The sequence below is a fragment of the Quercus suber genome, unplaced genomic scaffold (genome assembly GCF_002906115.3).
Source record: "Quercus suber isolate HL8 unplaced genomic scaffold, Cork oak 2.0 scaffold_525, whole genome shotgun sequence".
Classification (NCBI taxonomy): domain Eukaryota; kingdom Viridiplantae; phylum Streptophyta; class Magnoliopsida; order Fagales; family Fagaceae; genus Quercus; species Quercus suber.
The window spans coordinates 1-57,962 of NW_027069974.1; the positions used below are offsets into that span (position 1 = coordinate 1).

Consider the following 57,962-nt stretch of genomic DNA (forward strand, 5'->3'; position numbering starts at 1 on the left):
TAATGACAAAAGCCAAAAGGGAAGGGGATATGGGCTTTCGTGATTTATCCTTACACAATGACTCCCTCTTGGCCAAACAAGCTTGGAGGTTGTTGGAGGATAAAAATTCCCTATTCTACAAGGTTTTCAAACCTTGTTTCTTTCCTAATTGCACAACTATGGAGGCGGTGGAATCTAGTTGAGTTTCTTATGCTTGGAAAAGCATACTCCAAGGAAGAGATGTGACCAAACGGGGTGCATGTTGGAGAATAGGTGATGGGCAAAAAATTAAGGTGTGGCATCTTGCTTGGTTACCATCTAAACCACCAGCCAAAATTTTATCACCCGTTCTTGAAGGTTGGGAGGAAGCTACAGTTGACAAACTCATCAAGGAAGACTTAAGGACTTGGGATGATGATGTTATTGATGGCCTTTTTGCTCCGGAGGAAGCTGACATCATTAAATCAATCCTGTTTTCAAGGTTTCCTACTGAAGATAGACTGTTTTGGTCGTGGACTCAAACAGGGAAGTATAACTGCAAATCTGGTTACAGATTTTTGAAGTGTGAGGCTGAAGTTTCAGGGGCGATGGAAGCACAAGTGGAGGACAGAAATTTCTAGCGCAGCATTTGGGATTTGCGAGTTCCTAATAAGATTAAAAACTTTGTGTGGAGAGCATGCCGTGAAACAATCCCCACGAAAGCAAATTTGAAGCGACGCCACATTACGGAGAACGACAGGTGCGAATGTTGTTTGATGGAGGAGGAAACAACACTACATGCACTGTGGTCTTGCAGTAAGATCAAGTCGGCCTGGACGTCTTCGGAGTGGATTGGTTGCCAGAACATAAGCCCCTTAGACTTTAAGCAGCTCTTATCGTGGATACTTAAAAACCATGGTAATTCGGAGTTCTTTGTGATGGTGATGTGGGGCTTGTGGTACCAACGGAATCAAGTTCAACTCAACAAGCCTTGCTGCCCATCAGACTTGATTGGAGCCCAGGAGAAGGAAAAATTTAAGGAGTTCACTGCTACAATCCCAGCCAAACTAGCAACCATTCCACGACAGAGAACGAAGTGGAAACCACCTGATGCGAGAAGTTTCAAAATGAATTTTGACGGTGCGATTTTCAGGCAGGAAAATAAGAGCGGGATTGGGGTGGTTATTCGTGATGACACGGGGGCTGTTATTACCTCTCTTGCTCAAACCATTGCACCTCCTTTTCAGCCCATCGACATTGAAGCAATAGCAGCTGCTCGGGCTCTGGAGTTTGGAGAGGAAATAGGCATTATAGAGGCTGTACTTGAAGGTGATTCAGAACTGATAATAAACTCACTTAAAGGAGGTGGTCACTCTATAGTTTCAGTGGAGCCTTTGCTTCATGATACCATGGTTTTTTCTAATTGTTATGTAAAATTGCTATACTCTCATTGTAGAAGAGATGGCAATAGATTAGCACGTAGTCTAGCAAGATATTTCATTAATGTCTCAAGCTATGTAGTTTGGATGGAGGGAGTCCCCGATCCATTATTTACAGTTGTTCAACAAGATGTAGCCAATTTGGCAAACTAATTTCAATAAAGTATCAAGCTGTTTCTCAAAAAAAAAAAAAAAAAAAAGCCTCAATAAAGATGTGTGCATGGGTTTATTGACCAAAGACTAGTTTGGATCTAAAATGGCATAAGGATAAGCAATGATTTGATATATTTTGACAGTCACGTTTCCTTTACAGAAATACCACGACACATAAATGAGGTAGACTAATACAAGGCGTATTTAGTAATCTAGTATTTCATTCCCCTAACCCAAATGTTGCACATTCAATTGTGAACCACATCTCATGAAACAGTGATCACTAGTTAAAACATCTCCTTTCTCCTTCCCTTAGCGCCAAAAACCTCACCTATAAAGCAAAAAGGTACCTACTTTCCATGCTCTAATATCGAAGCCTCTCTCAAGCATTCCTCAATTAAGCTGAATTTTCCAGCTACTATACACTTGCGTTTAAGTGCTTGAAAATGTTTATTGAGTTCATCAAGAGCATTGTCTGCTTTCTTTTTAACATGAAGACCGTAGTAAGCATGCGCAAGTCTCTTCAAATGGTTGAAAGCAGATTGGATTTTAATTTTGTGAATTGTAAGATCTTCAAGCTTGTCCACCAATTGAGAAGCAAATCTTTTGTTATATCCACAACCATGGTGTTTATCATTCATAAACTTGGTTTGGGCCATTAATCATACAATCACAAATGAAATAATTTAGTCCATGAAATAGATAGATAGAGTGCGTTACTAGCATTAGACTAATAAACCAACACCCCCACCCCAAAAAAAAAGGTGAAAGAAATAAAAATCCATGAAAAAGGCCATTGGCTGGTTTTAATAATCAACAAAATCAAAATATAAAGTATCTTCCTAAAAATGAGTCTTTTAAAAAAAAAAAATTTTATTTTTGAATTATCTTTTGATTTTTGTAATCCAAATGATTATTTTTGATATATCGATAGTTGGGGTAAGGGAATTTAACCTTAAATGTCTTCGTTAGCAACATCAAAAAAATCCTTTTTGAACCCCTACTAATTGTTATTAAAGAGAAGTTTTTTCTATACTATGGTTGCAAGCCTATTTTGTGTTTTGGAATTAGGAGAAGCAAAGTTTCAACAAATAGAGACTCCATGGCAAAGCTTTAAACAAAGAGGTTGGGCTATTCACTTCATTGATTTGACTTCTCTTTGCTTAATTGATTCTTCATTAGAAGTATCATAAGATGTCAATTGATTTACAAAACTCTTTGCATAATCCCATTTAAAATAATTTTTTTACGGGTTGGATCTTTACATAATAATCTAAGAATCAGTATGTATTAACTATTTTAATAAGATATTTTTTTAATGGGTTGGTCCTTTGCATAATAATCTAATAATCAGTGTGTATTAACTATTTTAATAAGATATTTTAATATAAAAAATTATTTTAGTCGGAATATTTATATATATATATATATAAGAAAATTATATATATATATATATAAAAGAATATTTTTAGTGTGGATTCTATAATATTTTTTAAAGGTACATTGATAACTTTATCCTCAAATCAATGACTAGTTAAAATTTTTGGTATTTATCAAAATAATTTATCTTTTGTTAAAAAAAATATAAATTATGTGTTTTGACATTCAAAGATTTTCAACTTTTTCTTTTATAGTTTTCTGTCAGGTGAGACTTTTGTCTTATGTACTAGAGTACAACACATAATGATACTTGCACATTTTTAGTATCATGTGCTTAAAAGAACTGAAGGGAAACCAAACCATTTTTTCTCATTTAATTACCAATCAAATAGAATTATATCAACTAAACAATTAATTACTTATTTATTTCTATATATATATATATATTTTTTTTTTTTTCCTTTTGTTGGAAAAAGCTGTACCTTCTTATGTAAACTGTTAAAAAAAATCACACCTCTAATAAATTCAGAATTTTTCCCTAAAAAAAAAAAATCAGAATTCTAATGATAAAAGGGCCGACGAGAAAAGGAGTCTAGAAGATTCTGATTTTAAAAAAAAATTAAAAATTAAAAAGCTGTACTAATTAATGGATAAAAAACGACGTCATTTGCTCAGTTGTTTAAATAAAAAAAATAAAAAAAAAACCTTTTTGTTTTGAGATAAAACCAAAGATTGTTTAAAAATAAGGAAAAAAAAAAAAACCTTTCTTTTGGGATAAAACCAAAAACAGAGAGCAACAAAAGGTTAAATTACCATAAGTCTTCTACTTTGATACTATGTTAAATTACCGATTGTCTCAAAAGCTTAAACTATTAAGAAATGGTGAATTTAATCACTTAACCATAAGTCTAACAGTCTAAACATGACTCGAAAATGGTGGCTATTGTTGCACTAGTCATTGCCTCTAAGTTTGAGTAGAGACGGTTTCCTTATGCTCTTACTTTAATGGAGAATGGGGTCGGTAGTAATTACAGTCAACAACAGATTATTGCTATGGAAAAAAATATTCTTCAAAAATTGGGGTGGAAGTTATTAGTTCCAACTATCCATTCCTTCTTGGTTGAAATTTTAGATTCTTGTGGGTATTTTGATCGAGAATTCAAGAATATGGCATTCTTTTTTGGTGAAGTGGCTCTTAACGATTACCATGCTACTATCAGTTACTCTCCATCCACACTTGCTGTCTCTGCCATTTATGCTGCAATGTGCGTGCTAAAGAAAAGCCATGGTTCCAAGAGGAGATTTCTTAACACCAATCAATCTCATTCGAAAAAAGAAGTCATCTTCTGTGCTGAAATGCTTCAAGGGCTGGCGAATATGGCACCTAAAGGGAAACTAATGAGAACGGTTTCTATAAAGTATTCCGATAAAGTTTTGCTGTTGCATTCCAAAAATATGGTTTCTATGTTTTCTGTTTTCTGTTTTTCTTTTTTCTTTTTTTCTTTTTTTTTCTTTTCTTGTAAATTTTAGTGTTTATTTATTTATTAATAAAATCTAGTATTATTTTAGTGGTTTCAATAGGTACTTTGGATCCAATAACATCACAAAATGGTGATAATATATATTTTTTTTTATAACATAATGTCACCTTGAACACACTATGAGTGATAATATGGACCAATTTCATTTACATTTTTAAAAGGAGAAAAAACAAATCATTTCATTTCATTGCTATGTCCAAATTCCCCAAAAAGGTGATTCAATTTCTCAAAATGTAAATGTCATGCAAAAGCATATCCAAGCTTTCTTACCAATTGCAGGGCAGGAACATTTGTAGGCTCTCCTGGAATTTGGGCGTTCTCATTAGTTGATTGTTCCCCAGCCAATTGTTGATCTTGGTTTGAACTTATATAGCTTGAATCATCCTTGCTCCGCATCTTCTTTTTTTTTTGATAGGAAATCACACACTTAATATTAAACAACATTAGAGTTTATATCATGAAGAATTGCAAGCTCTAAGAAACTAGGACAATTCTCCATCCACATACATTGATTAACTATGCCCTTGGCATACTTTGCTAACAAATGAGCTGGGGAATTAGCATTACTCTTTACATGAGAAAAATGCACATTTTGGAACTCCAATGAAGCTAAACAAATCCCCATTATTATCGCATCAATTGAGGCCAGTGGTGAAGATGACTGATTCAACGCTCTAGAAACCAATAACAAGTCACCCTCCATGATTATGTCCGATAAACCCAACTACTTTGCAAATTGCATACCAATTTCAACAGCCTTCGATTCCGATTCAAAGGGTCCCAGTGGTGCGTGTAACTTCTTGCACATAGCTGCTACAAAGTGTCCATGCCAGTCCCTTACAATCACACCAATTCCCACATACTTCAACTCAGCAAGCACAGCGGCATCAACGTTACATTTAAAACATGATGTGGGTGGCGGGTTCTATCTTTGAATATGAGAAACAGAACTATTTGTAACTGGTGATGAGACAATGACAAATCGGTATTTCTCCAGATATTGAGTTGCCAAATGAAGAAGCATCCTACCATCCTTTCTCTTCCTGCCACATCTAACTTCATTTCGGTTTCCCTACAAAGCCCATGCACCAGTTAGCAGCAACTCCAAATTTTTCGGTGAGCTTTTTTCATCCATCAATAAACACCAAACCATGTCCTTAAAAGAACTTAACCGGTCCATTACATTTGGAAAAACCAGCTTGGACGATGACCAAAGCTCCTTTGCTCTACTGCATTTCCAGAAAAAATGGATCGAATCTTCCTCCTCCACGTTGCATCCATCACATGTAGCCACCCGCAAAACATTTCTTTTAACAAAGTTAGTTTTCAATGGTAAGATGTCCTGACAAGCCCTCCAAGCTAAGTGCCTTATTTTGTGAGGCACATTGATCTGCCATAGACGATTCCAGAAGCTCCTTTCTTGACTGCCATCAGAGCTTGAACTAGAAAATTCAGCTATTGACATTTGGCTAGCAACCCGGTAGGCATTCTTCACCGAGAACACTCCATTATTGCTCCAGGCCTAAATCAGTTTGTCTTCGAGCAAATGAGAACTTATTGGGATAGCTTTTATAACCTTTGCTTCATGCGGCATAAGCAGAGCGTCTATAGCATTAGCCTTCCACGAAGCCTCCTACTTATTTATCAATTCTCCAACTTTTATATCATGTGGCATAAACAATCTAGGAGATGAAACCATGAACGTTGAAGGCTTAGGCAGCCATTTATCACCCCAAATCCGGATACTCTCACCATTACCAAGCCTCCACCGTAAACCATTTTTAACAAGGGGTTGAGCAAACATAATACTCCACCAAGTAAATGAGGGATTATTGCCCAAAACAGCCTGTGAAAAATCACATGTAGGAAAATACTTAGCTTTCAAAACCTTATACACCAATGAATCATGACCTTGTTGAAGCCTCCACCCTTGATTAGCCAATAAAGCCAAGTTAAACTCCTTAAGTTTTTTAAATCCCATCCCACCACAACTTTTTGGAGCACATAATTTTTCCCAACTCATCCAAGCTATCCTCCTCTCTTCATTTCTTTGCCCCCACCAAAAATTATGTATCATAGACGTCAAATCCTCACAAAGAGAACCAGGCAATTTAAAAACACTCATAGTATATGTCGGTATTGCCTGTGCCACATCTTTTATCAACACTTCTTTTCTTGCCTTAGACAATAACTTCTCTTTCCAACCAGCAAGCTTTTTTCTTAGTTTGTCCTTAATAGAATGTATTTTTCTTATGTCTTCCCACCAATGATGGCAAACCAAGATATTTTTCATGGTGCTTAATCACTTGAGCCCCAAACCTTTCTTTAATAATTTCTTGAATATCCATAGGAGTATTACTACTAAAAAAACAGAGAAGTTTTGGTAAGATTTAACTGTTGGCCCGAAGCACATTCATAAACCCTCAACACCCTCTGAAGGGCATTACACTCTTCCAATGAAGCTTTACAAAAAATGAGACTATCATCGGCAAAAAAAAGATGGGATATTATGGGACTCCTACGGCAAACTGCAACTCCCCCCAATCTTCCATTCTCCACCTCTTTCTTAATAAGAGCAGAAAGACCTTCTGCACATAGCAAGAATAAATATGGAGATAGTGGGTCACCCTGCCTTATTCCCCTACTTGGAACAATATGCCCTTTAGGTTTACCATTAATCTTCACTGAATAAGAAACAATAGTGACACATCTCATAATCAAAGTACACCATTTCTCATCAAAACCTAACCTATGCATAATTTTTTCCAACCATATCCACTCTACCCTATCATATGCCTTACTCATATCAAGTTTTAGAGCCAAATCACCCATTCTACCACTCTTCCTTTGACTAATATGGTGCATCATTTCATAAGCTACAAGAACATTATCAGTGATTAACCTACCATGCACAAATGCACTTTGAGTATCACTAATAATAGAAGGAAGTACTTTTTTCAATCTATTAGTAATAGTTTTTGATGCAATTTTATAAACCACATTACAAAAACTAATGGGTCTATAATCAATCACAGATTTTGGCTCTTTACATTTAGGAATAAGGACAATATGTGTATGATTAAAATTAGGTGGGATGATACCTGAATTAAGAAAGGCCAAAACAGTTGAAGTAACCACAGCACCAATCTTGGGCCAAAAGTGTTGATAAAACAATGGAGGCATGCCATCCGGTCCAAAAGACTTCGACGGGTACATTTGTTTAATGACATTTTTCACTTCAACCTCAGTAAACTCTCTTACAAGTATCTGATTCATCCTTGGGGTGACTTTATGTTGGACTGCATCTAAAATTTCTTCAAAATCCATAGGACTGCTGTTGGTAAAAGGCCTCCCATAGTACTGCAACATCAACTCTTCCATGTGTTCATCTCCCTCCAACCACCTACCATTCTTATCTAACAAACCCTCTATGAAATTCTTTTTATATCTTGCAGAAGCTTTCTCATGGAAAAACCTAGTATTCCTATCTCCCGATTGGAGACAACTAATTCTTGATCTCTGTCTCCACATATCATCTTCCTTATCCAACCAACAATTCAACTCAATTCTAGTATTCTTCAATGATCTAATCATATTCAGTGTTGAAGGTTGCAACTCTAACCATTCCAACTTTTTTTGCAATTCAGCTATTGTTTTCCCCACATTGCCAAATTCTGAACCATTCCACACCTCAAGTCTAGCACGGCAACTCTTCAAGCATTTATTAAGAACATCATTTGACCCACCAAGTAATCCTTCATCCCAAGCTTCCTCCACAATAGCCTCACATCTTGGATCTTTTAGCCACATTGATTCAAACCGAAAAACCCTACCCAACTTCTTTTTTCTTGTTTTAGCAAAAAACTAAAGAATAAGAGGGGAATGATCTGAAGCCAATGATGTAAGATGAACAAGCTTAGCCATTGGAAATAAATGAAACCACTCCACCGTAGCCAAAGCTCTATCCAACCTTTCTCTAATTTGAGTCCCATCCTCTTTTGAATACAACCAAGTGAACAATGGCCCTGTAAATCGAACTTCTTTAAGACCACAAAAGTTAATGGTATCAACAAAATATTTCATTTGCTGTCTTGTTCTATTACTTCCCCCCCTCCTTTTCAGCCATGTTAATAATTTCATTAAAGTCCCCAATTACTAACCATGGTAAAGAAGATGTCCCATGCAAATGCTTAAGTGTTTGCCATGACTCCCCTCTTTTAGAAGTATCAAGTTCACCATAAAAACTGATAAGATGCCACCAACCAATACCATCCTTCCCATCAACCCATGCATCAATTTGTGAGTGTGAGTAAGTTTGAACATCAAGCCTAATCTCTTTCTTCCAGAATAAAGCTAAACCACCACTACTTCCCCTACTAGCTACTAGGCACAATAAAACCATTTTTATATTTACACCAATCATGAACTTTTAGCAGCCAATCCAAACTAGATTTTGTCTCCATTAAAAAGACAATATTGGGATCTTGTTTATTGATTACCTTCACCTAGGCACGAACTGTCTGACGGTTCTCAAGCCCTCGACAATTCCAACTCAATAGACTCATAATTCCCAACGGGGTTGCATAGCAACCTTCGCCAATGTAATCTGATCTACCCCAGAAAAAGCATGTAAAACTTCACTGTTACTCACCTTGGTTTTCTTTTTTGCTCCATCTGCCTTCTCTGTCTCACATAAGATTTCCTTATTACTCCTCTTTGGACCTGGCAAAGTATAAAGTGGCATTTCTACAACAGTACGTGGCTTAACTTGAGCCCTCTTCCAAGTCCCTTTCTTGAGCCCAATTCCGGCTACATTAAGTAAGTTTTGCTTCTCTGAAGTGGATTTTTGAAAAGTAACTCCACCTGAATCATTTAAAGATGGGCCATGTACATTGTGAAAAGCATCTTTTGTTTTAGTTGCATTTCTTTTGGGCCGACCAACCTTTGGATCACTACCTACTTGGCCCATGCCTTTGCCAACGTTGAAATTGCATGCAACCTCCTGAAGACACAAAGAAGTGCATGGCTCCACGTTTTTCACTATGGGAATTTGCTTATTCAGAGATGAGTCAGCGTCCATCACTTCTATTTCAACCAAGCCCGAGTAAAAGTCTCTTTTGTCTTCCAATTGTTCCACACGGACTGAACTAGTATTCGAAATAATAGGTTCTGAATGGATTGCCTTATCAAGTTCCGAAATTATAGCCTCAAAGTCAGGAGGACTTTTCTCAGCCAATGCAACTGTTCCAGCCTTCTCAACCGCTCCAAACATAGCACCACCCTTGGACGGCCCACCAACAGAAACACCATTGTCAATTGGATCATGCTTCTGCCCTATAACTCCTCCCACAGAATTAGTTTCCTTGCTTACTTTCTCCCTATCAGATTGCAATGATACTCTGCCATGGCTTGGACGCACGTGCGTATCAACCTCTCTTCATACCAAACTGCCACTGGTATTAGCAGAAGTAATGTTTTTATGAATACCGGCCTTCAACCATTCTCCATAAGGGAGTTCTTGTTGGTGATCGACTTGAAAAGAACACTCTCTGGCCTCATGACCAATCCGACCATACCTGAAGCATAGCCCCACTAATCTTTCGTATTTAAAACCAATGCAAACTTTATCACCTGGACTTGCAACAACACCCCCTCTTCGTCATGGTTTCTCCAATGGCAATTCAACCCTTACTCGTAGAAAACATGCTTGTTCTGATGCAAAAACTTTCAAATCAACCTCCACAACCTTTCCCAAACCATTACCAATATCTCTACCAACCTCTTCAGACAATAGATCAAAAGGAAGCTGTCACACTTGTACCCACGTTGGTATTGAATTGAAACGAATAGAATGCACAGTCATGCCTCGCTCCCACTTGCACAACACCGAAGGACGGTCCTCAAAACTCCATGGACCATTTGCTAACACCCACTTCAACTGGCTCTCCATGGTGAATTTAAATTGGAAAACACCATCTCCAACATCAACAATACGAACATTAGAACCCAGCTTCCACACAGATCGCAATAAAGCCATGGTGGCATGTTGGTTAAAAGACCTAGACGTGAGAAATTTCCCCAACAAACTAAGAGAGCATTCTTCTAGCATCCTTTCCCTATGCGCAGATCCAACCCTAATAACTTCTCCTTCATCTTCCATTAACTTAATATTTTGTAACTTTTGAACAAAATCCGGATCCATAGTTGAAAACGTAAGACTAAAAAAGACTAAAAAGATAAACTATCATAGAAAAGACCAATCAGCACAAACGTCTCACCAAACGAGTGAGAAGAAGACTCCCATGCAGAGAAAAAGACTCACCTTACGTGAGAAGGAAAATTATTGTATTTTTTTCCAGAGTTTAAGTTGATTACAAATTTAGGATTTTTGTTGGTTATGGGATTGTTATGTATAAGAAGCCAATGCTGAAAATGTTTGTATAAAAATTTTATGTTTCAGGGTTTAATTAAGTGGATTGAGTTTGCTCCGCATCTTTGATTTCAAGGACTTGGACCTCGAGTCCAGCGAGTGGCTAAGAGTACAATGAACATCATGTGCATCTAGATTTTCAATGTGAGACCACAAATTGGGCAATGACTCTACTAGCAGCCCAACTTCATTACCAGAAACCTTATGACTTCTAGTTATTATAATGGGGCTTAATGTTACCTTTGATTTTTCTATCTCAATATCAGTCAATAGATTCTCTTGAACAAACTTTTCAGATGAATATGACTTAAGTTCATATATAGCTAGAGGTCTAATATGTTTTTCCCCTGAAATGAAACACAAATTTGGCCAAAAGAAGCTTGATTTTTTTTTTTAAAATAATCCGTATAACAAACATGAGAGAAATGTTATGTGAAGTATAAATTTGATAACTTTATCCTCAAATATTTTTAAAATTATATATATATATATATAAAAATATTTTTTCTAGGCAAAAGATCCTACTGTTGTGTTTTTAGCTGAGACATGGATAGACGATGCAAGGCTAGATGAAGTGTTACGCAATTTTGATTTTAGAAATAAATGGTCAGTACCTAGTGGCCATAGAGGCGGTGGTTTGGTTTTGTTGTGGAAGGAAGATATTTGAGTCTCAATGGAAGATTCATCAAAGTATTGTATTGATGCACTTGTTGAGAAAAACACACCTCAAGAATGGCTTTTCACTAGTTTTTATGGTGAACCAGTGACACATAGAAGGCATGAGGCATGGACAAAGCTTCAAACCTCAAATGATAAGCCACACATTCCTTGGTTGTGTGCAGGGGACTTCAACGAAATTACAAGACAGAAAGAAAAGAGAGGAGGTGTACGCCGTGAAAATAGTCAAATGCAAGCTTTCCGAGATGTTATAGATGAGTGTGGTTTTATGGATTTGGGTTTTATTGTCCCAAATTTCACTTGGACAAAACATTATAACGATGGACATTCGATTTGGAAGAGACTAGACTATGGATTAGCAACTAATCCATGGTTCTTGCGGTTTCTAGGCACTCAAGTTCACCATTTACCTTGTCTTTCCTCGGATCATTGCCCATTGTTTATCAACCCTTCAGGAATAGAAATTTCATCCTATAAAAAACCCTTCAGGTTTAAGGAGATGTGGTTGTCTGATAGTAGGTGTGGGGAGGTGGTTGAAGCAGTATGGAGGTCATGTGTATCACTAGATCCAAATAAGGAAATCCTTGGAAAAATAGAAAAATGTGGCAGAGATTTATCATGGTGGAATTACAATGTATTTGGAAATGTGAGAAGGGAGCTAAAAAGGAAAAGGGAGATGCTAGTTGAAGAGGAAGCAGTGGCATTGAGAACTAGAAGCAATGTATGGATCGGAGAATTGCAAAGAGAGATAAATGAGTTGCTGGACCGAGAAACAAGGATGTGGAATCAACACTCTCAAATTCTTTGGCTAAAAAATGGAGATGGAAATACAAAATTTTTCCATAGCCAAGCCTTCTACCGGTATAGGAAAAAAGTGATTATGGGACTAAATGATAGCCATGGAGTTTGGAGGGAAAGGCCGAATGAAGTAGCAGATATCCTCATTCATTACTATAGTGAATTGTTCACTACCTCAAGTCCGCCCACTCACCATGAAGCTCTAAACCACATTCCTCAAGTGACTACTGATGATATGAACTATGAATTGACAAGTAGATTTAAGGAATGGGAAGTACTCCAAGCATTGAAACAAATGGCACCAATGAAGGCACCCGGACCAAATGGAATGCCCCCCTTATTTATTCAGCATTTTTAGCCTATGATTGAAGGTGATGTTACTCACTTGGTGCTATCCTGGTTAAATTCAGGTACTATCCCACACCCACTGAATCATACCTTTATTACTCTAATCCCAAAAAAAAAAACCCAAACTTAGTGTCAGATTATCGCCTTATTAGTTTATGCAATGTGCTTTACAAATTTTTTGCTAAAGTCCTAGCCAATAGACTAAAAGAATTCCTCAATTTAGTTATAAATGAAAACCAATTAGCTTTTACAAAAGGATGCCTCATATCAGATAATATCCTTATTGCCTTCGAAACTTTACATTGCATGAAAAATTATAATTCAAGTGCATCGGGTTTTATGGCTTTGAAGCTTGACATGAGTAAAGCTTATGATAGGGTTGAATGGGTGTTTTTAGAAAATTTGATGAGGAAAATGGGTTTTTTTGAAAGGTGGATTAGGCTTATTATAGTGTGTGTGTGATCAGTCACCTACTCTATACTAGTAAACGGAGAACCAAAGGGTATGATTCACCCTTCAAGAGGGCTTAGACAAAGAGATCCTCTCTCTCTCCTTTTCTCTTCCTCCTATGCATCGAGGGCCTTCATGGCCTTATAAATAAGGCAGCAAAAAATGGTGACATCCACAGATTCAATTTGTGCAAAAGAGGAACCAAACTAACCCACCTTTTTTTTTTTTTTTTTTTTTCAGATGATAGCCTTGTCTTTTGTAGGGCTAACTCTGAAGAATGCAGTAAAGTATTGGAGTTGCTATCATTGTATGAAGAAGTCTCTGGCCAAAAATTAAATAGGGAGAAGACAACCTTATTCTTCAGCAAAGTAGTTATCAAAGCAAACTACCAAATCATCAAAGGCATTTTGGGGGTCTGTGAAATCCATCACTATGAAATATATTTGGGGTTGCCATCTTTGATTGGAAAGGGGAAAAAAACAAGCTTCAATTATATTAAGGAGAGAGTGTAGAGGAAGCTACAAGGATGGGAAGGAAAACTCCTTTCCCAAGCCAAAAGGGAGGTGCTCATTAAGGCGGTCATCCAAGCCATACCTATGTATGCAATGGGTTGCTTCAAATTACCTTTAGGGTTGTGCAATGAAATTGAGATGATGGTTAGAAAATTTTGGTGGGGACAATGAGGGATGAAGCGAAAGGTTCATGAAGACCGTAGTAAGCATGCGCAAGTCTCTTCAAATGGTCGAAAGCAAATTGGATTTTAATTTTGCGAATTGTAAGATCTTCAAGCTTGTCTGCCAATTGAGAAGCAAATATTTTGTTATATCCACAACCATGGTGTTTATCATTCATAAACTTGGTTTGGGCCATTAATCATACAATCACAAATGAAATAATTTAGTCCATGAAATAGATAGATAGAGTGCGTTACTAGCATTAGACTAATAAACCAACACCCCCACCCCTAAAAAAAGGGTGAAAGAAATAAAAATCCATGAAAAAGGCCATTGGCTGGTTTTAATAATCAACAAAGTCAAAATATAAAGTATCTTCCTAAAAATGAGTCTTTTTTAAATATATATATATATATATATATTATTTTTGAATTATCTTTTGCTTTTTGTAATCCAAATGGTTATTTTTGATATATCGATAGTTGGGGCAAGGGAATTTGAACCTTAAATGTCTTCGTTAGCAACATAAAAAAAAATCCTTTTTGAACCCCTACTAATTGTTATTAAAGAGAAGTTTTTTTTCTATACTATGGTTGTAAGCCTATTGTTGTGTTTTGGAATTAGGAGAAGCAAAGTTTCAACAAATAGAGACTCCATGGCAAAACTGTAAACAAAGAGGTTGGGCTATTCACTTCATTGATTTGACTTCTCTTTACTTAATTGATTCTTCATTAGAAGTATCATAAGATGTCAATTGATTTACAAAACTCTTTGCATAATCCCATTTAAAATAATTTTTTTACGGGTTGGATCTTTACATAATAATCTAAGAATCAGTATGTATTAACTATTTTAATAAGATATTTTTTAATGGGTTGGTCCTTTGCATAATAATCTAATAATCAGTGTGTATTAACTATTTTAATAAGATATTTTAATATAAATTTTTTTAGTGGGAATATTTTATATAATATATATATATATATAAGAATATATATATAAAAGAATATTTTTAGTGTGGATTCTATAATTTTTTTTAAAGGTACATTGATAACTTTATCCTCAAATCAATGACTAGTTAAAATTTTTGGCATTTATCAAAATAATTTATCTTTTGTTAAAAAAATATAAATTATGTGTTTTGACATTCAAAGCTTTTCAACTTTTTCTTTTATAGTTTTTGTCAGGTAAGACTTTTGTCTTATGTACTAGAGCACAGCACATAATGATACCTACACATTTTTAGTATCATGTGCTTAAAAGAACTGAAGAAAACCAAACCATTTTTTCTCATTTAATTACCAATCAAATAGAATTATATCAACTAAACAATTAATTACTTACTTATTTATATATATATATATATATATATATATTATTTTTTCTCCTTTGGTTGGAAAAAGCTGTACCTTCTTATGTAAATTGTTAAAAAAAATCACACCTCTAATAAATTCAGAATTTTTCCCTAAAAAAAAAAAAATTCAAAATTCTAACGATAAAAGGGCTGGGGAGGAAAGGAGTCTAGAAGATTCTGATTTTTTATTAAAAAAAAATAATAATAAAAAGCTGTACTAATTATTGGATAAAAAACAACGTCGTTTGCTCTGTTGTTTGAATAAAAAATAAAAAATAAAAAACCTTTTCGTTTTGAGATAAAACGAGAGACCGTTTAAAAATAAGAAAAAAAAAAAAAACCTTTCTTTTGGGATAAAACTAGAAATAGAGAGCAACAAAAGTTAAATTACCATAAGTCTTCTACTCTGATACCATGTTAAATTACCGATTGTCCCAAAAGTTTAAACTATTAGGTACATTGATAACTTGATCCTCAAATAAATGACTAGTTAAAATTTTTGGCATTTATCTAAATAATTTATCTTTTGTTAAAAAAATATAAATTATGTGTTTTGATAGTCAAAGCTTTTCCACTTTTTCTTTTATACTAATTTTCTGTCAGGTGAGACTTTTGCCTTATGTACCAGAACGCAACACATAATGATACTTACACGTTTTAGTATCATGTGTTTAAAGAATTGAAGGGAAGCAAAACCATATCAACTAAACAATTAATTAATTACTTATTTCTATATATATATATATATATATATTTTTTTTTTGGTTGGAATACCTTCTTATGTAACCTGTTAAAAAAAAATCACACTTCTAATAAATTCATAATTTTTTCCCTAAAAAAAGAAATAAAAATTCAGAATTCTAACGATAAAAGGGCCGACGAGGAAAGGAGTCTAGAAGATTCTTATTATTATTATTATTTTTTAATTTAAAAGAGCTGTACTAATTAATGGATAAAGAACGACGTCGTTTGCTCTGTTGTTTTTTTTTTTTTTTTTTTTTTTTTTTTTTTTTTTTTTTTTTNATATTTATATATATTTTTAGTGTGGATTCTATAATTTTTTTTAAAGGTACATTGATAACTTTATCCTCAAATAAATGACTAGTTAAAATTTTGGCATTTATCTAAATAATTTATCTTTTGTTAAAAAAAATATAAATTATGTGTTTTGATAGTCAAAGCTTTTCACTTTTTCTTTTATACTAATTTTCTGTCAGGTGAGACTTTTGCCTTATGTACCAGAACACAACACATAATGATACTTACACGTTTTAGTATCATGTGTTTAAAGAATTGAAGGGAAGCCAAACCATATCAACTAAACAATTAATTACTTACTTATTTCTATATATATATATATATATATTTTTTTTTTTTTTTTGTTGGAAAACTACTTCTTATGTAACCTGTTAAAAAAAAATCACACCTCAATAAATTCAAATTTTTCCCTTAAGAAAAAAATATTCAGAATTCTAACGATAAAAGGGCCACGAGGAAAGGAGTCTAGAAGATTCTATTATTATTATTATTAATTTAAAAAGCTGTACTAATTAATGGATAAAGAACATCGTTTTGCTCTGTTGTTATTAAACCTTTTCGTTTTGAGATAAAACCGAGACGTTTAAAAAAAGAAAAAAAAAAAACCTTTCTTTTGGGATAAAACGAAACAGAGAGCAACAAAAGGTTCATTTCACCGCTAAGAGTAGGAATTCGGAATTCCTAATCACACTCGGATTTTGTTCACCCCTCATCTTTTCTTGCGTTTACTAAAAAGAGCCGTTGAGGGGTGATCACAATCCGAGTTTGATTAGGATTTCTGAATTCCGAATAGCAAAAGGAAACAATAATTGTTGGGTATTTTAAGATTGCAATGCTTTGCATAAAGACTACATTTTGTTTTTATATATTGAAATTCCAGTTTCCACAGCGTCTCTCTCACCATCTGATTTACGCTACTTCTTCTTCTTCCTTCAAAACCCTTTTTTACTCTCTCTGATCTGTGTTCCTCATTCATGGCTATTCTTGCTAAGCTCTTGCGTTGTTTCAAGAACAAGGTGCACCATCATGCCCACAACAACAACGTAGCACTAGATCAAGAACAAGAAGAAAGTATGTACGCCTTTTACAAACGCATTGAGACCCAGATCAACTCAGCACTGACTTCTTGAGTTTCCAACCTCAAGTTTCTGTGTAGTAAGAAACTCTCTGGTTGATTGGTTGACGTCCCTTCATTTTTCTCTTGATCTTTTGCAACCGACTCTGTTTCTCGCTGTCAATATTGTCGATCGTTTCCTTCTGTTGAGGTTGTGTCGTCTGAACATGACTTGAAACAGGTGGCTATTGTTGCATTAGTCATTGCCTGTAAATTTGAGGAGAACTGGTCTCCTTCTGCTCTTACTTTAATGGAGGAGGATGAGGATGGTTATGGAAGTACTTATTACAGTCAACAGCAGATTGATGCCATCGAAAAAAACATTCTTCAAAAATTGGGGTGGAAGTTATTGGTTCCTACTATCCATTCCTTTTTGGTTGAAATTTTCGATTCTTGTGGGTACTTTGATCAAGAGTTCAAGGATATGGCATTCTTTTTGGTGAAGTGGCACTTAACAATTACCATGCTACTATCAGTTACTTGCCATCCACACTTGCTGTCTCTGCCATTTATGCTGCAATGTGCGTGCTAAAGAAAAGCCACGGTTCCAAGCAGATATTTCTTAACACCAATCAATCTCATTCTAAAGGAGAAGTCACCTTCTGTGCTGGAATGCTTCAACGGTTGGCGAGTATGGCACCCACTGGGAAACTGATGAGAACCCTTGCTGAGAAGTATTCTGATCAAATTTTGATATTACATTCCAAAAAGTAGTGACACTAGTTTCTATGTTTTCTGTTTTTTTGTTTCTTGTAAATTTTAGTGCTTTTTTTTTTTTTTTAATTAATAGAATCTAGTATTATTTCAGTGGTTTCAATATGTAATTTGGATACAATGATATCACCAAAGAGGTGATAATATCATTTTTTTTTCTTATAACATAATGTCAAAAAAAAAAACCTTTTCGTTTTGAGATAAAACCTGAGACTGTTTAAAAATAAGAAAAAAAAAAACCTTTCTTTTGGGATAAAACGAGAAACAGAGAGCAACAAAAGGTTCCATTGCTCACCGCTTAAGAGTAGGAATTCGGAATTCCTAATCACACTCGGATTTTGTTCACCTCCTCATCTTTCTTGCGTTGCACTAAAAAGCAGCCGTTGAGGCGGTGATCACAATCCGAGTTTGATTAGGATTTCTGAATTCCGAATAGCAAAAGGAAACAATAATTGTTGGGTATTTGTAAGATTGCAATGCTTTGCATAAAGACTACATTTTGTTTTTATATATTGAAATTCCAGTTTCCACAGCGTCTCTCTCACTCATCTGATTTACGCTACTTCTTCTTCTTCCTTCAAAACCCTTTTTTACTCTCTCTGATCTGTGTTCCTCATTCATGGCTATTCTTGCTAAGCTCTTGCGTTGTTTCAAGAACAAGGTGCACCATCATGCCCACAACAACAACGTAGCACTAGATCAAGAACAAGAAGAAAGTATGTACGCATTTTACAAACGCATTGAGACCCAGAATCAACTCAGCACTGACTTCTTGAGTTTCCAACCCCAAGTTTCTGTGTACGTAAGAAACTCTCTGGTTGATTGGTTGACGTCCCTTCATTTTTCTCTTGATCTTTTGCAACCGACTCTGTTTCTCGCTGTCAATATTGTCGATCGTTTCCTATCTGTTGAGGTTGTGTCGTCTGAACATGACTTGAAACAGGTGGCTACTGTTGCATTAGTCATTGCCTGTAAATTTGAGGAGAACTGGTCTCCTTCTGCTCTTACTTTAATGGAGGAGGATGAGGATGGTTATGGAAGTACTTATTACAGTCAACAGCAGATTGATGCCATCGAAAAAAACATTCTTCAAAAATTGGGGTGGAAGTTATTGGTTCCTACTATCCATTCCTTTTTGGTTGAAATTTTCGATTCTTGTGGGTACTTTGATCAAGAGTTCAAGGATATGGCATTCCTTTTTGGTGAAGTGGCACTTAACAATTACCATGCTACTATCAGTTACTTGCCATCCACACTTGCTGTCTCTGCCATTTATGCTGCAATGTGCGTGCTAAAGAAAAGCCACGGTTCCAAGCAGATATTTCTTAACACCAATCAACCTCATTCTAAAGGAGAAGTCACCTTCTGTGCTGGAATGCTTCAACGGTTGGCGAGTATGGCACCCACTGGGAAACTGATGAGAACCCTTGCTGAGAAGTATTCTGATCAAATTTTGATATTACATTCCAAAAAGTAGTGACACTAGTTTCTATGTTTTCTGTTTTTTTGTTTCTTGTAAATTTTAGTGCTTTTTTTTTTTTTTTTTTTAATTAATAGAATCTAGTATTATTTCAGTGGTTTCAATATGTAATTTGGATACAATGATATCACCAAAGAGGTGATAATATCATTTTTTTTTATTATAACATAATGTCACCTTGAGCACACTTTGAGTGATAAGATGGACTAATTTCAATAAAAATAAGTCACCTTGATGAAAGTGCATTTTAGAGTTTGGCATAAGATTTCGTATATCATCCAAAAAAAAAAAAATGAAAAAGAAGTTTGAAATAAAAATACATTCAACTTTTGGTTTTTCTCCCTTAATTGTTTACTTTTAGGAGGGGTTCAGTGATAATGTAGACAATCAATACTCAAATTGAAATAATCGCATACTTAATTTTATAATTTATTGACTTGTGCGATTGTGAGTAATCGATATTTTCTGTCCACTACTGACTTATGCAACCCATCACTTTCTGTCGATTACTCATAATCGCACAAGTTAGTAAGTTGTGAAGTTAGATGTAAGAATGATTATGCTTGTAAAATTGTTACCTGCCAAAAGAGCACTAGTCTAACTAAGGTACCGCAAAGAATGTTACAAACTATAACAACATCCACCTTGATATGAATCCAAAGGCAAGGGATATGATATTGTGATGAGGTCTGGGGAGTGAGTGAGGGTGATAATTGTAGCAAGAGAGAGAAAAGTAACAACCATATCAAAAGGAAAAGCAAGAAGGGCAAGAAACTCAACGATAAAAGGACTAGAGGATTTCTCAATGAGCTTTCCCTTCTCTACCCTCCTTTTACTTATTTTTCTCTTTTATCACTTGAATTCTAAATTGGGAACCATGCTTTTATTTTTAGCCAATCAATACATGAATGCAAAATCCAAGAGACAAATGCAATTCAGTTTTGTATCAAAAGCTCTTTTCGTCAAGATAACGATATATTTCGGTATTAATTAATCTAATATACTATTATGAGATTATGTGTATATATATATATATATATAATTAAATATATTAACAATTATTTCATTATTTTTATTGGCGTATAAAACTAACCATTTTAATAATATATTATATTTTTTTTTTTTTTTTTAATTAATAGAATCTAGTATTATTTCAGTGGTTTCAATATGTAATTGGATACAATGATATCACCAAAGAGGTGATAATATCATTTTTTTTCTTATAACATAATGTCACCTTGAGCACACTTTGAGTGATAAGATGGACTAATTTCAATAAAAATAAGTCACCTTGATGAAAGTGCATTTTAGAGTTTGGCATAAGATTTCGTATATCACCAAAAAAAAAGAAAAAAGAAAAAGAAAAAGAAGTTTGGAATAAAAATGCATTCAACTTTTGGTTTTTCTCCCTAAATTGTTTACTTTTAGGAGGAGTTCAGTGATGATGTGGTCAATCAATACTCAAATTGAAATAATCACATACTTAATTTTATAATTTGTTGACTTGTGCGATTGTGAGTAATTGATATTTTCTGTCCACTACTGACTTATGCAACCCATCACTCTTTGTCGATTACCCATAATTGCATAAGTTAGTAAGTTGTGAAGTTAGATGTAAGAATGATTATGCTTGTAATATTGTTGCCTGCCAAAAGAGCACTAATCTAACTAAGGGACCGCAAAGAATGTTACAAACTATAACAACATCCGCCTTGGTATGAATCCAAAGGCAAGGGATGTGGTATTGTGATGAGGTCTGGGGAGTGAGTGAGGATGATAATTGTAGCAAGAGAGAGAAAAGTGACAACTATATCAAAAGGAAAAGCAAGAAGGGCAAGAAACTCAACGATAAAAGGACAAGAGGATTTCTCAATGAGCTTTCCCTTCTCTACCCTCCTTTTACTTATTTTTCTCTTTTATCACTTGAATTCTAAATTAGGAACCATGTTTTTATTTTTAGCCAATCAATACATGAATGCAAAATCCAAGAAACAAATGCAATTCAATTTTGTATCAAAAGCTCTTTTCGTCAAGATAACGATATATTTCGGTATTAATTAATCTAATATACTATTACGAGATTATGTATATATATATATATATATAATTAAATATATTAACAATTATTTCATTATTTTTATTGGCGTATAAAACTAACCATTTTAATAATATATTATACATCTTTACCAAATAAACTTTTAAAAGACTAATTGTTCTTTTTAGTAATTAATATTAGACGTCGAACCTGGGTTATTGAGAGACACGGTTTGGATATAATCGACCTAACCCAACTCTATTTTATGGGAGGTGGGCCAGGGTGAGCATTTGGTGGGTTTGTTCTCGGGTTTGATTGGGTATGTGTTTTGTCTTTCTGTGTAGCAATAGCATGACGAGGTTGTGTCCGTGTAAATTCGGAGAGTAAGAGTGCGTGTCGCTCTAAATTAAAAAATTAACTTATTTTAAAATTTAGTTTATTTTTACTATTATTTATAACTTTATTGTATTTTTTGGTATTATTTATCAGTCTTACTATATTATTTCAGCTAATTTTTCTTTATTTATTTATATACTTTTACCTTTAACTTTATCTATTGAGAATTTGAGTTGTGGTGTTGGTTGCTGTTTCCTCTTGTATTCGTAGTATTGAGCTGATTTGTTTCCTCTGTTTCCATAACAAGATGCTGTCTGCGAGTCCCTGAGAAACAGAGCTGCTGCAGAGAGATGTTGAGCAAAGAATGTTGGTTTTTTTTTTTGACAGCTTTAAAAAAAAAAAATATAAGAGCAATGAATGTTGTGCTTGAGTAATGTATTATGTGGGGTATAAAAAAAAATAGAAACAAAACTGTATTAATTAGTCTAATTTAAATTACTAAAAAGAACAATTAGTCTTTTAAAANGGTGCGTTATTGTGGGTATGATGTTGCACCTTCTTCTTCTTGAAACAGCCCAGGAGATCAGCAAAAATAGTCATGGGTTGTAGTTGTTGAAGTTGAAATACACAGATCAGAGTGGGTTTTGAAGGAAGAAGAAGCGTAAATCTGCTCTGTAATCTCAAGCAATTTTTTAAAAAAAATGTAAAATTTATTCAATGCAATGTAAACTTATAAATACCCAACAATTGTTTCCTTTTGGTATTCGGAATTCCTAATGAAACTCGTTCACCGACTCAACTATCAACAATCCGAGAAAGAGACGACGTCGTTCTTTATTATTTAACGTAGTAGGGTTTTCATTTTGGATATTTTTGTTTCAGTTGGGCTCAAAGATGGCTTAGTTAGACATGGGCCCAATTTAACAGATCTGGGCCAAGGGATTTAGTTTAAGTTGAGAGAGTTTCAGTCGAACCTGGGTTATTGAGAGACACGGTTTGATATAATTGACCTAACCCAACTAGAACAAGAACAGCGTCAAAATATGTACGCCTTTTACAAACGCATCGAGAAGCAGAATCAACTCAACACTAACTTCTTGAATTTCCAACCTCACGTTACAGAGTACCTAAGAGACTCTATGGTTGATTGGTTGACGTCCCTCCATTTTTCTCTCCATCTTACGCAACCGACTCTGTTTCTCGCCGTCAATATTTTCGATCGTTTCCTCTCCGTTGAGCTTGTGTTGTCTAAACATGACTTGAAAATGGTGGCTATTGTTGCATTAGTCATTGCCACTAAGTTTGAGGAGAGACGGTTTCCTTCTGCACTTACCTTAATGGAGAATGGGGTCGGTAGTAATTACAGTCAACAACAGATTATTGCTATGGAAAAAAATATTCTTCAAAAATTGGGGTGGAAGTTATTAGTTCCAACCATCCATTCCTTCTTGGTTGAAATTCTAGATTCTTGTGGGTATTTTGATCGAGAATTCAAGAATATGGCTTTCTTTTTTGGTGAAGTGGCCCTTAACGATTACCATGCTACTATCAGTTACTCTCCATCCACACTTGCTGTCTCTGCAATTTATGCTGCGATGTGCGTGCTAAAGAAAAGCCATGGTTCCAAGAGGAGATTTCTTAACGCCAATCAATCTCATTCGAAAAAAGAAGTCATCTTCTGTGCTAAAATGCTTCAACGGCTGGCGAATATGGCACCTAATGGGAAACTAATGAGAACGGTTTCTAAAAAGTATTCTTTTGAAGTTTTGCTGGTGCATTCCAAAAATATGGTTTCTATGTTTTCTGTTTTCTGTTTTCAGTTTTTTTTCTTTTTTCTTTTTTTTGTTTCTTGTAAATTTTAGTGCTTATTTATTTATTAATAAAATCCAGTATTATTTTAGTGGTTTCAATCGGTACTTTGGATCCATTTATATCACAAAATGGTGATAATATCATTTTTTTGATAACATAATGTCACCTTGAACACACTATGAGTGATAATATGGACCAATTTCATTCACATTTTTAGAAGGGGAAAAAACAAATGATTTTATTTCATTGTTATGTCCAAATCCCCAAAAAAAGTGATTCAATTTCTCAAAATGTAAATGTCATGCAAAAGCATATCCAAGCTTTCTTACCAATTGCAGGGCAGGAACATTTGTAGGCTCTCCTGAAATTTGGGCGTTCTCATTAGTTGATTGTTCCCCAGTCAATTGTTGACCTTGGTTTGAACTTATATAGCTTGAATCATCCTTGCTCCGCATCTTTGATTTCAAGGACTTGGATTTCAAGTCCAGCGAGTGGCTGAGAGGACAATGAACATCATGTGCACCTAGATTTTCAGTGTGAGACCACAAATTGAGCAATGACTCTACCAGCTGCCCAACTTTGTTACCAGAAACCTTATGACTTCTAGTTATTATAATGGAGCTTGATAATAACTTTGATTTTTCTATCTCAATATCAGTCAACAGATTCTCTTGAACAAACTTTTCAGATGAATATGACTCAAGTTCATATATAGCTAGAGGTCTAGAATGTTTTTCCCCTGAAATGAAACACAAATTTGACCAAAGAAGCTTGATTTTTTTAAAAATAATCTATCTCACAAACATGAGAGTAATGTTATGTGAAGTATAAATTTTCTTCTTCTCCCTTTGTTTTTGGATAGGTTAGTACATTATAATTCGGGTTGATAAACTACTTTATATGTTGGCAACAGAATATTCTAAGAATGGAAAGAACAAGGAACCAAAATGCCTCAATAAAGATGTGTGCATGGGTTTTTATTGACCAAAGACTTGTTTGGATCTAAAATAGCATAAGGATAAGCAATGATTTGATATATTTTGACCGTCACATTTCCTTTACAAGAATACCACGACACATAAATGAGGCAGACTAATACAAGGCATATTTAGTAATCTAGTATTTCATTCCCCTAACCCAAATGTTGCACAATCAATTTTGAACCACATCTCATGAAACAGTGATCACTAGTTAAACATCTCCTTTCTCCTTCCCTTAGTGCCAAAAACCTCACCTATAAAGCAAAAAGTTACCTACTTTCCATGCTTTATTATCGAAGCCTCTCTCAAGCATTCCTTAATTAAGCTGGATTTTGCAGCTACTATACACTTGTGTTTACCTTTAAGTGCTTGAAAATTTTATCAAGTTCATCAAGGGCATTGTCTGCTTTCTTTTTAACATGAAGACCGTAGTAAGCATGCGCAAGTCTCTTCAAATGGTTGAAAACAAATTGGATTTTAAATTTTGTGAATGGTAAGATCTTCAAGCTTGTCCACCAATTGAGAAGCAAATCTTTTGTTATATCCACAACCATGGTGTTTATCATGCTATATACACACTCACATAACATGTAAAATAAATACATTTTCACCATTGGCCTAAACATAGATGTGACACTAATATATATCCCCGTGCTTGGAAAGCAACTGCTTAAGGATAGGGGCCAACCTCAAAGGAACCATGTAATCTACAACACTGGCAACCTTTTCTTTAGGAGCCCACTTAGAGCTAACCTCGATAATCTCCTGTACACTATTAAATGGTTCAGGTATCTTTACACCACGATCAAGAATCTTCACAAATCGTGTATAAGCCTTGCCAGATAATAGGAAAGCTTCATGGACACTGTCTTCTTCATCATGGTCATCCTCTTTATCAATAACTTGTTTCCTTTCTTGAGCCCTCAAAACACTACTCAATTGCTCAATATCATCTTTACTCCATGATTCCAAAATATCAAATAAAGTCAAAGCTTTCTTGACTTGTTCTTTTTTTTTTTTTTGGCACCATATTCTTTGCTGTGTTTTTACAAATCAACTTACCATAATGTCCAAGGGTACTCCTCAATTCTACGTCTCCATACTCTCCCTTTAGCGATGATATTACCTAGGAACCAACTAGAGATTGAGTCAAGAGTACAAACCAATAGTATAATGTTCAACAGAGGAAGAATGCCAAACTATTGAAACACCCCCTGCCCCCAAACCAAGGATCTCAAACAAGGAACATCAAAAGCAATTACAATTCAAATGTTCTATTGATTGTTGCTTTGTACCTATGTTTTGAGCCTTATTTAAATATATCATATTGTTTAGCAGAGATTTTAGTTCTCTACTGTTCTCAAGATAATTTTAATAAAAGATACATGTACACATAGTATATGCTGCTGCATAATAGAAAAGTCTCTAGATTAACAGATTACGGATTATATAAGGATAAAATCTTCATATATTTTGTTATTAAAAAAATCATTTAACTTCATGGCCCTTTTTTTTGGGCCATGTCTTGACTTCGCAAATTGGTTGAAATTTTCCTGTGCTTTTTGTGGATCTATGACTAATAAAAATAATAACAGAGCCATTATTAATGATTTTTTGACTTTAGTAATTAGATAGTTGAATAAGATTTTAAAGAAATGGCTTGCAAATAAATCTCTTTTAGGTTTGAACCTACCTTCAATAAGCCATGAGTAACTTTGAAATTAAGTAGTTTTTGAAGTTCTGCCTTGATGACACATTCTACACTACGCCATATTTTCTGTAAGTTACCGGTTTCCACCATATTTTGTACAAACACACACGACATTAACGAACCGTGTTTATCCAATGCTGTGCAAAAGTTATCATTGATATGATTGCAAAACTTAACATTACTACAATTTATGTTTTAACATGCTATCCGGAATTTTCTTCCCTGTCATAAGTCAAAACTTATTATAATTATTATTGTTTTTTTTTTGTTAGTCATAAAGAGTAATGGGATAATAAGTTAGAATGCAACTCAAGTCTCAGGGTGATTTCAATTCTGAAATAAAAAAGAACTTCGCCAGTAGCTAGTAGGTTATGGTTTTAAATTTTGATATTCAAAAATAATAATAAGATTCCATATATTATGTTACCCGAGAGATGACGCACTTAAGTTCAGCAACATAATGACATTCTGCACAGTGATAGATGGATAACAATGGGTCTCTTTCTTTCCTCCCAAGCATCATAGTACAATTTGTATGCCTTGTCTTCCTCTCCATCTTCCTCTTCCTCTTCCTCTTGAAGTGGAGAATTTGCAAGGACGAGGGGATGTAGATGACATTTAATTTTGATAGTATATGGTAGTGGACCACAGGTAAGATGGAGATTAATATCACAATAGAGACAAGTGAAAGAATATGATTCACAAATATTGTATAGGCAAACACTGCAATCAAGTTTATTTTTCTCTATATTGTGGTCCCTGAATTGTAGAAGGTGACCATTACCTTCGTATGTTATGGCAGGCAACATTAAAGTGCTGCCTTCAGCGTGCAAGAGGAAATCACATTTGTCCTAACAAATGTGGGCGATGCTTTGACTATTTTGTTGTCCACAAGTGAAAGGAAGGATTAACTTGCGACAGGCATTGCAAAAGCTTTCATTATTCATGAATAATTTATCAAACTAAGAAAAGGACTCACTAATATCACTGTGCTTGAGCAGGGTGAGAGGGTGATATGGATGATCTGTGAAAGTAAATGTCCTTAACAGTATGTTGAGGAAGCTCTTCCACAAACATAAGTAGGACCTGTACTGCAGCCTTTCCCACAAACACTACAATTATTTACTTCTTCTTCATCATCCAGCAGCTGCTTGTTCTTACCAAGTATCAATGGATGTCCCTGGAGGAAGTAGTGAATCTGTTCTTCATTGATAGTGGTGGTGGGTAATAGAGCGCAATCAATATCCATCACACAATAGCACTGTTTACAGCTATAGTACCAAAACTTAGGAGGCTTGCTGAGATGTTCACAACAAGCATTGCAAGTAATACCTTGATCTGATTCATTAGTGCAGATGGATAGAAGATGGGGTTGATAGAAATGTTGGATCTCTAGTGGCAACTTCCTCTCAAAACATGATTTATGGATAAAGAAGAGACATGGGATGCAACCATTGGCTGTATCTCGATTCAAGAAGTAGTCTCCACATACGGGGCAATAAAAAATTAGCCTTCCGGGCATGTTCTCAAGGAGTAGCAATGGATGCTGGTGGTTAGGATGTGTATGAACTTCTTCTTCTTCATTTAACTTAACCTGACTCATTAAAGCGCAGTCCATATCAAGTTGGAAATTGCACTCGTCACAGCGGAAAATGAGCCTTGTAATTTGTAAAATCACAATATTCTTCTCTACAAGCATCACACATAGGATTAATTTATATCGTCACGTAGCTGTCGATGTATGGTAAGTGTGTGTGGTGCTTTGCAGCTCTTGTGAAGCTGAAAGCATTGCACATGATAGGTGCAGGGCGTAACTACATCCCTCGCTTCGAATGTACAAGGTCTGATCATCATTAAGTTGAACAAGCATGCAGTGCAATGCAACCAATCAGGTCCCTTCCTCTGCGATAATGGATGCTCGTGATCAAAATGTTTAATCTCCTCCATATCTCTATCTCTTCCCACTCTCTAGCATGCAAAGCAGAACCAGAGTGCTGGAGACTAATAAAGAGAGACAGATCGGAAATGATCCCTTTATAAAAAAGTTGCGTTTTTTGCCAGCCCACTTTATCATTCTTCTTTCTTTTTAGAGGGTCCATTTTGAATCCATGACTATGGAAGTACCACGTAATTTTAAAAGATAAAGGAGTAATGTTCAGTGCATGTGGGCACCAAAGTCCAGCCCATACCTATCAGTGCTCATTTAATTAGTTTATGATGTACAAGAATCTTATTTCAAATGGGAGACTTAATGCGACCGGCAAAGAATCCAAATTCGAACAAGATTAAGGATAAGACTATAAGAGGAGGTTGGCTTGCTTACAGAAGCAAAAAATGTTTGTTGCATAAGGTGTGCCAGAAAAAGAAGACATCCAAGAGAGAGAGTCGTGCGTGAAGAAGAAAATAGAGAGGAGAGAGCAATGTATTGTTGGATTTGAGACAAATAATTTGCGCGTATGAGAGTAAATAAAATAAGGTGATTTTCTTTAGTCGTGAAACATACGCTAAAGCATTTAGATTTGATAATAATGAATTGATTTGGAGTTTATCCTATAATTTTTCCTTTCAAGGAGAAAATGTTTTCCATGTAAATATTTGTATTCTTATGTGTGATTGGCTGATTACTATTTTAAATTGATAATATATGTGATAATATTATTTGGGACCTCACAATTAATGTCTAAACAAACATTAATTTAACCGGAGTAAAAAAAAATACACACACAAAAGAAGGAATGCAAATGGTGGTGGTCATTGTAGTCGTGGAAGAAACCCCTTCTGAAGATTGAAGGTACTCACTTTCTTATCATCATCTTTTTCGTTTGAATCTAATAGGTTTCTTGTCTTTGCCCTTATTGGCGACTCAACTCAATGTGAACTTTATTGTTTGTCATATATTATTATATGTACAATATGTGGACCTTAAAAACTTGGATGGCTACTGAGAAAATATGGGTAGAGAAATTTCTAAAATGGAATTTATTTTCTAGGCCCTTCGTGAAAACAAAAACCATGATTTGATATGAGCCTGGCAATAAAATTTAGCTTTCTGAGTTCAGTTTAGCTTGATATGAATTAGAATAACATCAAAATAAAAGAAAACGTCCCCTCTTCATTGGTCTCCTTAACAACCAAAGAGTGCATTGGTTACTCTGTTCCAAGTCAAATTAAATTTTGTCAAAAGATAGGTTCTTACGGGATATTAATAATTTATGCTAATGACTGAGTATTTAGTTTCATTTTTGAGAACAAAATATGTAAAGTTATGATTTTCAACTATATTATGTTGGCTTTATTTCCATACTAAATTTGATTGTAATTTCTTCAATCATTTTCCCTATTTGTATGTGGATTTATTTGTAAGGGATAAGTGTGAAAGATCAGTGAAGAATCAAGCTTCAAATGATGAATTAGTGGATTTCTCGACTAGCTCGCGAGAAGCAACCTAGGAAAAGGCCACGTGTGGAGCATATGACTGGAAGATGAAGAGTCGTGCTAGCCTATCAATTTCGCAAACGTTTTGCGAGAAGGGCCAACCAGCGAAGTACTCGTGAAAGTTTTTGTTTGGCAAAAAGTTGTGTTGCTTTACCAAAATCTTTACCCACATTATATATACCATTATTACCCACGAAATGTAAGGAGTGCTTTTCAGAGAGAAAACCCTAGTAAATATACTTGAAAGTTAGAAATTGTTATACTCACACTCATCTACACATTTCCTTGTGGTTTTCCTCAACTCCTACCTCTCAGTCTCTAGATCATTGAGAGGTTATTAGCTTAAACACTTACCACACTCATTTTGAGTGTCAAGTGTGTTTTTGGTGTTGTTGGGAAGTATTGGAAGGAGCCATTCATTGGCTGATGCAATCGGGTTGAATTGCGAGATCTGGAAAGCTAAAGAAGACAAGATTTCGAGAAGTCCATTGGTAGTAGGAGTTTGGAGGGTTCAAATACATGGGATAGACTAGGCTTGGAGGACCAAATGGACTGAGATAAATTGAAATGGATTGAATAAAAGTGAAGTGGAGTGGACCGAATGGGACCGAAATGGATCGAGTGGACTGAAATAGACTAGAGTTGATCGAATTGGACCGAAATGCTATGCTAATGTGACTCAAAAAGAGTATAGCAATAATCAATAATGTGATATAGCTTTTAGATATTGTATAGATTTGTACTAACTATAGTATAGCATTTAGCAACAATCAATTCTATTATATAGCTTTTAGATATCAAGACTTTTATGGAGTAAAATCTGTACTAATTAAAATATTACTAAAAATCATTAGGAATTTGTTTATTATATTTTTGATGTGAAACTAACCAATCATGTCATTTTGTACGTTTTTTAGTTAGTAAATGATATCATTTATATATATTTTTTTTACTATTAAAAACTTAAATGAAAACATTCATAAAATGCATCATTAATATTTGGATTAAACAATTAAATTAACTCATATAGTTATTTACTAATTACTACCATAAACCTGAGGTTACTAAACTCATTAAAGCCAACTAAATTTTAGCTTCACCTTCACCTTAGTAATTATCTCACTATAGAAAGACCACAAGTCACAATGTTCTAGAACATGACCCAAACTATCTAAATACAAATGATAGTTAATGCAAATTTAGATTTTAAAATTGAAAACTTTTTACTAAAATTACCGTAAATAAAGTTAAAAAGTAATTGAAATAGTAAAGTAGTATTCATGAATAGTTAAAAAAAATGTGCAATAAGACTCATAAATAGTAGCAAAAATAAATTAAATAAAAATTAGTTGCCTTTTTTAGCCCGTACCAAACATACCCTTAAACTTAAATTTTTTTACATATTACACAAAACACATTTGAAAATATTTTACTTGAAAATATTATACAAAATTTTGATAAGATTTGGGGTAAAAAACTAACTAGGTACTTCGGCCTAAATATATATATATTTATAGGACGCATTCATTCAAATTTTTGAAATAGACAAAGGCAAAGTGTGTGAATTGGCGCCAAAGGCAAAAAATGAGAATAGCAGAGATATCATCATCACCATCACCTTCAACTCAACACCAACAAGATTCCCAATTCCTTCTCTCTCAAATCGAATCTTCAATCAAACACTTAGAGCATTTCTCTTCCACTCTCAACAACACTAACACTAACACCAACACCAACACCAACACCATCTCCTCCAATCTCCGTCAATCCCTCACTCAGCTGAGTCAACTCGGTCCCTTCTCCTCCGAGTTCAACCTCCATCTATGGAAACTCAGTTACCGTCTCTGGAACTCCTGCGTCGACCTCTCCAACCTCAATCCCAAACTCCGCTCCTCCTCTTCTTCTTCTTCTTCTTCTTCTTCTGCTGCTGCTGCTTTGTCTCTCGACCTCGCCAAGCTCCGCCACATCGCAGCCGATATCCTCTCCCTCGCCGGAAACGTCTCCGGCGTTCCATCTCCGTCCATCAAGTCCGCTTCCTTCTACTACAAAACCGGCCTCATCTGGCATGACCTTCGCCGCTTCGACCTCGCTTCCTCTTGCTTCGAGAAAGCCACCGATCTTCTCTCTAACTCCAACGCCACCGCCACCGTCTCCGCCGACGATGCAACGAAACTTCTTCTCGATGTCAATCTCGCGAGATCTCGTACCGCCTGGGAACTCTCCGACCGAAACCTCGCCGTCGCTTTGCTTAGCCGGTCTAAGACCTTGCTTCTCTGCTCCGATCACTACGGCTCGCTCGCTAACCAGTACTTAGCATTCGGAAAATCTCTTCTATCGAAGAAGAATGAGACTGAATCTCTCTCTGAAGCTCTCAAATTGATGAAGGAGGCGTTGGATCTGTGCGAGAAAGTCGGAGACGGAAATCTGAGAGAATTGAGATGGAAAACGCTGCGGTTCATCTCAGCCGTCCATTTACAGAAAGAAGAGTACGAGAGCGTGATCAAGTGCGTTAGGGTTCTGAGACAGAGTGATGACGAGAAAAACCAGCATCCGAGTCTGCCAGTAATGGCGGTGAAGGCCTGGTTAGGGTTAAGAAGGTTCGGTGAAGCAGAGAAGGAGCTCAGGGGCATGGTGGTAAATACTGGAATTCCGGAGGGCGTTTGGTTGTCCGCGGTGGAAGCCTATTTCGATGCGGCGGGAGGGTCAGCCGGGGCCGAGACGGCCAAGGGGCTGTTCTTGGGGCTAATGGGGCGATGCCACGTCAGCGCGGGGGCGGCGGTTAGAGTGGCTCACAGGGTGGTTGGGGATGGTGTTGAGAGTGAGGGGTCTAAAGTGAGGGCTAAAGTGGTGGCAGAGCTGGTTTCGGATGACAGAGTTGTGGCGCTATTTGCTGGCGAGGCGGTAGCTAAGGAGAGGATGGCAATGCACGCTGTGCTTTGGAATTGGTAATCACTGAACTCAACTTCAAATCTTTTATGTTTAAAGCTGTATTTAGTAATTTATTATTAGCATTTGGATTCTCGTAACAAAATCCATGTATATTTGAAATTTGGAATGTGGGACTGGTTTATCACAACCAGTACTAATTCCCCCCATCGAGGATCAAACTTTATGTTGGGATTTTATTGGCTTCTTTTGATTTCTTGTCTCCTTTACTGCATGAAAAAAACGTCTCCCCCTGAATCAGATTTCTAATTACTGCTAACATGTGGAACTACTTTTTGACTATAGAAGTTAATTCATTAGTATTTGTTGATGTGATGGAGTAATGGTTTGCTACAAAATGTTAGTACAAAGCATAACATTATTACTTGGATTGATTCTACAACTACAAGGGCTCTGATTTATGAAATGGAGGCCATATCAAAGCATTTTTCATTCTGATTGTTGTGTTTGACATCTAAATGAGCCAAAATACTTGGAACTTAAAATATCTTAGTCCTTTTGTTCCTATTTGTTCCCTCTGCAACTCTTTTTCTATTCTTGAGTAAGTTTGGACCAGGATCAGATGATTAGTAGCCCTTAAAAGAGTCTCCTAAAATAAAATGAATTCCTGGGGTACTGTTCTACATGTCTGTCAGCTTTGACCATTGCATGCATCATATGGGTAGTGTTCTATATGTTTGAGAACTCTTCCAAACTTTGGTGGATAGAGTTAGTCTGTTTGGATCTTCATTTGGTCATTGCTAGGTAATTTAATAATCTTCTGGTGTAGAATATTAGGGATTATTGCTGCTCATTTCTTCTCTCTGAACAGCTCTAATTACTCCGTGAATGAAGGTTTTCCTTTTAATTATATGATATTAGGGATTATTGCTGCTCATTTCTTCTCTCTGAACAGCTCTAATTACTCCGTGAATGAAGGTTTTCCTTTTAATTATATGATATTAGGGATTATTGCTGCTCATTTCTTCTCTCTGAACAGCTCTAATTACTCATGAATGAAGGTTTTCCTTTTAATTATATGATATTAGGGATTATTGCTGCTCATTTCTTCTCTCTGAACAGCTCTAATTACTCCGTGAATGAAGGTTTTCCTTTTAATTATATGATATTAGGGATTATTGCTGCTCATTTCTTCTCTCTGAACAGCTCTAATTACTCCGTGAATGAAGGTTTTCCTTTTAATTATATGATATTAGGGATTATTGCTGCTCATTTCTTCTCTCTGAACAGCTCTAATTACTCCGTGAATGAAGGTTTTCCTTTTAATTATATGATATTAGGGATTATTGCTGCTCATTTCTTCTCTCTGAACAGCTCTAATTACTCTGTGAATGAAGGTTTTCTTTTTAATTATATATATATATATATATATTATTTTTTAAGTGAATTTGTATTACACACAGAAAATTAGTACAAAAGCGTAAGGGCATATCATACCCCAGCAAAAAACTATAACCAGGCCTGGGCAGTAAAAGAACACTAGCATTGACACCAACCTGTGACAAGGAAGAACATTCTAATCACAGCTTTCCAATACGACTTTAAACTGATTTACTAAACTACATTGTTCTTGAGAAGATGAACTCAGACAGTTGACCTCTGAAACCAGCAATTCTGTTGATTCTTCTCCACTCTCTTCAGCATACTCAACTTCCTGCTGAACCACATAAACATGTTTCCACTAATGTTGAAAGATTTGAACATTGTGCTCCCTGCAAATGCAGTAAAGAACAGCAGCAAACATGATCTTAACCACTAACTTTGGGGAATTCTTACCTTTCTAAGAACTGATCATCAACAAAACCCATTCCTGCCAGTCTCTCTCTCCATGGTAAATTGCATTTATAACACAAAAAAGCGAGGTTTCTCCGCAACTAGGGTGAATATTAAACCACATTGGATCTGCTTATTTCTCTTTTCATTCTCAAATGGTAGAGTAATAAGTTAAGTTTGAAAAAAACATTGGTATCAAGGCACCTCTGAGGGATCCAGGTGTGAGGACCTTAAGAGGATGATTTTGTTGAGGAGATATGGTCTATGGAGATAGGTCACTCAACAAGAGATTTATTGGACCTTTTTCACCTCCTTGATTGGTGCCTTTTCTTGAATTCCTAGGTATTCCATAGGATTTTTTGAGTTTTTCTATATAAAAAAGGGTATTCTATAGGAGTTTTAAAGTGGGACTTTCATTGCTCATTGGAGTCTAGTCCTTTGTGCGTGTGTGTGTTGGTGTAACCCGAAAACGAATCTTACGCATATTTACTTCCATTGCTTGGATGTAATACATGTGACATTTTTCTAGCTTCAACTTTGTATCCTGAATATTTCTATGAAGTCATTGAAGCCATTTTTATGACATGCTAGCAGCTAGTAGTTATGTAATGATCTTGTGGCAATGAGGCTGCTGACACATGATCTTGTTAGAATATTGGTTAAATGACTAAATTCACTAATTCCTAACAGCTTAAGGACATTAGTAATTTATCATAGTATTTGGGTTGGTGGTCTTGGGTTTGAACCTTGTTTCCACTCTACCTCCCACTTAAAATGTTAAAATTCTCATGTGTTGGGCCCATGGTAATTTATCACATGTTGCATTTGAAACAACACAGTGATGCCCTCTGCCTCATAAGAAAATATGATATTAATTGAAAGCACTCCTCTTCAATCCAAGTGCATTTATTTCAGCCGTTTTCTGTCTTTGTTACAGCGCTGCTGACTTCTTTCGATCAAAAGATTATGGGACAAGTGCAGAGATGTTTGAAAAATCAATGCTTTATATTCCATATGATATTGAGAGTAAAATTCTCCGAGCTAAGGGCTTTAGAGTTTTGTGTCTCTGTCACCTTGGTCTATCTCAGCTTGATCGAGCTCTAGAGTATATCAATGAGGCTGAAAAGGTATTTTAAATAATAACTATAAGTTGGTATTCTGGCCTCCCAAGATAGTTAAGATATTTAAACGCTTAGAACTGTATAAATGTGACTAATATTTTAAATTTTAATGCTTTTCTATGTCTGTAGCTGGAGCCCAACATAGCCTGTGCTTTCCTTAAGGTGCTCTCTCTCTCTCTCTCTCTCTCTCACACGCACACACACACACACACACTAGCATGTGTTCATACAAGCACAGACAAGTTGTTGTCATATGTTGGACCAGCAAAATACTGCCACTGTTAGCTTCAGTGCTTGATAACAAACACACCCTTCCCTGATCTCCCAAGATTATCTAATAACATATGTGCAAACTTGATATTTTGTTTAATGTAGTTCAAGATTTACCTGCAAAGGAGCGACCATGATGGTGCTATTAGTCAAATCCAAGCAATGACAACCTGCCTCGATTTTACAACAGACTTTATCTCCCTCTCAGCTCATGAAGCTGTTGCTTGCCGTGCTCTTCCTGTTGCTGTGGCAGCTCTATCGAATCTACTAAACTTCTATACCCCTGGAAAATCAATGCCTACAACAGAAATTGTAGTGCTACGTACCTTGGTTACAATCCTTACTCAACAACCTGGCAATGAGCTGGAAGTTGTGAAATTTATAAAACGTGCTCATAATCGAGCATCTGAACTTGGTTCAGATCTCTTCTTTGGAAAAGGGGAGATTGGAAGACGTGAACGGAATTGGTTTGCTGTAACTTCGTGGAACTTAGGGACAAGAATTGGAAAGGAGGGTAACTACGAACTATGTGCTGAATTTTTTAGATTAGCTTCAGAAATATGCTGTGTTCCGGTTGATGGGCAAGCAGAAGAAAACAATGTTATGGTTTGCAAATCGTTAATACTGACCGTATCTTCCATGATAGCTTCAGAGAAACAAAGGAAGGCTGCATTGTCAGAAAGTGAAGTGAATGAAGCTGTAAAACTGCTAGATAAAGCAGGGAAGGTATGGATTATTAGTTATTTGTTTGACTCATTAAGCACTTGATGTCTCGAAATCTTGCTCTCAGTGTTGATATATAATATTAATAATAAATTGTATCCATCATAATCCACTTGGAATGATACAGGCCTACAATTTATGCTCTAATATTCCCTAACTCCCTCTTAATGGCATTCTTTCATGGAAGCAGATACTGAAGTCAATCTCAACTGGGACCCGACTAAATGATGATCAATTTACCACCATTGAGCCTGATCTCTTCTTCATATACACCTTCAGTGCCTATGATATAAAAGGAAGGCTAAATGATTTAGCATCACAGCAACTCCTGGTGAAAAGTTTTGCCAGTTCAAAAGCTTGCAATTCCAAGCACCTCCTACAGATAGGCCTTACTGCCTTGCAGGCTCCACAGTCCAATCATGAAGTAGCTACCTTTGCTTTAAATGAGTGCCTCTCATCACTCCTTTCTTCTCCATCTCCAGATTTCGAAAATGTGGCTCTTATTCTGCGGAAGCTTATTGCAGTAGCAAGTATTCATAAGGGTGATACTGATGATGATGCTGTGTATGGCATGTACAAGCAAGCTTACCAAATAATGGTGGGGTTGAAGGAAGGAGAGTATCCTACTGAAGAGGGAAAATGGCTTGCCATGACAGCATGGAATCGGGCAGCACTGCCTGTGCGATTGGGGCAGATTGAAATGGCCAAGAAATGGATGAATATTGGTATGGAGCTTGCTAAGCGCATTCCAGGAATGGAGACTTACAAGGCATGCATGGAAGATTTTGTTGATTGCTTTCAAAAGAAATGTAATGTGCAGAATAATGGTGAAAACAGGCCTCAGCTAGTGGAATGATGTATACATCTGTTGTACAGGAAATTAATGATACATCTTCCTTGTACAGATGAACTTTTAGGTGCATATAAAATTTACTCCATATAATTCAATTTAGGTCTTTTTAGGCTAGTACGATTGGCCTTTCCACTTTGTGCATCGGCTCTTTTATTTGTGACTAGAAATTGCATGTGAAGAACAATGGTGAAATAGAATTTCGGACCCTTAATATGATTATCATTGGTCTTTTATTCTATATTCACCTTTTCTTTAGTAGAAATACCAAAACAATTTCTCATTAGGAAAATTTGGAGTAGCAAGGCAGCTTTTAAATAAAAGTAACAGTCTATAGGATGTTTACTTAAATTTCTATTTACCACGCTTCTCTCAATTTCTGAAAAAGAAATCTATTTTTACTTTCATTCTTGGGAATTTTTATTTATTTTCTTCAGGTCAAAAGTTTGTGGATTTAAAATTTTAAATCCGAGTATTAGTGGATTTTTAAAATAAAGGAATATGTAAGTCGTAAGGACAAATAGCAAGTTGAAAAAAATAAAATAAGAGAAAAGTAAAAAAAAAAAAGAAAAAGAAAAGAGAAGACCCAACGGAAAACGAGAGAAGCCAATCACATAAACTGATAAACTGCCACCCTTGCCTTTATCCTCTCTCTTTCTGTCCAAATGTTCCTCATGGAGTCTCTTTCCATGGTCGTCTCATCTTGTCCACTCAAAACCCAGAAACCATGCAGCTCTAAGCCCATTTCCACTTGCCATTTTTTAGCTTCTCATAAACCCCATTTCCCCACCAACAAAACCCCTCTCCAAAACCATCCTCTGCTTCTCCAAACCTCTCATTTGGCTCCCCTGTTTCAAAATCTAACAAAAACCCAACTCTCTCTCACTCTAATCAACCTCCTTACTCCTCTTCCTTGTTTTGCTTCTGAACCTGTTGTCTCTGACAAAATTAATCTGGAGTCAGTGTTACTTGCGATTGATGATTTTTTTAACAGGAACCCATTTTTTGTTGCTGGGTGTACTTTTATTTGGCTGATTGTCATACCTCTAACTGACGAGTTTTTCTTAAGAAAATACAGGTTCATTTCTGCCATTGATGCATTTAGGAAACTCAGGGACGACCCCAATTCTCAGCTCTTGGATATTAGGGACAATAAGACTGTGAAGTATTTGAGGTCTCCAAATTTGAAGATACTGAACAAGGGTGTGGTCCAAGTTCAGTATTCTGAGGGAGATGAAGATGCGTTTGTGAAGAAGGTCTTGCAAAGTTTTGGGGATGTGTCAAGTACTGTGATCTGCGTTCTGGACAAGTAAGTGTCAAAATTTTATATTCAAAGTAACTCGTATCCTTTGAGAAACAAGATGATTAGATTTTTTGGGAAGATAACACCCAATTGAGGCCTTAATATAACATATAGATACACTGGTGAACCCAAAAGATTAAGACTACTGGTTTGGGCCAGTTTTGTTATATTATTTCAACTTCTTCACTTTTTTGTTTGTTTGTTGTCTTGGTTATTGCTGTAGTTGCTTAGTATATTTGAAGTGTGCATTAAATTTACACTAAGAAAAGGAAATAATTCTGGTGCATGTTGTCATATTAATTCGCTATTTTTTCCCTACAGGATAGAACTTTAAACATTGAAATAGAGTACAAAAAATGGGCTTTGGAGTTGTTAAAAAAAAAGCCTCCCCCCTTCTCTCTTGTGGCTTAGTTGTTCAATTCTAAAAGATGAAAATGCACCATTCTTCTTAAAAAGCTTGCAATTTATAAAGAGCAGAGAAATAACTTGTCAGAGATTGCTCATTTGGCTTATTTTCTGCTTCCCTTAACTCAACTGAATTTGTTATAAACTTGAATATCTTCCCCAAATTTGTTTGTTCTAAGTATTGTTGTAGAGGTTAAAGATTAATTCAGTTCAGTACAACTGTTTCTTTTCCTTTCTTTATTGGTATTATTGTTGTTCTGTAGCTAATTTAACTGTCAGTCGAATTCTTCCTACTGAAATTTATGCTGTTTTCATGACTTGTGAAAAGAACGTTGTAGTTGGTTGACCACTAGTTAGCTGTAAAAATTGTTCTGTCTTAGTATTTCAGTTTTCTTTCTTGATAAATAAATGCTCTGTAAAGCATATGTCTACGGTGTAAAGATTACATAGCCTCTTTCATTCTTTTTCTCTCTATGTCAACTAGTTTTCCCCTATAGCATGGATATTAATTTCTTTTCATTCATACATTTGTTGTAAATGGTCCACATTTGGTTGTGTCAAGATCTGTGTAACTAATCCTAATTATAAATGACTTTTAGTCCTGATTAGCTAAAAATTATTAAGTAATGGTAGGTTGGTTATATATGAAGAGACTTTAACTTCTAGGTTAGTTGTGTTCATCTACATCATATGCATGTGGGCTACAATGCAACAGAAGAATTTGGATGTGCAGAGTGCTGACACCCTCTTGACACTTGTTGAGATAGAATAGATTTAGGGAAATATGTCTACATACTTGTTGGCTTAGGATTTGGAGAATTTGTGGATTTAGGGTTTAGAATTTTAGAAGAAAGAGCTAGGTTTTGAAAAGTTAGAAATTAGGTAGCTATATGGTAGGTAAAATATGAGAGATTTTAGGGTTTGGTAGTGGAAGGGAAAAGGTTCTATTTGGGGTTGCAAAGAAGAAAATATCACTTGTTGCTCAAGGATTGTGAACAGTCCTGTGAAAAATGCTGTGAACGTTCCCTGAATAGTATCCACAAAAGAAAACAAAGCAGATCAAGAAGCATTCTAGGCACACAAGCCTTCCAAAAACCAATATGCTCAATTTTTCTATTAATCAACTCTGAATTATTTGAGTACAGAAGTACACTTATAAAGTCTATAGATCTTAACTCTCATGATAAGACTAGAATTCCCTTTTGACTAGTACACAAGGTCCTAAATGAATTGGACTAAAGCCTACACATAGAACCCATAAACTACATAACTCACATATAGGTTAAATGAAAGTCCTGACCTACTTAACCACCAAGTATATTGCTTGACTTTGCCTTAGGCTTCCAAAGAGGATGCTTCATATCTAACCATGTTATAGATGCATCATCACTTTGTCTACCTATATTGCAGTTGTAAGTTGTAACACTTCCAACTCAAAAATTTCAATCCATGCAGAAAAAACATTTCATTAGGAAACTTGATTTTTTTTTTACCTATCAAAAGAGGAAAAAAAAAAAAAGTTTCCTAATGAAATGTTTTTTCTGCATGGATTTCAAAGCCACTTCAAGACCCTACAATAACCATATGCAAGATTTGTAAAGCTACTATAACTTAAGAAATTGTTGACAAGCTGAGAAGCATGGACACGATGATTCAAGATGATAGGCTCTACATGGGGATTTTATTTGGAAAGAAAAGAAAAAACAAAACAAATGGATAAGGCTTAGGGTTTTGCTTGAAGTCAACATCAAGTGAATAAAACATAAAAATAGATAAAACCTTTGTATCGGCACCTAGGGTTGCTTGGAATTAGCAGCAAGCATGATAGAAACCCAAGAGTCAGCTCCTAGGTTTGCTTGGAATTAGCACCAAGCACCGGAAGTAAACCTCCATCCCAATTTTTTAAAATCCACAATTTTTTTTGGTGAAGAAAATCCACAATTGACTACTTACAATACTGCATTTTAGGGCCTTTAAATGCACCCCAAACTACATCATAGAAGGAAAGGAAATAACTTGTAACCTATTACGTTAAATGCAATATAAAAAGAGAATAAAATCCTAAAAATCTTAGCATCCATGCATCACCACCAATAGGAAGATAATGTGTGCATTGCACATGTCAAGGACAAATGTCATCTTCCTATTGGTGGTTGGAGCTAAACTTTGTCCTATTTTATTTGTTTATAGGCATATGTTTATTTTAAGTTATAAATAACAACTATCAAAATCTTTAAAAACATATCAAAAATCAAAGGAAAACTCTTTTCCTCCCAACACACTAAGGACACGCATGCAAGAGTGTCCCCAACATATTTGATGCAGTCATGCTGAGGAATTTTAAGTTCCTGTTTGTCAAGAATATGTACATAATTTGAACTGGTTGAATGAATCCTTCAAGACCCAGGTTGATCAAAGGGAGAAGTGCAAGTCAGCTTAACTCAAGGAATCCTTGTAAGCCATGTACATGGGTCAAGAAATTTAGGGAAATTATAACTAGAACTGGTTTATAAAGAGAGAATCTAGATCAATGTTTTATGATTACTACAGTAGTTGGGAGTATCTATAAATGAGTTACTTACGTGGTTAGATACAGCCTTAAACACTGAAAAACAGAGCTCTGAAGAATTGACAAACCAGGACTGGTTTTACGCTTTTATCCTCACTCTCACACAACTGCATATTCAGAACAATTATTTGTTTACATTATACAGGCAAATGTATAAACATATTCCTCTAGGATACTTCACATATTTAGGTACAGGTTTTACCAATTACTTGATGTACTCTGAAAGTTGTGTTAAATTCCATGTAAGGCCTATCCTTAGCAATGAATTGAAAGACAAAAGAGCTCAATAAAGTCATCTTAATCTTTTTTTTTTTTTCCCCGAGATTAGGTTCTGTGTCTTGCACATGAAGGTTTTATCTATCACAGTATCACTTGATAAAATATAATTAGCCAGTCCATCAAGCATGCTATTTCCTTTTCTGTTTTGTTATTGTCTTTTGTATGCCTCTGTCTTTGTAATGGAATTTAAGAATTGAGCCCAGAAATGCCATCTTTAATGTGAGTCTTTTATATTTTTTCATAGTCCCATTATTAATACTATTTATCGCTTCTCTCAAAGGAAAAGGAAATTTGTTGACTTTTGTTAGATCTTAGGAAAAGTGGAGAAATTATTAGATCTACCAGGAGGACTGTTGACGTGTTCCTCCCAACCAATGAGACAATGCCATCTACACAAATGTTTGAGTGAGCTTCCTAATTAGCATAAGGAATAAAAGATAAAAATTACCATGTGATGTCATATTTACATAAATAATAGCATTTTATTGGTTGGAAGGTTAGGGAAGACTATGTCAGTAATCCTCCTAGTAGGCCTAATAATTTCTCGGAAAAGTGCATCTTTGGCACTTTCTTTGGTAATATCATTGAAATTTTGCTCAATTCACTCTGATTTGTCTTTTCTTTTATAAGAATTTACTTTTGATGTTTGGTAAAGTTATTAATTTTCTTATCCAAAAAAAAAAAAAAAAGTTATTAATTTATTTAGGAATTGAGCTTTTGTAGGCAATTCAGGATTCTCTTTTGCCTCCTTCGGTGCATATCTATCCCAAGAAGAAAGTTAAAACTTCTCAAAAACTTAGGATGAATGGAGTTATTCAGCAAACCAAAGATGAAAATGGTTCTGCCTCTTCTGCTAATATCCCTATAGAAGAAAAATGGATAAATGATGGTCATCTGAACAAGACAACAGAATCCCAATAGCAATATATGTCCATCTTCACTTTCTCTCACGGTTGCGTGTTTGTGTAATATGTTTTATATTAACACAATAAGTTAAATATAGAGCTATTGATAATTGTAAATGCAAGCTTGAACCTTTCATGTCTAAATACCACCACGATCCATGGTGTGCAGCTGAATCTAAATTTTAGCACAAGACATTTTTCAAAGTCGTGCTGCCCATGGCAAAGGAAAAAATATGGGTTAGGTGTGGTTTTGCATACTTTGCCATCTTTCACTTAACTCACAAAAAATTGAATTATGATACTTATTTTTTTTAGTCACAAAGTCAAAGATGATAAGTTTTAAGATTATCCACTCTATTATGGTGATTATAATTTTCTTTTTGGGTGAATCATTATAGTGATTATTATTGACAAACTTAAATACATTTGAATAAGAAACATGATTAAGTATATGCCTAACCACCGCGCACCCTTAGTGTGATGGTCACTTCATAAGTATAAGTGCTTGTGAGGTGTGAACGACAGAGATCGGAGCTTAAGTTTTTAAGAGGGAGTTTTACACACACACACACACACACACACACATATATATATACTTAAATTAGGTTAGATTAAAATTTCTATTTTGTATATAAGAAAAAAAAGAAAGTATACGCCTAATTTTGCAAGTTTATGAAGTGTTGCAAAAAGTTTCTATGTGAAAGTTATTTATAAACAAAATTTCATATTTAAAAAATAATAATAATAGTAACATAATAATTGTTTCCCCAAGATCATTTTCAAATCATAAAGATAATAATTTATAATTTTCCTAAATAATTAACTTGCCTCAATGGGTTTTAGATGTCATAATATATACGCTACTATTTATCAATGGAAAGTCATCAGTTCATGAAAATCATCCATTCATGAATGTCAAGTTATAAGATTCTTTTTAGATGTCTGAGGGACCATTGATTTCACATTGTAGAAAGTATACCTCTAAAATTGTAGATGCAATAGACAAGTAGTTTCCTGGACAAATGATTATCTATTTACATGGTTTAAAGGAGTACATTTATTCAGAAAAGATATATGGGTGTGAGTTGGATACTCGAGCTTGAAAGAGAGGGAGAGAGTATACCGTGACATTTAGCTTCCATTAGGTTTAAGTCAAAGAATAACAAGGAATTCATTTAATAAAATAATATAACAGTATATCTTATATTTTTCTGATTTAAAAAAAAAAAAAAGTTATTAATTTATTTAGGAATTGAGCTTTTGTAGGCAATTCAGGATTCTCTTTTGCCTCCTTCGGTGCATATCTATCCCAAGAAGAAAGTTAAAACTTCTCAAAAACTTAGGATGAATGGAGTTATTCAGCAAACCAAAGATGAAAATGGTTCTGCCTCTTCTGCTAATATCCCTATAGAAGAAAAATGGATAAATGATGGTCATCTGAACAAGACAACAGAATCCCAATAGCAATATATGTCCATCTTCACTTTCTCTCTCGGTTGCGTGTTTGTGTAATATGTTTTATATTAACACAATAAGTTAAATATAGAGCTATTGATAATTGTAAATGCAAGCTTGAACCTTTCATGTCTAAATACCACCACGATCCATGGTGTGCAGCTGAATGTAAATTTTAGCACAAGACATTTTTCAAAGTCGTGCTGCCAATGGCAAAGGAAAAAATATGGGTTAGGTGTGGTTTTGCATACTTAGCCATCTTTCACTTAACTCACAAAAAATTGAATTATGATACTTATTTTTTTTAGTCACAAAGTCAAAGATGATAAGTTTTAAGGTTATCCACTCTATTATGGTGATTATAATTTTCTTTTTGGGTGAATCATTATAGTGATTATTATTGACAAACTTAAATACATTTGAATAAGAAACATGATTAAGTATATGTCTAACCACCGTACACTCTTGGTGTGGTAGTCACATCATAAGTATAAGTGCTTATGGGGTGTGGACGACAGAGGCCGGAGCTCAAGTTTCTAAGAGGCAGTTTTACACATATATATACTTAAATTAGGTTAGATTAGAATTTCTATCTTATATATAAGAAAAAAAAAGTATATGCCTAATTTTGCAAGTTTATGAAGTGTTGCAAAAAGTTTCTATGTGAAAGTTATTAATAAACAAAATTTCATATTTAAAAAATAATAATAATAGTAACATAATAATTGTTTCCCCAAGGTCATTTTCAAATCATAAAGATAATAATTTATAATTTTCCTAAATAATTAACTTGCCTCAATGGGGTTTTAGATGTCATAATATATATGCTACTATTTATCAATGGAAAGTCATCAATTCATGAAAATCATCCATGAATGTTAAGTTATAAGATTCTTACTATACTATCAGTAGAGAAGTGAAGAGATTGCGTGATTCACAACCATTCATGAATGTCAAGTTATAAGATTCTTTCTAGATGTCTAGAGGGACCATTGATTTCACATTGTAGAAAGTATACCTCTAAAATTGTAGATGAAATAGACAAGTAGTTTCCTGGCAAATGATTATCAATTTACATGGTTTAAAGGAGTACATTTATTCAGAAAAGATATATGGGTGTGAGTTGGATACTCGAGCTTGAAAGAGAGGGAGAGAGTATACCGTGACATTTAGCTTCCATTAGGTTTAAGTCAAAGAATAACAAGGAATTCATTTAATAAAATAATATAACAGTATATCTTATATTTTTCTGATTTATAAAATCTTCTAGGCATTGGAGTTTCAGTCTATATGAGGGAGAGTCTTCAAGCTTGTAACGTTTTTTTTTTTGGATAATTTGAGATATATATATATATATATATATATATTTTTGAAAAAAATAATTTTGGCAATAACTTGGTTCTTCAATAGATTCAAAATTTCGTTCTCCTTCTCATTTCATCATTCAATACTGTATAAAAAACACAAAGATTTTACTATATCACAGTAAATGACATACTAAAAAATATTGCTTGCATAATAGTTAACAAATGCTTTTCAAATTTTGACATAATGAGTCTACTCCACCAGAGCGGCTACTATAGAAAATGGATTTTGTTAAACAATATGACATTTCTAGCCAAGTAGTAGGAGCTATTTTCTATAATGGCACTACATTAAAATGAGGTATAGTTTTTCTTTAAGAAAAATATTTCTTTTGTTTGCAAAAGTGTACGTCTAATAGTTAATCACAGCCCAATCCTTGTAGCCTACTTCAGATTGAGATCCAGTGCAAAAAATTAGGGCTATTGCATCATGCAATTACCATGCCCATGTGAGATGTAAAATTTGACAAGGTAAAAAAAAAAGTTAAAAAATATTTACCCAATCAAACTTTTAAATCTCACATGGGGTGGTAATTGCATGGTGCAATAGCTGGGCTATTACATCAGATCAATTTGCCTACTTCTGTCCAATATTTTGGTTCAAGTTTGTCAGCAAATGAACTATATATTAACAAAACAATGTTTAATAAAATGTTTTAACACATGTTCAAACACATCAAATTGTATTAAACTAGAACATGGTGAACATGACCTAACTAATTGGTTATGCTAAAATATGTGGACTAGTCAAGCTTGGTACATAACAGGTCATCCTTAGATTCCTAACCTAAAGTTGGTCTAGGATGGTTTTAGCAATCAAGCAAAAAGAATGAGATCACCTGTGAAGGTCAAGATAAGTGCATCAAATAATAATCAATCCATAATAAATGAATAGAAGAAATTTGTATCTTGGTTGTTTTTATTTACAACTTCTAGTATAATTTCATAAAAAAAAGTACTATTACAGCTGCTTCATCATAAAACTCCATAAAATGAATTGATATTATAAAGTGATCTTTGTTCGAGTTCTCCCTATCCTATTCTATACAAAAGGATCTTTTGAAGTATTGATTAATCAAACCGGAGTTGTTATGTTAGACAATTGGAAGGAAAAAGGAAGCACAGGTAGGGATGATAATAGGGCGAGTGGGACCAAAGCATGGATGCTTTGCCCCTGCCCTGCCTTTGCACCTATTACAAAAATATAACATTATACCAAAATTACAATTAAATTGATCACATGAAATCCAACTATCTTTCATTAAGCATGTCAATAATATAAACCAAAGTATATAACAAGACCATAAAAAAAAAAAAAAAATAAAAAGTTTAATATCTTAGCATTTTACTTAATAATACAAGTTACTAAGAATCCTAGGAGAATTTTTTTAAATATAAATCAAATAAGGGTTTTATATAAATAAATAAAATNATAATTTGATAGTTGGAGAATGGAAGAATTGACTATTGAATACACTTTTATTGGAGACACCAGATATGCTAGTCGAGCTACAAGGCTTTTGACAGCTTGTATATTATTTCGTATCTAGCAAATATGATCCCGTGGGCACCAAAGGAACATAGTGGATGATAAAAACTATACATCATAACATATCAAATATATATGACCCACAGAAACAACATGGCAACCATTCAATAAAATGAAAGTAAGTGCTTTCAATTAGAGTAATTGGTAGGAACCTAGAGAAGTTGAAAAACAATGGATACCATACGTTTGTGTATGACAAACCAAGTAAAAAATTGTATGCAAGATTGCATCTCTCAATAAGCCTATATCCATCAACTAGTGCAACACATGCGCACTTCACCCCTACAGGAATCAATAGGTATAGGTCATCCAAAGAAAATATTCAATCTTCAAATGTTTTCTTACTTTTATCTTTCCGTTTATGAAGACAGCAGGATAAAAGATATGCCAGAGTCCTGAAAAGCGAACTCCATAAACCGTTGTCCAAACATACTAATACCACGGAAAATGAAACCAGTTATGATTTGGAATAATTGTTGACTGCTTAAATACATCTCCCATTAGCACTTGGAGAAGGCATAGAATGATATGCTCCTATGTTGCTGTCCTCAAATTGCATTTGCTGAACAAATGGTTGCTGGTTTTGTTGTAGTTGAAGATAATCGGGCATTACCTGCAGATTATTCTGTATTTGAGATTGATATTGCTGCATATTCTGTGCAAATTGACCAGGTTGTTCCTGCTGCTCATGTTGAACTTGATAGGAAGATTGCCCATTTTGCTGTTGAGTATGATACTGGGGTTGTTGGCCCTGGTTGGAATCTGAATTGGGAGCTGAAAAAATTGAGGCGTTGCTAATGGAACATCCACTGCATGAAGGTTGTTATCAGAAGATGCAATGAAGTTGATCATTGTCCCACCATTGGCAATAACTTGGTTCTTCAATAGATTTCAAAATTTCGTTCTCCTTCTCATTTCATCATTCAATACTGTATAAAAAACACAAGATTTTACTATATCACAGTAAATGACATACTAAAAATATTGCTTGCATAATAGTTAACAAATGCTTTTTCAAATATTTTGACATAATGAGTCTACTCCACCAGATGCGGCTACTATAGAAAATGGATTTTGTTAAACAATATGACATTTCTAGCCAAGTAGTATTATATAAATAAATAAATAAAAAAAAAAATATATATATATATATATATGGGGCAATGGGCCTGGGTCCTTGTCTCACTCTAAGGTGCAGGCCCAAAATCTCATCCCATCTTCGCCCCCACCACCTCTGCATAGTGGCAAAAATCCACATAGATAGGTGAGTTTGGTCAAAGTGGGGCAAAACAAAATCGCCATCCCTATTCCCTACACAAAAAAAATTACTATTTTTCAAGAATTACCGTTAAGCCATTTAATGGATGATCTAATATGGTCCCCCACAATTAAATGTGACACTATTACATGTTTGTCATCATATTTAGAAAGGAAAAATAACAGAAAAGTATCTGGGCATTCATTAATTACATTTTTTTTAAAAAAAAATTCAAATTTACTATTAATTAGAATCCTTTATTCTCTCAAAAAATCCTTTATAATATTTTTCCTGAAGCCTTGATTTTTACAAACTCACTATAAACGTGTCCTTGCAATTGACAAGAGAAACCAAATTATAAATGAAACATGATTACATATCTTTTTAGTTGATAAAAGAAACAACACAAGAAATGAAACTAGGTTAAGAAAGAATCAGCAATAGGCATAACAATATCTCTCCTTCCCTGCTGCATGTTTAGTAATTGCTTCTAATGATAAGAATTCACTGAAATGAAGAGAAAAGGTTATAATGTGATTTAGGTGAGTCCGAAAATGTATGCGAGTTCTCTAGTACCATTCTTGTAAGAGGTAGTTTAATTAGAAAGACAAGACGCTTCCTGAACCTCTTTCTTCTTTCACAATGTTGAAAATTTTTGATAATGCTAATTTTTCTGTCACTATCATCTATAACATTTCTTTTCTTTTTATCTATCTTTGCAATATTCAGCTTACAGTAACAAGCTATAAACCTATAATTAATTATATGTCATAATTTGTATATTTACTTCTTCTTCTTTTTTTTTGAGAAACACACACACGCACACATAAAGGATAGGGAAAGGAGTTTTAACAAAAAGACATATCATAACTCCACTCAAAAATCATAGTAACTTTTAAAGGATGGTGGAGTAAGTTATACTACACACAACACACTCTCTTAAACAATGTGGGACAATTACACACATTGCTTATGATTGTACATTTATGGAAACTAATAATTCAGCTCATTCTACTCCAAAGAAGATATCCGCTTGGGAGGAAGAAATGGAATGGAATGGAAATGAATAAAAAGAATAATTTTATAATATTCTTTCCTTTCCTTGTTTGGGAGTTTTAATGGAGGGAATGGAAAGTCCATTCCTTTGTTTGGGAGTTTAAGTAGGAGGGAATAGAATGAGTAGGAGAGAATACTCATTCCTCTCTATTCCCTTAAAACCTCAAATTTTCATTTCCCTCGAAATTGGGAGGAATGGGAGGGAATAGAATTAGATTTAATGATTTTTTTACTAAAACTCCGAAAATACCCTTATATATTCAACTCTTTATTCAAATAGGGGTCTAATAGTAATATTGTCATAAAATGATTCCATTCTATTCCCTCCATGTTGTTCCCAAACAGGATTACTTACATTCCATTCATTTTGATTCCTTTCCATTCCTTTATTTTAAAACATCCAGTCAAGGTTATTTAATTTCATTCCATTCCATTCTTTTCCATTTCTTTCCCTTACTTAAATACATTCTATTCCATTCCATTCCTTTCCATTCCCTTATGATCATCTCATTTCATTCCATTCTATTCCCTTATGAACTCCCAAGTTGAGCCTTAAACCCCAAAGTTGAGTATAAACTTTATTGGTCTCAATTAGCTCAATATTTTCCAATTAGTTTTACCTCATCAACAGTCTCAAAGCCCATGGTGGAAGGAAACAATATCTACGCAATGTGAATAGTGCATGATGTCCAACCAGTTAGAGTGAAAAATGCAATATATGCAGAAACTATGCTAGAGAAATAGTTTCCACATTATTATATTTTAATCAAATATAAAAAATAAAAATAAATTTTACATATAGCAGGTTACATATAGCAACTGATTTTAAAGTGCAAGCTCCTTATATGACAGTTAGGTCCTACTTGACAAAAGAAGAAAGTTCTGTCTCCTAAAAGATCTAATTGAATACTAAAAAGGGAAGACAATCTGAAAAACACAGTATACAAGAACATGTGTATTTCCTTGGCGCGTGTTCACACACACACAAACACACAGAAGATATTTTAAAAAAAATTAGTAATAGGAAAAAATGATAATTATATTTTAATGATATTTGTTTAGTTTGAATTCATTTCTCAACATGTAGTTCAAAATGTTGCACTTTAGCCACCTGATCGAATTTAGTTCTTCAATAAAATTAACTGAAAATAATTAAAAATCAAATGTTAAAAATCACAATCTTTGAAAGTAAACTCTGAGAACAAAGAAATGACCTCATGACAATATGTATATATTACATCTTTGAACCAGAAACAAATAAAATTAAACTTCAGGTGAGAAAGTATAGTTAAAGGATGGAGTATTAGAAAGTAAACTGGAAGAAAAGCACCAAAACTGCAAAGAAGTGAAAGAAATCCTTACAATCTTGCAAGCGCATTAGCTGCTCCATGTTGTCTAGACTTTCTTTCAATCTATTGCTTTCAGCCTTCAGACAATAGTTGTCTCATTACCTTTTTTTTTTTTTTTGAGAAACACACACACGCACACATAAAGGATAGGGAAAGGGGTTTTAACACAAAGGCATATCATAACTTTACTCAAAAATCATAGTAACTTTTAAAGGATGGTAGAGTGCGTTATACTACACACAACACTCTTTTAAGCAATGTGGGACAATTACACACATTGCTTATGATTGTACATTTATGGAAACTAATAATTCAGCTCATTCTACTCCAAAGAAGATTAAAACCCCAAAGTTGAGTATAAACTTTATTGGTCTCAATTAGCTCAATATTTTCCAATTAGTTTTACCTCATCAACAGTCTCAAAGCCCATGGTGGAAGGAAACAATATCTACGCAATGTGAATAGTGCATGATGTCCAACCAGTTAGAGTGAAAAATGCAATATATGCAGAAACTATGCTAGAGAAATAGTTTCCACATTATTATATTTTAATCAAATATAAAAAATAAAAATAAATTTTACATATAGCAGGTTACATATAGCAACTGATTTTAAAGTGCAAGCTCCTTGCCTCCTTATATGACAGTTAGGTCCTACTTGACAAAAGAAGAAAGTTCTGTCTCCTAAAAGATCTAATTGAATACTAAAAAGGGAAGACAATCTGAAAAACACAGTATACAAGAACATGTGTATTTCCTTGGCGCGTGTTCACACACACACAAACACACAGAAGATATTTAAAAAAAAAATTAGTAATAGGAAAAAATGATAATTATATTTTAATGATATTTGTTTAGTTTGAATTCATTTCTCAACATGTAGTTCAAAATGTTGCACTTTAGCCACCTGATCGAATTTAGTTCTTCAATAAAATTAACTGAAAATAATTAAAAATCAAATGTTAAAAATCACAATCTTTGAAAGTAAACTCTGAGAACAAAGAAATGACCTCATGACAATATGTATATATTACATCTTTGAACCAGAAACAAATAAAATTAAACTTCAGGTGAGAAAGTATAGTTAAAGGATGGAGTATTAGAAAGTAAACTGGAAGAAAAGCACCAAAACTGCAAAGAAGTGAAAGAAATCCTTACAATCTTGCAAGCGCATTAGCTGCTCCATGTTGTCTAGACTTTCTTTCAATCTATTGCTTTCAGCCTTCAGACAATAGTTGTCTCTCTGCTTATTAATGTATTGAACAACATAAAACTTCACAAATTGCTTTTGAGAAATAAGAGAAATAAGAAAATAAGCTGCTTCTATTGTAAAAGAAAAAAGAATGCTTGTCAATAACATATATGAGTTAACCAAAAGTGTAAAAAAAATGTTAATCATTTTACTTTGAAAATAAATTCCTCGTTTGCTAAACTGTTATGATGCCAGTCATGCTAATTACCTGATTTATGTTAGATTTGGCTGATAATGCATCCCTTTCTGATAGCAAGCATTGTAATTTATGTTCAAGCATACAAATATAAAGCTTCTTCTTCTCCTTCGCTCTCACAGCTGACAATCTGTTTGTTATAATTCTATCACAGATTCAATCCAACATACAAGCATGTCAGTTATGTTTAGAAAAGGATAACACGTAAAATAAAAGATTAGCAACATTCTGGTTTGTTTGAGAGAACTAAATATGGATTTGGCTAGGCAACATCACCTAAAAAACCATTTAATAATGACAAGCAACCCTGGTATTGAAAAACAACATGTTCAAGACATTTGCCTCTATGGATATCCTTTTCACTTAGCCTTTAATCCCAATTAAAAAGGTATTGACTCTATGGATCCTTTTCACTTAATTAGTTATGGTGGGCTACATATGCATATATCTAAAGAAATTACATATATGCACAATTAACATACAATATCTGATCAAGGGATTAAACCAGACAAACCACAAGACATATTCAAAGCAATTATCAACTGAGAACTTTAACTATAAAGGGAAAGTTTGATCATTGTAATATTGACAAAAATTATCACAGTTATAAAATCATCAAAGTGAAGCTTTTCTCAAAAGTTAGAATAGTTAGAGCATTTAGTAAATCCTTAAATTCCTAATGCACAAATAGGCACTTCTCTAAGTATTGCAAAAAGTGTCCCATAAAATTTTCATTATTATAGTATTAATCCTCCTTCCATACAAATTTAAGAACTCAAAATTTTAACAGGATATTTGTGAGCTTGATAATGTATGTTTGCAAAACACAATCTTTTGGCTGCATCATTATGGGAAATTATTTTTGAATTGCACATGACCACAATATTGAAATATAAGACTTGTCCATGTAGAAAATGGAAAACAATGTCAGAGTTCATAATTGTTTCCAATAAAAATCCCAAAAAAGCACCAAATAAGCTTCCCATCTTCTGAATAATTTGAATATTCAATTTTGAGAGACAGGAGTGATGCAGTCTCTAACACTATTAAGGGAAAACCAAAACTTTCTCATTTTCAAAGATATATTTAGCAAGAACTGCCTACAAGGTGTTTCCTAAAGATCATAAATATGAGCAAGTCCATAACTCCAATGGTTTAATTACACATATTAGTAATATAACATCTTTTATACTTGACTAGGCTTTAAGATTTCACCGTTGAACTTGCTTTCTAAATAAGTACATTCTTGTGGACAAGTTTTTTTTTTTTTTTTTTTAAATTTTTTTAAAATTTTTTATTTTTTTAAATTTTTTATTTTTTATTTTTTTTTTTTTTTTTTAAATTTTTTTAAAATTTTTTATTTTTTTAAATTTTTTATTTTTTATACTTATACGGCCATGCTTAGATTTTCCCTAGGGAGCTTGTGAAAGACATCTGAGTTGATAGAAACATGGGTTATAAAGCTAAATAAACATATTAGGAATTCACGGGAGTGGATGAAAATTTATGACATTCGATCGATTGATGTTTTTCATTCACATAAAGTCATTATATATTTCCCATCTATTCAATCAACATAATGACAGCAATCATATTAGGGGTGTTTGCGGTGCGGTGCGGTGCAGGTTTTGGTTATTTTTAGCATCGTATTTTGTGGTGCAGTTTTGCAAAAACCATAACTACATTGCACCTTATTTTTACGGTCACATGTGCGGTGCAGTTTAAAATTTAGCCAAAACCATAACCGCACCGCATCTCATTTTTGCAGTCACATATGTGGTGCGGTGTATAAGATGCGGTTTGAATGATTTGAAGTTGATATATTTTTCTAATTTTAGGCTTTTTCTACCTAGCCTAAAACTAATTTTTCCCTTTGTTTTGGTCTAAGTTTTAAATTATTAAACTAGTTTTTCTTTATTTTGAGATGTCTTTCCTAATCAACATTTGCTAGGATTATCAAACTTTTTTTTTTTTGAGAACTAGGGTTATTAAACTATTAATAATATATTTAATATTAAAAATAACTAAATATATTAATATGTAGAGAGGGTGCGATGTAGTGCAGTTTGTGCGGTTTTCTTATTATAAAACCACAAACAGCACTGCACCATGCAGTGTGGTGCGGTGCGGTGCAATATTACTTGCGATGCGGTTATGCCATTTTGCGGGTAGTTTTTGTGCGGTTTTTGCGGTTTATACGGTTTGATGAACACTTATTCATATATATTAACTTCAACGATTACCGTTAAATCAATAAATAACTAATCATACTTAATTAAAAGGATATCTATCTTAATTACTAACTACTACACAATAAATTTCATGATACATTTTCAAACAATGGACAAAGAAGATTATAAGCATGTACGAAGAAGAAAATAATCAAAAGCGCGCCAAAATTTTCAATCATACATGTAAATCAGCAAACACAAATTAATGGAGGCAGATTAACCAATAATAGATAGCAGCATAAGAAATAAATGTCATGATACATTTTCAAACAATGGACAAAGAAGATTAGAAGCACGTCCGAAGAAGAAGAAAATCATCAAAAGCCCACCAAAATTTTCAATCATATATGTAAATCAGCTAACACAAATTAATGGAGGCAGATTAACCAATAATAGATAGCAGCATAAGGAAAAGAGAATATAATTCCCAAAAGATAGTCTACATATATTTCTATACCTCTTTGCTCGCTTTGGATCATGTTGGGCTATCTCTGCAAGTGCTGCAGCAGACAAGCATCTCCTTACAATTGGTTGGGGTGCATCATCAGTGGATCCTGCTGGTGCTGGTAATGACACAATTGTTTCTGGTGGAGCTTGCTCTTGGGGCACAGGATCAGTAGATGGATCCATAGGATTTGATGGTGCTGGTACAACAGAAGAAGTTTCAAAAGCAGGCGAATCAATTAAACCTATATTCATGCTGATGAATTTCGAAAAGAAATTCTCTTCGGCCTCCTCCATTTCATCCAAAATAGAAGTTCCATCCACCAAGCCTAAACCCAAGTCTGAGCCTAAGCCTGAGCCTGAACCTTCATGTTTGTCATAAAAGCTAGTATTGTTTGAAACAAGGTTTTCACCATCAGGAAATTGAGGCTGATAACCATGCATAAAAAACATGTCTTCATCTTCCAACAGTGGATTCTTCCCTTTATCCATGAAATGATCTATAAAAAAAAAATTAAAACAAAAACCTAGTAATGTAAAACCCTAAATGACACAACAAATAATTGATTGAAAGAACTGCAAACAATAGAATATCTTTTTACTCTTTAATTAAACAAGAGGATAATCAAAGCCAACCATGTTAACTAGACTTTGATTAGAATAAAAAGATAGAAAAACCCATCAAGAATATTGATAATTATCATAAAAGTTTCAGAATGAAAAAATGAGAAAAATTAAGTGATCAGAACCTACGTTGATGGCAGATAAAAGATATCTAAACACTGAGATATGATATCTAGGAAGGAAAGAGAAAAAGCATTAAGCACAACAGAATGTAATCTCAAATGAGAGAGAGATAAATACCCAGAAGAGAGACCCAACTGAGGACGCTTCTGCGAGTAGAGCTTTAGTGCACGTCTCCTTTATATGGAAGCTGGTGAACTGGAATAGAACTTCCATATTTGAGTAGAAAATGCCCAGAAAAAATTGACAGACATGGCAACAAACTCATATTTATTACTGGAGTGGGTAGGTTGGACTGGAAGACCCGGAAATAGTGCATTTTGTATCGAACTTGATGGAACTATCAACCATAGTATTATACTATGTGAGTTTGCTATACTGTTCGTCTTTTCCACCAGTTTTTTTTTTTTTTTTTTTCATAAATATAAGTAGTTGATATTTGCGCAGTTTTCGCAACTCGCGCACACAACTCCCTCACATAACTTCATAGGTATTGAGCCACTACGGTTAATGCCAACAAACAATTACAATGTTCAATGAATGTCTCACACACTCGTAGTAGGTTTCATTAATATTATAGTGGGGATCTAGGGGTTACATTACTTCCAAACTATTGATTTATTTTTCATAAATGTGTATTTTTTATTATTATAGAAAAGTGAGTAAAATTAAAATTGAGTTTTCAAAGATGATTTCTCTTGACAATATTATAATTAATTTTAATATTAATAATTATTTTTCTTATAAATTTTTTTAATGATGTTGGGAATATTAAAAAAATTTACTATCACGGAATTGAAGTCTAGAAATCAAGCAAACAATAATCACAACTGGAAAATTGAATTTATGGGTGAGGTTGCATATGCATGATAGAGGTTAATTTATGTATACAAACTCCTTAAAATATGTACTCATGGGGCCTTTTATAATAGAAATCTCAAGTGCAAGACCTTCTTCTAACAAAGAGAATCATTCTTGCTTTGGGTTCATAGGAGGAAATTCCCATAAATGGATTTACCATACTTTTTCAACACATGCTTGATAACCTGTGCATGCAGGCTGGAACTTGGATATGTAGATTACCAATCCGTGTGTGTGGAACTAGGGTTCCAAAGGGTTTTTGTAGGTTTGAAAAATATTGAGTTCTCTATCATCTTGCTTGACTGAGACTTATTGGCAATGGGTCTTTGAGTATCGTCATTGGGAAACGGAGACTTAAGTCATAACAGATATAAAATAAAGTGTCTACAATGTCTAATTAATTCTATTATTGGATTAGGGTTAAAAGGGTGTTAAGTTTCTTATTTTTAATCAGAGAATTAAGTATTTACAAACCATTATAATAGGTTCGAGAATTCATTTTGCACGTAGGGAATGTGAAAAATAAAACATTCTACAACATGTATTTATTAATAGTTACCATATTTAATTATTCATCAATCTTTATAGTTTATAAGATATTTTATTGATAAAATAATAAATAAAGTATTGGAATATTCACATGTGAGTGGTGTGGTTAGTTAATTTTTGAAATCCCACATGAGATGCTAATGACAAGAGTGAGTAGTTAATTTAACAAAATTAGGCCCAAACTCATTAGCTTAACTTTTGGCTCAATAAACCTCTCAATTGAAGTCTTCCTAAGGTGTTATCTCCTTAACAAGTGGTATTAGAGCCAATGATTCAAGATCAAGTGTTTGTTACTGGATCATACCAAGTAGAACAAGGAAGATTCCCATGCAAACTCCACCCATGGTTTGAGTAAAGTTTAGTATTTTGTTAATGTTATACCACTCAATATTTTTTATTGGTCTAATATATTCAAATCATACCTTTATATTACACTTTTTTTGGTCCTTAACATGCATATCAAATTTTGTAACTAATGAATGTTATTTACTATTTAATTAACTATTTTTAAATAAAGCCGTTTTTTTAATCTCTAATCATCTTAATATTTTGCAAGAATTGCGAATATAAAGATGCAATGTAATATTTGACCAACAATTTACATTTTTGTAACTAATTTTATTGACGTATAATATATAATCAAAATTAATTGC

At 34.3% G+C, this 57,962-nt stretch overlaps 7 protein-coding genes across 7 annotated transcripts; 6 read left to right on the forward strand and 1 right to left on the reverse strand.

Moving 5' to 3' along the window:
* The first annotated feature begins 734 nt into the window (after positions 1 to 734).
* LOC111998354 (uncharacterized) lies at positions 735 to 1,550 on the forward strand. The gene has a single exon (XM_024030458.1). It carries the CDS (start codon positions 735 to 737, stop codon positions 1,548 to 1,550), a length of 816 nt encoding a protein of 271 aa, XP_023886226.1.
* Positions 1,551 to 17,215: 15,665 nt separating this feature from the next.
* On the forward strand, positions 17,216 to 18,069 carry LOC136063419 (cyclin-B1-5-like). Its single transcript, XM_065763786.1, has 3 exons — positions 17,216 to 17,312; positions 17,556 to 17,754; positions 17,832 to 18,069. The coding sequence occupies exons 1-3, from the start codon at positions 17,216 to 17,218 to the stop codon at positions 18,067 to 18,069; spliced, it is 534 nt and encodes a 177-aa protein (XP_065619858.1).
* A 619-nt stretch (positions 18,070 to 18,688) lies between these two features.
* On the forward strand, positions 18,689 to 19,546 carry LOC111998353 (G2/mitotic-specific cyclin S13-7). The gene has a single exon (XM_024030457.2). It carries the CDS (start codon positions 18,689 to 18,691, stop codon positions 19,544 to 19,546), a length of 858 nt encoding a protein of 285 aa, XP_023886225.2.
* Positions 19,547 to 22,963: 3,417 nt separating this feature from the next.
* Positions 22,964 to 23,867, forward strand: LOC136063420 (G2/mitotic-specific cyclin S13-7-like). The gene is made up of 2 exons (XM_065763787.1): positions 22,964 to 23,692; positions 23,811 to 23,867. Exons 1-2 carry the CDS (start codon positions 22,964 to 22,966, stop codon positions 23,865 to 23,867), a joined length of 786 nt encoding a protein of 261 aa, XP_065619859.1.
* A 7,538-nt stretch (positions 23,868 to 31,405) lies between these two features.
* On the forward strand, positions 31,406 to 37,833 carry LOC111986583 (TPR repeat-containing protein ZIP4). The gene is made up of 5 exons (XM_024018251.2): positions 31,406 to 32,803; positions 35,515 to 35,704; positions 35,828 to 35,860; positions 36,074 to 36,694; positions 36,882 to 37,833. The coding sequence occupies exons 1-5, from the start codon at positions 31,443 to 31,445 to the stop codon at positions 37,545 to 37,547; spliced, it is 2,871 nt and encodes a 956-aa protein (XP_023874019.2). The 5' UTR covers positions 31,406 to 31,442; the 3' UTR covers positions 37,548 to 37,833.
* Positions 37,834 to 38,119: 286 nt separating this feature from the next.
* LOC111986591 (rhodanese-like domain-containing protein 4A, chloroplastic) lies at positions 38,120 to 43,206 on the forward strand. The gene is made up of 2 exons (XM_065763788.1): positions 38,120 to 38,851; positions 42,821 to 43,206. Exons 1-2 carry the CDS (start codon positions 38,207 to 38,209, stop codon positions 43,016 to 43,018), a joined length of 843 nt encoding a protein of 280 aa, XP_065619860.1. The 5' UTR covers positions 38,120 to 38,206; the 3' UTR covers positions 43,019 to 43,206.
* Positions 43,207 to 52,131: 8,925 nt separating this feature from the next.
* LOC136063421 (transcription factor RF2a-like) lies at positions 52,132 to 56,245 on the reverse strand. Its single transcript, XM_065763789.1, has 4 exons — positions 56,020 to 56,245; positions 55,169 to 55,655; positions 52,493 to 52,625; positions 52,132 to 52,275 (listed from the first exon to the last, which is right to left on the reverse strand). Exons 2-4 carry the CDS (start codon positions 55,645 to 55,647, stop codon positions 52,132 to 52,134), a joined length of 756 nt encoding a protein of 251 aa, XP_065619861.1. The 5' UTR covers positions 55,648 to 55,655; positions 56,020 to 56,245.
* Between the last annotated feature and the right edge of the window lie 1,717 nt (positions 56,246 to 57,962).

Excerpts from the sequence above, each read along its gene's own strand:
- LOC111986591 (XM_065763788.1), top strand. The coding sequence starts at position 38,207 with ATGTTCCTCATGGAGTCTCTTTCCATGGTCGTCTCATCTTGTCCACTC. Across the intron at positions 38,852-42,820 it reads TGATCTGCGTTCTGGACAAG|GCAATTCAGGATTCTCTTTT; the intron begins TAAGTGTCAAAA and ends GAGCTTTTGTAG.
- LOC111998353 (XM_024030457.2), top strand. The coding sequence starts at position 18,689 with ATGGCTATTCTTGCTAAGCTCTTGCGTTGTTTCAAGAACAAGGTGCAC.
- LOC136063419 (XM_065763786.1), top strand. The coding sequence starts at position 17,216 with ATGGCTATTCTTGCTAAGCTCTTGCGTTGTTTCAAGAACAAGGTGCAC. Across the intron at positions 17,313-17,555 it reads AGATCAAGAACAAGAAGAAA|TCATTGCCTGTAAATTTGAG; the intron begins GTATGTACGCCT and ends TTGTTGCATTAG. Across the intron at positions 17,755-17,831 it reads GAAATTTTCGATTCTTGTGG|TTACTTGCCATCCACACTTG; the intron begins GTACTTTGATCA and ends TGCTACTATCAG.
- LOC136063421 (XM_065763789.1), bottom strand. The coding sequence starts at position 55,647 with ATGGATAAAGGGAAGAATCCACTGTTGGAAGATGAAGACATGTTTTTT. Across the intron at positions 52,626-55,168 it reads GATCCAAAGCGAGCAAAGAG|AATTATAACAAACAGATTGT; the intron begins GTATAGAAATAT and ends AATCTGTGATAG. Across the intron at positions 52,276-52,492 it reads CCAAATCTAACATAAATCAG|AGAGACAACTATTGTCTGAA; the intron begins GTAATTAGCATG and ends ATTAATAAGCAG.
- LOC136063420 (XM_065763787.1), top strand. The coding sequence starts at position 22,964 with ATGTACGCCTTTTACAAACGCATCGAGAAGCAGAATCAACTCAACACT. Across the intron at positions 23,693-23,810 it reads ATTCTTTTGAAGTTTTGCTG|TATTATTTTAGTGGTTTCAA; the intron begins GTGCATTCCAAA and ends AATAAAATCCAG.
- LOC111986583 (XM_024018251.2), top strand. The coding sequence starts at position 31,443 with ATGAGAATAGCAGAGATATCATCATCACCATCACCTTCAACTCAACAC. Across the intron at positions 32,804-35,514 it reads CACGCTGTGCTTTGGAATTG|CGCTGCTGACTTCTTTCGAT; the intron begins GTAATCACTGAA and ends TCTTTGTTACAG. Across the intron at positions 35,705-35,827 it reads ATATCAATGAGGCTGAAAAG|CTGGAGCCCAACATAGCCTG; the intron begins GTATTTTAAATA and ends CTATGTCTGTAG.
- LOC111998354 (XM_024030458.1), top strand. The coding sequence starts at position 735 with ATGGAGGAGGAAACAACACTACATGCACTGTGGTCTTGCAGTAAGATC.